The sequence below is a fragment of the Phyllostomus discolor genome, chromosome 3, assembly GCF_004126475.2.
Source record: "Phyllostomus discolor isolate MPI-MPIP mPhyDis1 chromosome 3, mPhyDis1.pri.v3, whole genome shotgun sequence".
Lineage (NCBI taxonomy): Eukaryota > Metazoa > Chordata > Mammalia > Chiroptera > Phyllostomidae > Phyllostomus > Phyllostomus discolor.
This window is the reverse complement of record NC_040905.2, coordinates 105,169,191-105,240,929: the sequence shown is the minus strand read 5'-3', so window position 1 is coordinate 105,240,929 and position 71,739 is coordinate 105,169,191. Positions and strand designations below refer to the sequence as shown.

The 71,739-nt window shown below is 49.6% G+C and overlaps 1 long non-coding RNA gene across 1 annotated transcript; it reads right to left on the bottom strand.

Moving 5' to 3' along the window:
• Positions 1-53,196: 53,196 nt before the first annotated feature.
• LOC118499575 lies at positions 53,197-71,157 on the bottom strand. Its single transcript, XR_004902071.1, has 3 exons — positions 71,145-71,157; positions 68,214-68,220; positions 53,197-53,413 (listed from the first exon to the last, which is right to left on the bottom strand). It is a non-coding gene; the product is annotated as an uncharacterized LOC118499575 (long non-coding RNA).
• Positions 71,158-71,739: the final 582 nt, after the last annotated feature.

Genomic DNA, 71,739 nt, shown 5'->3' with positions numbered 1-71,739 from the left:
CATGACCAGCTTTTTCCCCTTCCCTCCCCCTTTCCCTTTTAATTTTTAAAAATCTCTGGGCCAAATGGCATGATAACAATTATACAGGAAATTTTAAAAGAAAAGTGTCATTGACCTTCTTATACAAACTTTCCATGTTCCTCTGTTCCCAACCAGTTTTGTCCCATATAGAGTCACTCAGTGCAGATTTTTGTGCAGTCTTGTCTTCTGTTTTCCTTGGAGCCTAATCTTTCTTTATGATAATACATTACCTCACTGGACTTTTTGCCAAATGAGTTCAAGAGAGTGCATGCAGTTTTTTAAAATGCACAACTTTAGCCCTGACTGGTGTAGTTCAGTGGATTGAGCGTGGGCCTGTGAACCAAAGGATCGCTGGTTCGATTCCCAATCAGGGCACATGCCTGGGTTGTGGGCCAGATCCCCCCAGTAAGGGGCATGCCAGAGGTAACCACACATTGATGTTTTTCTCCTTCCCTTTCCCTCCCTAAAAATAAATAAATAAAAATTTAAAAAATACACAACTTTAAAAATCATTCCCTGTTGACTATTTATAATTTTTCATCACTTTGAAAAATGAAATTATTTTGAAAATTTTTGGAATCATTTATATTTTTCTTTATTTTGGACCCAGGCTGTTCTTATTAGGTAAAAGGAATGAATAGTTTTTAGAGTTGTGAAACATACCACCGATACACACACTGAAACGGCCATTTACAGAACTTGAGATGATCAGTTTTGCTCACAGCCTCACCAATTCTGGGTATTATTTAAATTCTATTTTGCAATGTAATAGAGAAAGTTATAATAATTACTTTTATTCACATCTGATTGCCAGTAAAATCAAATTCCCCCCCCCCGTGATGTTTACTCCCCAGCTGTATTTCTCTTTTCAATTGCCTATTCTTTTTACCAAATTGTCTCAGAGACTCAATAAAAAGAATTCTATGTATTTGCTCTTTATATGCCACAGACATAAACATTTTTAGGTGTTTTAAGTAGAATCATTCCCTCTCCCATCCGGTTTTCTGTAAACTCTGCACGTGTGCATGGGTACCTCCCGCACCCTCACCACACCCAAAGTTGCCAGGTGCTGATGTTAAGGCTGCCTTGAGAAAGAACTGCTTTTCCCTCCTTGGTCCCGGTGGTGCCCATGCCCAGCCCACTGCTGTGTTCCTGGTAAGCACCTGATGGATGGAGCATGGAAGCAGGTTGGGGGGGTCTACTGCAGTTTCTTTTCTTTTCTTTTCTTTTCTTTTCTTTTCTTTTCTTTTCTTTTCTCCTTCTTGCAATTTTTTTTCCTAGACTGAAATCACTGGTGCATTGAACAGAAACCAACACGTGGGTGTTGCAAATTGTGGGCACATCAAACTCCGAAGTGCTCAGCTTCTCTCCCACCCCCACATCAGTTTATTTGCCACTGTGAAGCATCTCTTGCCCTCTTATTCCTGGGCTGAGGTCCCAGCAACAAAGCCTAGTGTAGTGCCTCTGATAGTTGTGGGTGCATTTCTGATCATGCGTGACATGGCTTATGTGCATTAAAATGCCCAAGAGAAAAAAAATGAACAAGCACTACATATCATAGCTTGGGACAGGGCTAAAGTTCACTTTACTCTCTTTCTTAAAGTGAATGGTAGATGATACAAGGCTATTCTGAAAGTAGAAAGTGGATGATTGAGGCTGGGCAGCTTTGGAAGGTGGACAGACCCAGATGAATGCCAGCTGGGCCACCTGCTAGTTGTATGACCTTTAATAAGTCCCCTGAGTTGCTGCTTCTCCCATTACATAGGGTCGGTCATCCATGCCTCACTGGGCTATTAGAAAGTCTAAGAAAACATCAAACACCTTTCAAGAGCAGTGTCTGGACTCTGAGGTCTTTTGGTTGTAATCACAACAACACAGCTCACACTCAATAAATCAGAACACTCCTTCCTTCCTTCTTTCTTCCAGAATGTAGGAACATGTAGGACTGGCTTCTTTATTTCCATTCACTCCATATTCTAAAAACTCTAAAATTCTCTAGAGTTTCTTCTAAGCTTTTTTAAGTCCCTGCTGTGTGCCAGGGATTTCTGTGTAGGAGGCCAGGGACAATTGAATCTGGCGTCTGGCTTCTGATTACCCCATTCCTCATGGTTGATACTTTCCCCTTTGCTCTGGAATCTAAGCCTTAGAACTCGAGGTTGAGAGGGATCTAGGGGGCCCCCTACTGGTAGGTAGGTTTCACAGCCACCCAAGCCTTTTTCATCTCCCCAGGGCATGATCAGCCCCCCACCATCCAATGCACAGATTCTTGGACTCCTCCAGCTTTATTTTTCAGTTAAAAATCCAAAGGATAAAGGATGCTCCCACCCCAGAAACTGAACAACCTTGAATGCAGTATCCTCAGGACCTGGGTGCCCAGGTGCCCATAGTTATGTGTAGATGCAAATGCACCCTTCGAGAAGTTCTCTAGTGGCCCCTCAAACATTCAATTCTAGATTCAGTATCTACCCCAAAGAGGAAAGCTCCCCACCCAGGTTTGTGATTAGAGGTTTGGGATCAACAGTCCCCCTCACAGAACCTCGTGACTCAGGGGAGCCCCCACCCCTGACCTGGCAGAGGGTGGGGAAAACCAGTAACAGGAGAGAAAGACCCAAAGGCCACCCAGCTCATGCAGTGGAGGCCTCAGAAATAGCAGCTCAGTGAGTGAGAAAATATCTTGGGCAAGAGCAATTGCTGATGGAGTTCCCTCTGCAGGGTGGGTCCGCTGTCCGGCCTGCTCCCAGATTCCACTGCAGGTGTGGAGGAAGGTGCAGGATTATCCAGACCAGCATGGAGTTTGTTGTCCCTAGAAGCATTTTGAAAGCATTCACAAACAGCTCTTTTTTTCCTGTATCTGGAGAGAGTGTGATCTCTGAGCTTCCTGGCCATTTCATGACAGTTCCGTCCCAGGCGGGAATCTTGGCCTTGCTGAGGAGTGGAGATGTGGTAGGAAGCAAAGGAGTCTGAAATCCCTGGCAGCCTAGTGCTGGCTTAGGCAAAATCTCCAACTGTGAAGAGAAGTCAGGCTGTGATGTGGACCCAGGGGACAGGGGACCGCTGTGTTTCCTGGAACTATGCTGTCATAGCCCCTGGCTCTCTGCAGGCCCAGCAGTGTTAGGCCTAGGGTGGCCCTCGTCCAAAGGCCTCTCCCCCTTGGGCAAGCAACAGGTATGGTTAGATGGTTCCCTACTCCTGACAGACTAAGAACCATGGTTTCTGCCACCCCAGGAGATCCAAGCCAAGGGGGAGGGCTGAACCCCAGCACAGGACAGTTTGGCAGACAGAGGATGCACCCCACCCAAAGTTAGGAGGTAAAGGGACATTCAGGTAGTGATGCCCTGAGCTGGACTCTGAATGAGGAAGAGAAGGTCATGAAAGCAGCACGAACATTTGGATGGTTCTGGAACATTTGGTGATCTCTCTGAATGATTTCTTTTTGCTTTCAGAAAGAACTTGCCTCACCCTTGGATCTGAGGCTCCCGCTGAAGCTTGGAGTTCAATACAGGGTCACAGGTCCTGGCAGCCTCTCTGCACCCTCTCTAGGCAAGTCGCCATTAGCAGGTGGGGTGGAAGTTTTTTCCTTTCCAATCACTTGTACCTCATTTTTCTCTGGTGTTACTGAGTGAGATGGTGTGTCATCAATACAGTGTGAGGGAGAGGCAGAGACAGCATGTATCTTTATGTTGTTGCTGACTTTAAGTGGAATGCTTCTGATGTCCCCCCTTCAACTGTGACATTAAAGCCTGTGCACTGAACCCCTCACCTTATCAGGTAAGGAAGGCTCCTCCTATCCCCCATTTGCGAGGATAATTTTTTAAATAAAATATAAGCATTAGATAACTTTATTAAATGCCTTTTCCATCATTTCTTGAGATGATATTTTTATTTCTTTTTCAGATGGACATTATCCTGTTAATGCTGTCTAATTCCCTGCAAGAATTTACAGCCTGTGACTGATAAACCCAATTCTGAATTCCTGTGAGTTTGTGTCTGTTGTTTGTCTGTGCTGGTTCTTGCTCCTAGAATTTTGTGTTCTCAGAGTTACTTATTTTTTTTAAGTGTGTTAGTTTTTTATAATTACAGTGTTCATAAGTACAATGTTTATTGTATCACCATGCCTAGCACACAATAGGTGCTCAGTATATGTTTGTTAATTTAACATTTTTAATTGTGGTAAAATACACATAACATAAAATTTACCATCTTAACCATTTATAAGCATAGTTTAGTATATTAGTGCACTAAACTTAATAATTTAATTTAGTACATAAATGTAGTACTAAATTTAGTATCTAGTACATTCTGTTAAGTACATGTGTATGGTTGTGCAGCTAGTCCCCAGAACTTTTTTCATCTTCTTTCTTAATTTTTTTTTTACTTTTTAAAAATATTTTATTTATTTATTTTTACAGAGAGAGGAAGGGAGGGAGAAAGAGAGGGAGAGAAACATCAATTGGTTGCCTCTTGCATGCCTCCAGTTGGGGACCTGGCCAGCAACCCAGGCACGTGTCCTGACTAGGAATTGAACCAGCGACCTTTCAGTTCTCAGGCTGGCACTCAATCCACTGAACCATATCAGCCAGGGCTTGCTTTCTTCTTCTTAAACTGAAACTCTGTACCTATTAAACAACAACTCCCCATTACCCCTTCTACCAGCCCCTGGCAACCACCATTCTATTTTGTCTGCTATTGCTTCACAATAGTGAAATCATACAGTGTTTGTCCTTTTGTGACTGGCTTATTTCACTTAGCATAATGTCCTTAAAGTTTATCAATGTTGTAGCCTGGATCAGAATGTCCTTCTTTTTTAGGGCTGAATAATATTCCATTGTATGTTTAAACACCACATTTTCTTTATCCATTCATCCATCAGTGAATACTTGAGTTGCTTCTGTCTTTTAGCTCTTGTGAATAATGGTTGTACAAATATCTCTTTGAGACCTTCCTTCCAATTCTTTGGGGCCTATACCCAGACATGGAATTGCTGGATAAAATAATTTTTAAAATTTTGAAAAGCTGCCATACTGTTTTCCATAACAGCTATACTATTTTACATTCCCACCAACAGTGCACAATGGTTCCAATTTCTCCACATCCCATAATACATATTATTTTATCTTTTTTTGATGATAGCATCCTAATGGATGTTAGGTCATATCTCATTGTGGTTTTGATTGGCACATACCTAATGATTAATGATGTTGAGCACCTTCTCAAGTGTTTGTTGGCCATCATATGTCTTCTTTAGAGAAATGTCTATTCAAGTCCTTTGGCCATTTTAAAATTGATGTAGTTATTTGTAGAAGTTCTTTATATATTCCCAATATTATCTCCTTATATGATTTGCAAATATCTTCTCCCATTCCATAGATTGCTTTACACTGTTGATTGTGTCATTTTATACAGTTTTTAATTTTGATGAAGTTCAATTTGTCTTATTTCTTGTTTTGTTGCCTGTGCTTTTGGTGTCATACCCAAGAAATTATTCCAAATCCAAGGTCATGAAGCTTTCCTTCTATGCTTTATTCTTCAAATGTTATAGTTTTAAGTCTTACATACAGATATTTGATCTATTTTGAGTTAATATCTGTATATGGTGTAAGGTAAGGATCCAGCTTCATTCTTTTGCATATGGATATTCATTTTTCTCAGCACTGTGTGATGAAAAGACTGTCCTTTTTCCATTCAGTAGTCTCGACACAAATCATTTTGTAACGGGAGGGACACAGCCCGCTGGAAATGGGGAGGGGTTTGAATTGCACACCTGTGACTGGAAACTTTGCCCCCTTGCTATAAACATCATGCTAGAAGAGGGGCAAAGGCGAACAGGGCCAACTCTGGCCCTCATTGGCTAGAAGGCTGGACACTCCCACTGCCTTTTGGCACACATGGGATTCTGGGAGAGGACTTTTAAACAGAGCACACCAAGAAGCAAAAAGCCAGTTGGTTCTTTCTCCTCTACCGGCTGGGTGGTGGTGGGCAGTGTGGTTTGCTGCCTGTTGCTAGCAGGCCTGCCGGCGGTGGCCAGGGTGGGCCTGTGAGCAGAAGCCTCGGGGCATAGACTCCAAAAGATGCTTGGAGCTGGACAGCGACTGGAGACCAGCTAAGCCACTTACATTTATGATACTTTTGGTTGGGAAAATAGGCTTCTGGCACAACCTCAAAATGAGCTGGCAGAGGGTGACAGGATGATTTTGGGGGGGTTTCCTAGAGGGAACAAGCTTTGAGGTAGAAATTTGTCATTATTTCCAAAGACCTTGGAGATAATAGCCAGCACTGTGAACAGATTTTTGTTTTGTGTTATTTTCAGTTCCTAGATAGTAGTTGTAATGAGACTGTTTTTGATGTTATACTTTTTTCTTTCCACTTACTTGTGTTACCCAGATATTTTAGGTATAAACTTGCCATTAAATAAAAGATGCCTTTCTTTTCTAACAAACCATCTTTAGAGATTTGCCTGGCAGGCAGCGAGCATTAGGACCCGATCTACTGTTTGGTTTCAGTAACATTTTGGCCATTTATGGCAGGTTTATTTCTGGGCTCTCTATCCTATTCCATGGGTGTTTCTGCCTTTATGCTAGTGCCACACTGTCTTGATTACTGTAGCTTTGTTAAAAGTTTAAAATCAGGATATGTGAGACCTCCAACTTTGTTCTTTTGTAAGATTGTTTTGGCTATTTGGGGTCCCTTGAAATTCCATATCAATTTTAGGATAATTTTTTTTATTTCTGCAAAAAACACAATTAAGGTTTTGATAAGAATTGTATTACATCTGTAGATCACTAAGTAGTAATGACACCTTAATGATATCAAGTCTTCCAGTGTGTGAGCATGGGATGTCTTCATTTACCTGAGTCATCTTTCGTTTCTTTCAGCAGCATTTTATAGTTTTCAGTGTACAAGTCTTTCACCTCCTCAGTTAAATTTATTCCTAAGTATTTTATTCTTTTTAATGCTGCTGTAAATGGAACTGTCTTAATTTTCTTTTTGGATTATTTGTTGTTAGTGTATAGCAATTGAACTGACTTTTGTGCTATGTTATGCAACCTTGCCAAATTTGCTCATGAGTTCTAACAGTTATTTGTGAGTGTGTATGTGTAATCTTTAAAGCTTTCTATATATAGGACCATATTGTCTGAGAATAGAGATAATTATCTTTTCCTTTCCAATTTGTTTGCCTTTTGTTTCCTTTTCTTGCCTGATTGCCGTGACTAGGACTTCCAGTACTATATTAAACAGAAGTGGCAAAGTTAGGTACTTGTGTCTTAATCCTGATCTTAAGGAAAAGCTTTTAGTATTTTTCAATTGAATATGATGTTATTTGTGGCCTTGTTATATATGGTCTTTATTATGTTGAAGTAGTTTCCTTCTATTCTTAGTTTGTTGAGTATTTTTAATCATTAGAGTGTTGAAATTTTGTTAAATGTTCTCTTTGTGTCAATTGAGATCATCATGTGGTTTTTTCCCCTTCATTCTGTTAATGTGCTGTATTACATTAATTGATTTTTCTGTGATGAATCATCCTTACATTTCAGGAATAAATCCCAATTGGTTGTGGGATTTATAACTGTCCAGTGTGCTCTTGAATTCTGTTTGCTAGTATTTTGTTGAGGATGTTTGCATCTGTGTTCATCAGAAATATTATTCTGTAGTTTTCTTGAAATTTTTTTTTGTTTGGTGTTTATCCTCTTGTCAGGAGGAATGTTTTGTATTTTTGTCTGGCTTTGATATTGGGATAATTATGTCCACATAAAATGGATTTGGAAGTGTTCCCTCTTCTTCAATTTTTTTGTAAGAGTTTGAGGAGGATTGGTTTTAATTCATTAAATGCTTTGTAGAATTCACCAGAGAGGCCATCTGGTCCTGAGCTTTTCTTTGTTGGGATGTTCATGATTACTAATTGAATCTTCTTGCTAGTTGTAGGTGTGTTCAGATTTCTATTTCTTCATGATTCAGTCTGGCAGGTTATATGTTTCTAGGAATTTATCCATTTTCATCTACAATATCCAATTTATTGTCATATAGTTGTTCAGAGTTCTCTCTTAATAGTCCCTTTTATTTTGGTAAAAATTGGTTATAATGTTCCCTATTTCATTTTTTATTTTAGTTATTTGGGTCTTCTTTCTTTTTTTAAGTCAATCTAGCTAAATGTTTGTTAATTTCATTGATTTTTTTTAAAAGGACTTTAAAAAAAAGTCTTTTGATTTCATTGATTTTTTTATTCTTTGTTTGCTACTCTGTATTTCATTTCTCTCTGCTCTAATCATTGTGATTTCCTTCCTTCTGCTAGCTTTGGGTTTGCTTGTTCTTTCTCTGGTGAGGAAGGTGTTGACTTGCGACCAGTCTAGTTTATCCATGGAAGCATTTACAGGTATAAGTTTCCTTTTTAACACTGCTTTCTCTGCATTCCCCGCTTCTAGCATGTTGTATTTTCAGTTTCATTTGTCTCAAGATATTTTCTAATACACCTCGTGATTTCTTTGACCCATTGGTTGAGTGTGGTGTTTAATTTAGTGTAATTTGTGACTTTTCCAGGTTTTCCTCTGCTATTGATTTCTAGTATCTTTCCATTGTGAATGGAAAAGACAGTTTGTATGAATTCAATTTTTAAAAATTTATTAGGACTTTTTCTGTGGTCTAACATATGGTATATCCTGGAGAATGTTCTATATGTTTATCCTGTTGTCCTTGATGGAGTGAGCTGTATTTGTGTTAGGTATAATTGATCTATAGTGTTGTTCAAGTTCTCTGTTTCCTTATTGGTCTTCTTTCTGATTGTTTTATTATTGAAAGGGGGTATATTGAAGTCTCTTACTATTAATATAGAGTTTTTTTCCCTTCAATTCTGCCAATTTGGTGTACATATATTTATAATTCTTATATCTTCTTCATAACAGTTTAATTAGAATTTTCTTAAATTCTATTTGCCTGCTAGTATAGCCACACTGCTGTCTTTTGGGTCACCATTTGTATGGACTGTCTTTTTTCACCCTCTCACTTTTAACCTATGTGTGTCCTTAGATCTAAAGTGAGTCTTATAGACAACATAAATTCAATTGTATCTTTCAGCCCCAGAATTTTGTTTGATTCTGTACAATAATTTCTGTCTCTTTGGTGATAATTCTGTTTGCTCATATATTGTTTTCCTGTTTTGTTCTTCAGCTAATCAAGCATGTTTGAGACAGTTGTTTTAAAGTCCCTTTCATGTAAGTTAAGAGGCCTGTGCTTCTTGATAGTTGGTTCTGGAGCTTTTTGGTCCTTTAAATGGGCCATGTCTCCCTGTTTCTTTGTATGTCTTATTTATTGACAAGACACCCACCTCCCCCAGGCTTGGCAGACTGTCCCTGTGCAGGGGAAGACCTTAACTAAACAGTCTGTATAAGGCTCAGGGTTCTTTCAAACACTTTTTTGGGGGGGTGCATCTTCTTTGGTCTGTGTGTGTGCTTAAATTCTACTTCCTCGATATCCACAACTGCTTTATTTATTTTTAGAGAAGGGGGGAGGAATAGAGGAAGAAATAGAGGGAGAGAAACATCATTATGAGAGAGAAACATTGATCAGTTGCTTCTTGACTGAATCTATAACACAGGCATGTGCCCTGACTGGGAACTGAACCAGCAACCTTTCACTTTATGGGATGATGCCCTACCAACTGAGCCACACCCTCCAGGACTACACAGCTGCTTTTAAATGTCCTAATGTCTCTAGGAGTCTCACCCCTGCTTCTTCTCAGGGGTTTAGATGTAGTGTTACAATCTTCTGCCCATATCTTGCCCCCAGCTTCCCACAGGTCTGCAGACCCCCCTCAGTGGTACCCACTACTGCTTTCAGCAACCTCCAACCTTATGTTCAGATTATGCCCCCATTCTTAGCAGTACTCCGAGTCAGGAGAGATGGAAACCAGTCCCCTGGCAGCCCCCAGACAAGCTGGAATCTTGCAAGCAAGTTCCATTCTTTCCCTTCCATCCCAAGGGAGGAGGCGGGAATTAATTGGTTGGCTTCCTTCAAACTGCACTGCAGAGGGAAGGCAAGAACGCCATGGAATATCCTCCCATTTTGAGTGTGGCTTTTTCTGGGTTCGGTACTCCCTTGGTTGGCGCTGCTGCTCAACTGTTTTCTAGAGTTCTCATAAAACTACTTTGGGCCACATATTGTTATAATCCAGTGTTTCTGTGGAGGAGTGAGGGTCTATACTTCCTAGCCTGCTCTCTTGCTGATGTCACTTGCCTGTCTTCCCCTGGATTTTGACCAATACAGCATGTTCTGTATCTTGTCTGGTGTAATGAGATATCCCGCCAGAAGGTGGTTCTATATTACCCAGTCTGAATTACTACTTCAGTACGTTGGCGTTAAATACTGTCCTTGTGTTCCAGAGGTTAACTTCAGTTAGTCATGATGTTTTGTTAGTTTTCGTTTCAACACATTGTTGAGTTGTGCTTTCTACCACATTAGTAACCTCTGTGTTCCCTGTCAGCGTATTGAACATCCGTATCAGTGTGCAGGTGGGCTTCTAAGTTTCCTGTCTTGTGTTGTCCTGGTGAGGCTTTTGTACCCTAAGACGGTACTGACTTCATTAAAATGAGTTGGGGAGAATAAGGTTTCATTTTCCTATTCTGGAACAGTTGTGGCAAATTAGTATAGCTTGCCTTTAAAACAGTCTGGGCCTGGTATTTTTTTCATTTTCTTAAACTTTTTATTTTAAAACAATTATAGGCTTGCAAAAAGTTGCAGAGAGTAGCAAGAGGTCCTGTTTCTTTTTTGCCCAGTTTCCCCTAGTAGTTACCTCTACTATAATTATATCAAAAACCCAGAAACTGACATTGGTAGAATGCGGAGAATGTGTGAGAATACAGTTCTGACATGTGGTCACACATGTGGACTCACGTAACCGCCATCAACATAGAGAACTGTCCCATCCCCACCCACACCGCCTGTGCTCTTGCACGGTAGTCACACCCCACCACTGGTCACCCCAGCAGCCTCTGGTTTGTTCTCCATGTTTATAATTTGTCATTTTAAGAATGTTATATAAATAGAATCACACAACATGTGACTTTTTTAGAGTTTGGCTTTTTCACTCAGTATAATGCCCTTGAAATCCATCCACGTTGTTGACTGAATCAAGAGTCTATGACTTTTTATTGCAAGAATCTACCGCATGATTTTCCCAAATGACTACACCATTTTACATTCCCATAAGCACTGTCTGAGAGATACATTCTTGTACTCTGTCATTTCTCTGCATTCTTGTACTTGGTATTGTCACTGTTTTGTTTTGTTTTTTTAATTTAATTCTTCTAATAGGTGTTAGTGTTATCTTGCTTGCCTAATGACTAGTACTGGTAAATATTTTTTCATGTGCTTATTTACCATCTGTATGTCCTTTTGGGTGACATATCTCCATGTTTTTTCCCCCACTTTTTACTTAGATTTTTTTTTACTGTTGAATTTTGAGAGTTATTTATATATTCTAGATATTGGTCCTTTGTCAGATATGTGGTTTGCAAATATTTTCTCCCAGCCTGTACTTTGTCTTTCTATCTTTTTAACACTATCTTTCACAAACCACAAAATTTTAATTTTGATGAAGTCCAATCTATTGATTTTTTTTCCCTTTTATGAATGGTGCTTTTGGTGCCACATCTAATAGCTCATCACTAAGCTGTGCCTGTGGTCTTTCAGAGATACCTGTCAACCTACAGAGCAGTTGATTTACTGGCTTTGATATTCTTTAGGTTTAAAGAATATCTTTCTCTAATCAGTTTGAGCAGATTGTATCTTCCTACAAAATTTATCAGCAAAATTTTTAAGTTGGATTTGATGAGGATGCTTTTTCTCATTGGTTTTAGAGAGAGAAAGGGCAGGGGATAGAGAGAGGGGGGAGAGAAACACTGATCGGTTCTTAGGCACCATCATTGGGGATGGATATGTGCCCTGACTGGGAGTCGAACCTGTGACCTTTTGGTCCATGGGACAACACTCTAACCAATTGAGCCACACTGGCCAGGGCAGATCTGTAGTTTTGGCTCCTTGTTCATTCCTAGTACTGTTTATGTTTTTTTTTTCCTCTTGATCTGTGTTATTGCTCATTTCTTCCTACTTCATTAATTTCCCTTTGCTTTCTTCCTTCTGTTTTCCTTGGTTTACACCAGGGATCAGCCAACTTTTTTTGTAAAGGACCAAATAGTAAATATGTTAGGCTTTGCAGTATTTGTAGCACGTTGTAGCATGAAAGCAGCCAGACGGCGCATGAGTGAGTGTGTGCAGCTCGTGGAGCGAGTGCCCAGGCGTGGTGGAGACATTTCCACACAGATCAGTTCTGGGCATTTATATCGTCTTTAATCTTAAGTGATAGTTAAACTTTTCAGAAGGTGAGTTGGTAGCTGCCTGACCTCCCAGAGGTCACAGGGCTCACTAGAGCTGGCTTGGAGGATGTCTTTGGGCCTCTTTATCTCTTTCTTGATAAGTACTTCTTTGCACATAACTTTGACTCCCGCTCACTGTCTGACAATTGAGTGCCTGTCTCCCTGGTAGAGCTAAGAGAACAGGACTGGTTCTCCCTCCAGTTGGAAGGCAGGGGTTAGAGTGCTTGCTGGCCAGGGCAGCTTGCCTCATTTGGAAGAAGATCCAGGGACACACAGGTGGAGGTAGGCCGTCTCCGGGTTTCAGGCAGGTTGGACTTCCTGGGAGTCACAGGTATCCCAGGTGCCCTGGCTGAGGAATGGTGTGGGTTGCCTGAAACCCAGCACCCTTGGGAGTAGCTCAGAGGAAGGACAGAGGCTAGACTGGGGCAAGGTCGTTCTTTTGCCCCACAGTCCACCTGCCATGTGACCTCCAGAGGGGGCCACACTCACCACCTGGAAGCAGTTCCCCAGGCTGGAGTTGGGGTCCTGAAAGAAGGCCTGGCAGGTGGAACTCTGTCCTGGGCACACCTGCCGAGTCTTCTCTGTGGCCCTGCAGGCACCACCTACCTGATGGGACAAATACAAGGCTCTGGCCTCCTGCCTGGACCTCTTTTCTCTTGGGCAGCTCAGCTGCAGGAGGGGTCAACCACCCCTTCAGCCTGAGTTCTCTGCAGAGCATGCAGGCCTGGGAACCTCAGTGAGAGGTGCCCCAGAGTCCTAGTGATGTGCAGGCCTGATGGAGGGAGGGCTGGCTGGCTGGCTCGCCTGCCAGGGGAGGGTGATCTCCAGCCTGCCGTGCCATCTGGTAGCATTGGTACCACCAGCTCATCACCAGCCTGTTGTCACTGGTACCCAGAAGGCTGGCAGAAATGCCTGTGGGGCAGGAGAAGGCAGGACACGTCCTCCTCCTACCTGCACAGCTGGCCAGGCTTCAAGTGGGTGGCCAAACCCCACCCCTTCCATGCCTGACCCCCATAACCCTGGCTCTAAACCCCATCAGAGGGAGAGGAGAAAGGAGAGAAAAGTACTGAGGGAAGCACTGTGCCCCTCCCAGAGCCCTACGAGGTTACCATGCTTGGGCCATAGGGCCAGGATACAAGCCCTTCACAGGGAGAGCCATTCTGGTACTGTCTTCCTGGACCATGGGGATCATGCATGGTGAGTCCCAGAAAAGGGGCAGAGCCCAGGGTCAGAGAACCCTGGGTGCAGTTCCTGGCCCTGCTGCTCCTGGCTGTGGAGTGTGGGTCAGTCACTGAACCCCAGTCAGTCAGGCTGTACCACGACGACCCTGGGGGACTGCGTGAGGCGTAGAGTGTGTGTGTCATGGCCCCAGACACAGGGCCTGCCATCAGTGAGCGGAGCTGGGCTGGCATTCTGCACTGAGAGTTGCTGCCACCCCTGGGCCACCCCAGTGCTGGGCATGATCAAAGCAGGGAGAGATGGTCTGTCCCTTCTTCCAGTTCTGAGCCATCCAGGCTGTTCCAGAGCCCTCTCCGGTTGTGAGTTCCTAAGGAACAGCCTCAGCTTGAGAGAGGCCCTGGGCCTTCTGCCTGTGACCTTGCAAGGACAATGGGTGCTGCTCACTGGAACCTGTCGGTCTCAGGGTGGGAAGCTAACTGTGGCCTAGGCAAGGCCACCTGCTCTGGTTTGAAGGTTACCAGGGTGGGCCCAGACCTGGCATGGAGCCAGAGGCCAGCTCGGATGTCACAGGTGAGAGATGCTGTCTGCCTGGCCAGCTTGATCCTGGGGCCCCCTCCTTATCTGACAGAAGGCAGATCCAGGTCTGGATAGCTCTCCACAGGCTGGGAGGGGGTGTGAAGCCTATGGGTCTGTGGGCCAGATGGGCTGAGCAGGACAGGTGACCAGCTCCTTAGGACACCAGGCCGGAAGGGTACGGGGCCCAGGGCATAGGTATCTGACGTGAGAGGAGGCAGGAAAGCCTCCTTCCTCTGGGCCACCTACCCCATGCTCACCTTCAGGCTGGGCCGGAGGATGCTGTGGTTCAGCTTCTCAGTCAGGGATGTGAGCCCCAAACCCACCCCGCTCAGCATCAGTGAGAACATGTCATGAGCAAAGTTCTTGGCCAACAGCAGGCAACCCAAACTCTCAGGGCACCCCAGAGTGTCCAGGGCCTGCTCTGTGGCTGCTGTCCTCTTGGGCAGCCCAAGTGGGGAGATGTGGTCTATCCTGGCCCAGCAGCCAGTTCCCCGAGAGCCCCAGGCTTCAAGGTGACTTGAGCTCTAGGGGCCTGTTTTCAGTTTACAGTCTTGTCAGCAACAACAAAGAAGGGAGAACTGATACGTACATGAACCTTAAACTCTGCTGGGCAAAAGGCTGTCCCAAAGGTCGCATATTCCACTATTCCATTTAATACAGAATGTCCAGAATAGGCAGATCCACAGAGACAGAAACAGACCGGTGGTGGCTGCGGGCTGGAGGGAGATGGCTAAGGGGTACAGGGTGTGTCCTGGGCCGATGAAAATGCTCTAAAATAAACTATGGTGATGGGTGCACACCCTTGTGCATGTACTCAAAGCTACTGCATTGTACTTTATTTTTTTAAATGTATTTTATTGATTATGCTATTACAGTTGTCCCATTTCCCCCCTTTACTCCCCTTTGCCCTGCACATTCCCCCACCTGCACTCCCCTGCTTTAGTTCATGTCCATGGGCTGTACATAGAAGTTCTTTGATTTCCACATTTCCTATACTATTCTCAATCTCCTCCTGTCTATTTTCTACCTACCATCTATGCTACTTATTCTCTGTACCATTTCCCCCCTCTCTCCCCCCCCCACTGTTACCTCCATGCGATCCCCATTTCTGTGATTCTGTTCCTGTTCTAGTTGTTTGCTTAGTTTGGTTTTTTTAGGTTCAGTTGTTAATAACTGTGAGTTTGTTGCCATTTTAGTGTTCATATTTTTGATCATCTTCTTTTTCTTAGATAAGTCCCTTTAACATTTCATATAATAAGGGCTTGATGATGATGAGCTCCTTTAACTTGGCCTTATCTGGGAAGCACTTTATCTGCCATTCTATTATAAATGATAGCTTTGCTGGATAGAGTAATCTTGGATGTAGGTCCTTGCCTACATTTTATGACTTCAAATACTTCTTTCCAGCCCCTTCTTGCCTGTAAGGTTTCTTTTGAGAAATAGGCTGATAGTCTAATGGGAACTCCTTTGTAGGTAACTGTCTCCTTTTTTCTTGCTGCTTTTAAGACTCTCTTCTTATCTTTAATCTTGGCTAATGTAATGGTGGTGTGCCTTGGTGTGTTCCTCCTTGGGTCCAACTTCTTTGGGACTCTGAGCTTCCTGGACTTCCTGGAAGTCTATTTCCTTTGCCAGACTGGGGAGGTTCTCCTTCAATATTTGTTCAGATAAGTTTTCAATTTCTTGGTCTTCCTCCTCTCCTTCTGGCACTCCTATGATTCAGATGTTGTAATGTTTAAAGTTGTCCCAGAGGTTCCTAAGCCTCTCCTTATTATTTTGAATTCTTGTTTCTTCATTCTGTTTTGGTTGAATGTTTATTTCTTTCTTCTGGTACACACCATTGATTGAGTCCTGGTTTTCATCCCATTACTGTTGGTTCCCTGTAGATTTTTCTTTATTTTACATAATGCGAACTTCATTGCTGCTGGGGTCTTTTTTGTGCTGTTGAAGTACCCAGTGAGTTCCTAGAGCATCCTGATAGCTAGTGTTTTGAACTGTGCACCTGATAGGTTGGCTATCTCTTCATCACTTAGTTGTATTTTTTCTAGAGCTTTGAACTGTTCTTTCATTTGGGCCATTTTATTGTTTCTTTGTTTGGGCGAGAGTGTTTGTGAGAGCCATCAGGGCCATTCCCTCCCGGCACAGCCACATCCCACCCCTTCACCCACCTCACCAACCACAGGGTGCCCCTCGCTCACAGTGATGCCTCAATGGGCCTGGTCCCCCAGGCCCCGGCGTCCCAGACACCCAGGCTGGCAGCTGCTGCACGGCCTCCTGGCTTGCTCCCACCACACCTCGTCCTGGGGCTGCAGTGTTGCCTCCAAGTAGGCATCCTTCTGCATGGCTGGGGGCCCTGCAACAGGCAGCCACTGCCCACAGTGAGGCCTCTGGGCTCCTGGCGGCAGGCAGGATGCCACTGCCCACCTCCCTGGCCCAGGCCTGAAACCAGCCCTGAGACCCAGGTCCCCAGGAGGTAGGAAGGGCCTGCACCTGAAAGAAGGTGGTGGAGCTAGAGACTATGCACCAGACAGTCGGCACGGTGGGCCCAAGACCCTCTCCAAGAGGCCTGCTCACAGTGTGTCGGGGATCCTGGATTTCGGGAGGGCCCCACCATTCCCGGGACTAGTCAGAGGACTCACTGCACCCACGCTGTACAGACAAGGGTTTTTGCTGAAAGCCCCCTTTCCTCCTGTGAGTCGAGTGGTGGGACCTGCCAGGCAGAAGCCGCCTCCGTGACCAGCCCCAGTAAAAGCCCTGGGTGTGGGGTCTCCGACGAACTCCCTTGGCAGACAGCATTTGACATGTGTTGTCACAGTTCAAAGCTGGGGGAACTGAGGACATTCACTGCACCACCCCCCACTGCCCCGGGAAGGGTATCTGGAATATTGTGCCTGGTCCCTGGGGCTTTGGTCCCTGCATTTTCCACCTTGTTGATCTTGTCTGTGTCCCTTCTTGTGACAAATCACAGCTACGAGTACCTAGCGAATCACCTGGGGGTGGCCTGGGAACTCTGGCGCAGGGACATAAATGGGGGTGAGAGAGCCTTTAACAGCCAGTTAGAGGGACACGGACCTTGGTGCCTGCAGGGTCTTAGGAGCTCTCCACTGGGCAGGCCATCAGATCGTGGGGAGGCCAGAGGTTCCTAGCACCACAAGGAGGGCGCTTGGGGCAGTTGTGTTTAGTAAACAGGACAGAAGCCTTAACACCCCGCTCAGCCACGAGGGTGCTTATGACAGAACCAGAAGTAGGCCCTGGAATCCTATGACAGTGGGCGTAATAGAAAGAAAGCTGTATCCCGGACAGAAATCAGGTGGGGACAGAAGAGATGTGGCCAGTAGTCCCCAGAGAAGCAAGGCAGCAGAGTAAGAGATATTAGCTACAAGAAGGGGCAGCATATTGAAAGAACATGAAGACTGTAGGTCCATGAGAAATAAGGCAGGGGGGTCTAAAAGGAGTCAGGCTGAAGTCAGGGTTTTTTTATTGAAATAGTGCCCCAGGCCAAGTGCAAGAGCCTGAGCCTGGGGCCCTGGGGTTGGGCGTGGAGCTGGGTGCAGGGTTGCGCCTGTCTGGCCTGGCCCTGCCACCACATCTTGGCCACTTTCCGGCCACTTGCCTGTACAGCCCCCAGCCCCACCTGAGACTGTCAGGAGGGACCCACCATGCTGTCCAGGGTGCCTGCTGGCTACACCTGGGTAGGGAAATTGAGTCAGGATCAATTTAAGGTTTGGGGGCACAGAAGGCCCCTGCTCTCCTTCCCGTTCTCCACATGCACCCCTGATAGCCCAACACAGTCTACCCACCAGGCATCCAAGCCTCGGATCCTCTCCTCCAGCTGGGCTTGCATTTGGACCCCAATAGCTGCAGCCCTGGCCTGCAGTCGTGGAGGGACAAGCTGAGGGGGATCCAGGGCAGCCACGCAGGAACGAGGGAGACAGAAGGTTCTTGGTGGCAGCAACAGGGACAGAGGACATGTTTGCTATGTGTGGCAGGCGGCCTCAGGTTTTCTTGGCCCTGCTGGGCCCAAACGGTTTGGGGCTCCTTGTGCTATGGCCTCTGCCCCAGGGGGAATAGCCACCCTCCCCCCAACTCTTACCTCCAGGGGGCCCCATAGGGTCCCATCCCCCCCCCCCCACCCTGTCACTGTGACACCAGTCAAGGAATGGCAGCACTGCCAGCAGCTGCCAGGAGCTGGAGGAGGCAGGAAGGACTCTCCCCGGGAGCCTCAGAGGGAACACAGCACTGCCGACACCTTGACTTCAGACTCTGGGCTCCAGACTGTGAGAGAAGCAAGTCTGTTGTGTTAACATACCGAGCTGGCCAATTGGGTGCAGCGGCCCTCGGAGTCTAACTCAGGGTGCTTCCTAACATGCAGCGTCCTGAGTACCCTTCCCCTGGGACTTCCAAGTGGCTGGGTGGGGGTGGAGCCTGGGAGTCCTTAGGGGAATTTACAGGGGTGCATCTGCAGATCACACTCCAGTCTCTGCCCCCCTGGCCTCCGGTGCCCCGACTGTGCCCTAGTTGCTGTCATTAAATGGCAAGGGCCCTGCTGGATGGCTGCCCTGTGGCCTGGGTGAGTTCTGGACCTTCAGAATCTGTCCTTCTTCTGCACAGGGGCCACTGGGTTGGCGTGAGGACCAGACAAGGCTGGGAAAGGCCTCTGTCCACTCCACAGACCCCAAAATGGACAAGAGGAGAAGGGGTGGGCAAGTGAGAAAGGCTTGCTCCAGGCCTCTGATTCCAGGGAGGTAGCCGTGAGCACTGGGCTTATGTGTGGAGCAGCTGGGGGCCCGGATGGCCAATGAAAAATGAGGATCAGCCCTGGAGAACCTTAGGGAGAAAAGCTCTTTTGAACCATAAGTTCTTTTGAACATATAGCTGCAGCTCTGGCTTGGAAACGGGCTGAGAAAACTCTGGGTAATAGAAGGAAACACCCATCTGATAAGCACCTGCTGTGGGCATGCACTGTGCAGATGTCTTTTTTCCTCCCAACTCTGCAAAGGAGGTGGGATTGGGATTTGCTCCCATTTAACAAAGGAAAAGACTGAGGCTTGGAGAAGGAAAGTCAGAAGGTCAAGATCACCCAGCCAGGGGGGACAAGAGGTGAGCAGACAGACTGGCAACAGTGGTGGAACACCTACTGTGTGCCTGTGCTGTGCCAGCAGAGGGAAAGGTGCCCAGAACCCCACCAACCACCCTATGAAATATATCTGATTCCCAACTACACATGAGAGAACAGGGCTCAGGGAAGTCCCTTCCCAAGATCACTTGGCCAGGTGGGGGTGCAGCAGGTATCCAGCCCACCTCTGCCCCTTCGTACCTCCCTAGGCTGCTGGGAGGTGGGAGGGGGATGAGAAGATTTGGCCAATTATAGCTAATAATAATAGTTAATATTTACTAGCTATTAGTGGGTACTTTGTATCAGGCATTATTCTAAGCAGCCTACACAAATGAACATGTTTAATCCTTGCAGCATTAACTCCATGGGAACTAGAGTAGGTACAATCACCCACTTTACAGAGGAGAAAACTACGGTACAGAGGTTAAGCAAGTTGCTGGCTGGGAAGAGGTGAGACTGGGATTCAAGCCCAGGCAATCCAGCTGCTGCCTCTCAGTTATAGGAAAGAGCTGCTTGGTCTCAGGGCTGCAGTCTGGGGGCCTCCACAAGAGGAGAGCAGGTGCCAGAAATCCTACCATTGGAGCCTGGGTCAGCCAGGTCCCAGGGGGTCCCACCCACAGTTAAGCTCTGGTCCCCACCAGGGTACCAGCCTACAGTTCCAATAATGACCACTAGATGGCATGGATGCCCAGGCGGTGGTGGGCCCACTGGCCAGAGAAAAACCAGGGGGAAGTCTGGGAACCTCCCCAAGGGGCATGTTGCCCCAACCCAGCTACTCACCTCCAACTCTCCAGAGAAGTTGGGTGTCTAGGATCTGCTGTGGTCGTGGAGGGTCAGGTTCAGGTGCAGGCTGTGGTCTGGGTCTGGAGCAAGGTCCAGCTGGCAGTGGGAATGCAACAGGAGCTCACCTTGATCCAGGGTGTGCTCCCAGACACGGAGAGGGCCCAGGACAAGACATGTCAGCGGTCAGGGGTGCAGACGCATATCTTCCTCATCCCACCATGCCCAGGGCCCGGCTGCCAGGACTGACACAATAGCCTGTCGGGTCTGCCACCTGCTACTCCCATAGCCTCTCCTCCACTTGGAGCCAGAATGACCTTTAAAAAATTAGAATCAGGTATTATCCCCCCTGCTCAAAGCCTTCTGCCTTCCCTTTGCACTTAGAGGAGAAACCAGTCTCCTTGGCATAGCTGAGGGGTCTGTGTTTTCCTCCTAACCCTGCCTCCTCACGCACTGTGTGTGGCCACCCCGTGTTCCTCACACACTCTAAGCACGCTCCCACCCCAGGGCCTTTGCACTGGCTGCTTCTGTGGCAGAGCTTGGCTTGTCAGAGGCCCCTGCAATGCACTGTGCCCTCCTGCCTTGCTCTTCCACAGCAAGCACCACGCCTGACTTGTCACATGTCTTGTTTATCCTCCTCCAGCCACTGGGATGTGAGCTCCAGGAGAGCAAGCACTGGGCTGTCCCTTTTGTAAGCCTTGTCCCTGCACCTGGAACTCGGCCTGGCATAAGTAAACCCCCAACATGTTTTCTGAACAAGGGGATGAATAGACCAGAGGTTGGCAAACTATGATTCATGGACCAAATCCGGCTCACGGCTTGTTCTTACAAACACATTTCCACCGGATGATGGCCACACCTGTTCACTGCACATCATGAGTGGTGGCTTTCATGTCGCAGTGGCAAAGCCACTTGCAAAGCCTGGAACATTTTCTCTCAGGCCCTTTACAGTAAGTTTGTGACCCCTGAGAGGGGTGGGTAATGAGTGGGTCGGGGATGGGAGGAAGAGCAGGCCAATCCACCAGCCAACAGACCCAGGAGGAATGTTCTGGAGAAAAGGGTCCCCACATCTCACTTCTAACTGTGATGGCAGCAGCTTTTGTTAATGGGTCAAGCGCTCTTCCTGTGTCACACCTCTTAAATCTCAGTCACCCGTTGCCCCTCCCATTCCTCGGATGAACATGGACGGTGTGGACAGGAGGCATGCCCAGCCCACGGTCTCCCAGCTGGTGGCTGCTATCCCTGCTCCCTGCGGTGCCTGCCTCTCTCCTCACCAGCACCTCCCATCAGTTCCTGGGCCCCTTTCCCAGGGCAGACTCACCCTGGGCAGGTCACAGAGCCCCAGGGGTAGGGAATGGCCAGCCAGGGGGCCTAGTCAGTCTCCCCTTTCCCCAGGAGCTCCATGCAGCACAGGGGGCTGCAAGGATGTGCTCCAGCATGGCTTCTGCGTGGATCCTGTTCGGCTGGGACAGTGGAAGCCTCTGGAGCAAGAGAGCACTAGGGGGCCAGGGAGCTCCGGGAGAGCAAGCACTGGGCTCCTGTGCAGGGACAAGGCCCACAAGAGAGAATGCCCACAGCTAGCTAGAGGAGAGCAGGTGGAGAAACCTCACCGGCAGAACCCTGGTCGGCACAGCAGCCAGTTATACCACTGTGAGCAGGACTTTTGTTGAGCACAGAGGGGGCTGGGCCTATGGGGGAAAGGAACTCAGGGTGGGAAACCTAGGGACACTGGGGCCTTCAGGGCTGGCTGTCTCCACTTCTCCATGGCCCAGTCCCTGCCCCAGGTTCTGCAGATCAGCACCCTGAGCCTGACCCCTTAGGGAACCTGAGCTCTTGACCTCCCCCCACCCTCAGAAACCCACTGGTGTCATCGGCTCTTTGCCCACCTGCTCCCTGAGTGCCTGCCCTGTGCTGGGTACCCGCTCTCCTGCTCTCCCAGAGTTCCCACTGAGTTCCAGTCAGGGAAGGTCACTGTGCCCACTTGCAGATGAGAAAACCGAGGCTCACAGCTGAGAAATGAGTGGCCCTGGGTCCCACAGCACAGCTAGTACACAGGACCACATGGGCCCAGAGCCCGGGCCGTTCTGCAGTGAGTCACCCCAGGCCACCCAGCTGCACCGGCAGTCCAGCTGCCCTGGCCCTTTGCCCTGTGGTTTCTGACTAAACAAATGGTTATGTGGATGGATCAGATGCTTAAACATGGTTTCCCCCATCAAAATGTGAGCTCAGTCAATGCAGGGATAGTGTCTGTGCCCTGAACACTGCCTGACATACAGTAAGTGCTTAATAAAGTATTGATGGCCCTGAGCAGTGTGGCTCAGTTGGCTGGAGCACCGTCCCATTGAGGGTTTGATCCCCGGCTGGGGCATGTGCCATCCCTGGCCGGGGACATGTATGGAAGCAACCAGTCGATGCTTCTGTCACATCGATGTTTCTCTCCTTCTCTCTAAAAGCAATGAAAAAGTGTTCTCTGGTGAGGATAAACATAAATAAATAAAGTATTGATGAAGGAGTGAATGGAGGAAGGACCCCTCAGGGTGCTTCAGGAATCTGATTCCAGAGAAGCCCTATTGCTGATAAACAAATCGGACCTTCTCCTGTGCACGGTCACAGGCGCCCTGCCCATGGGCTCCGTCCTGCAGCTCAGCAGCCTCCGAGACCTGGACAAGGGCACCTCAGATGCTCCTGCTCACCTGCGGGCTCTGCCTGGCGCCCCTGTCTCAGCACGGCCCTTCCTCAGCAAGGAGGAGCCCACCGCCTGGGGAGGGAGACAGGCTGAGCCAGAGGCCTCACCGGGAGAGACTGTTCCCACCCAGCAGACAGCCTTCATCAGGGGCAAAGGTGTGGGGGCCACTGGCCCTGAGTGCAGAATAGCAGCACCATGGGAGGCCCTCGGAGAGCTCCGGCCTATTTTGCAAAGGAGGAAGTCAGGTCTTCCTGGGGATGGAACAGACAGGGCTGGGCATGTGACAGAGGTGGGACCAGGGGTGGCACACGTGGTGGCCGAGGACAGAGGTGCTGGAGGCATTCAAGGGTTGGGATGCCAGCCCTGCCTTGCATGAGCTCTGTGACTCCTCTGTCTGAGCTGCAGTGCTATCGTCTGGAGGTGGGACTGATGTGCCCCGGACTTGACAGACCTCTGATATGTGCTGGTCACTGTGTTCCAGGTACCGCACAGGTGGTATTGGAGCCCAGGCTCCTGCTCTTCCCTGTGCCTTTCCCACAGTCCCTGGGGAACCAGGCGCAGGCTTGTTGACCCTGGTAATGCTTCCTGCGCAGGGCTGCAGGGTAGAGTTCCCAGGGTCTCCTTCCAGCCCCATGCTCATGTGTCCTTGCCATCCCAGCCCACAACCCGGTCATCTTGCTGGCTGCTTCTTGAATGCTCAGAGTACAGGCAGGGAGAAGGGTAGCAGGTGAGTGAGCACCACTGGGTGGGGGCACAGGAAGACGCAGCTTCGTGTGCTGAGGACTTCAGCTCCAGGCCTGGGGGCTCCAGGGAATCTCGGCTGATGTGACTGCCAGCTCCAGCAAGGGGTCACGGGGGGGGCTATACCCTCAGGTAATCTACACAAAACTCAGAAGCTACACCCTCACTTGGTCTCCATACCACTCAATATACTCCCTTAACTGTCCCTTTTAGAGCCCCAGGTTTCCACTCCTGCAATGACTTTGCACCCCTGCACCAAGAGGTAGACTCAGTTTCCCCAGCCCTTGCAGCAGGGCTGGGATTTGGTGATATAATTCAGTGGCATTGGCACTGCCGTAAGATGCCTCAGCGCCCACTTGCTCTCTGGGACCCTCGCCCAGCCATGAGATCAAACCCAGGCTGGCCTGCTGGGTGGAGACACCACTTAGAGAGCCCGGATGTGTAAGCCAAGGAGGCTGTCCTAGCTCCGCTGACTGACAGCTGAGATCCCTGAACAAGTTGGAGAGCCTGGCTGGGGTCAACAGAGCCGCCTGCCTGACCTGGGCAGACCTTGATGTCTGAGGAAGACCAGAACTGCCCAGCTGACCCACAGGCTCACCTGCAGTGATAAATGCTTATTGTTGTGAGCCACTGAGTTTTGGGACATTCATGACACAGTAATAGCCGGCTGACGCAGTCTCCTACCCAACAGCTGTATCATCCTATCTTTCACACTCACAGTGACCCAGGCCCCCATGGATGCCCCACACCCACCTGGGCCACCTGCGCTCTCACCCACCCTGGGCGTGACACAGGTGGTTTCCCATAGCTGAGGCCTCACAGCAGGCAGTCTCCTGGTTCCAGATTTTCTTTCCTCATCCCTCAGGCCAAGTCCAGCTGCCCTGACCCCGATCCCCACTTGACCCCACCTTGTGAAACCGCCAATTGGTCCAGCCTTCCCAGACCCCCAGAGCAGAAGTCCACCTAAGACCTCCTGCCCACCCCACCCCATTGCAGACAATGGCCACCTCAGCAAATTCTGGGCCCTCTCGAAGGGCTGCCACTGTCCCGTGCAGGCTCCCAGGAGCTGTGTGCAGCTGTGGCACTAGCTACTGCCTGAGGCCTCATCTGGTCATCAGCCCAGGGAACACTGACCTCCCCCACGCCCCCTGTGTGCAGAGCCACATGCCCCACTCCCTCCATCCTCTGCCCTGTTGGCTCCGTGCCCTGCAAACCGACTTGGACACACATGCACATGGCCTTGGCGTGCTGAGGCACACATGTGGCAGCCATGACCCTGGGGGAGTTCCAGCAGACCACCCAGCAAGCCCTGCCTGGGGCCGGGTCTGCACTGCGGGCTCTGCTCTGTATGAAGGGCTCCTCAAAGGGAAGCCAACAGTGTATGCACCTTCCCAGGAGGACCCCAGGGGTCACAGGTGCCATTGTGGGACCACTGTGGGTGGCACTCACCTGTCCTGCCAACATGTAGTCGGTGAGCCTTGGCTCTGAAACCTCCTGGGGACGCTGAGGGTCGCCACACTTTCCATACCCTGGACCCTCTCTCTGTTTTATCACACTTGGGGTCAAACCCAGCTCCTCATGTGGGGTGAGACCTTGTGTGTCCCGTGTTGGGAACCGCCCTGACTGGTATCAGAAGCTGAAATCCCCACCTAGGCTAAGGCTAAGGGAACGCCCTTGGAACCGTAAGCCAGCAAGGAGACAAAAGCTTATCTCCCTGGCAGGAATGCTGCTTCTGCTGCTTTATTCATAACTGAACCCCAAAAAGCTTGGTCAGTTAGCCAAAGACGGGTAAGATTCCCCAAGGGGGGAACGACCTAAGACAGGCACAGTCACTTTGGGAGGCCCCCCAAAAGAAGGACTTTGGGGGCTGCAGCAAAAGGGGGTGATGGACCCTCGCTCCTCGGCTTTGACATAGCCTGAATTCTCAGCGTCTGGGAGAAAATCTCCTTATCTCTTGGTTGCCTAAGTTCCCGTGCTCCACCTAAGCCTGAATCAATGACAGGGTGGTGCAGCTCTGTGCTGAAAAGGGCGGATTCCCTGGGTGATCAGGCCTAAGAAAGAATATGTAAATTACTGTGAAACCTTCTTTGTTTAGAATGCTCTCAGTTGAATGAGAGGGGTCCTAGGAGGAAGTTAGTTTGTTCCTCAAAGTCTTACAGCTCTTTGACCCTGACTCAAAATAGACCGGCAGAGTTCCTTGTTTTCTATAGTTCCTTACTTCCCCCTAATGAGTACTGTACTTTACCTGAATTATTATGCAAAATGAGCCCAATAAAACCAGGTATGGATGGTAAATCGGTGCGCTCCCCACTGGGGGGGGGGGGGTTGCCATTTCGTCCCTACTTCTCCACAGAAACTAGTTTGTCTCTGTGCATGTTTTTTCTCACGTGTTTTTCGGCAAGCCATCCACAGCGTTCTGTGGTCACTGCTGGCTGGTGACCCACACATCAGTCCCAGACCCCCCAACCTCTCCCACTTCATCCCCTCTCCCTTCTCCTCCCTCAGTTCACTCCAGCCACACTGGCCTTACCGCTGTTGCTCCAGCCACCAAGCCCATTCCCACCTCAGGGCCTTTGTACCCGCTGCTCTCTCTCCCTGCAGGGCCTGTCCTCAGACCTCCACTGCAGCCAGCACCTTCTTGTCCTTCAGGATTCAGCTTCAGTAGCACCTCCTCCGAGAGGCTTTCCAGACCACCCCACCTGAAGGAGCCCTGCACCCCCACATCACACCCTGTTTGTTCTTACAGCCCTTCTCACTCTTGGAAAGTGCCACACTCTGACATCACCGTGTTCACAGGCCTGTCCCTACTCACTGCCCGTCTCCCTGTAGGCAGGAACCTGGGCCATCTTATTTCCAGACAGATCCCACGTGCCCAGACAGCACCCGGGATAAGCAGGTGCTCAATGAGGGTTCGCTGAACAAGGGAATGAGAGGGCTGCCCCTGCCGGCAGCCTCTCTCAGACACTCCCCCTGCAGGCTGGAGGTTCAGGAAGGCTAAGGGAAGGGCCCACAAGGGCCCCCGTTGAGGGGCACCTCCCGGCTGTCCCACAGCATTGCCTGGTGCAGGACACAGGTGCCACAGACTCCCTAGTACAAGGTCTGCAGGAGCAGTCCCCAGGCAGGGTGCCGAGTGGGACCACAAAGACAGAGCCGGGTCACTGGGGCCGCTGACTGAGTGCAGGAAAGGAGAGCAGCTTTCTGAAGAGGGAACAAAAGGGCCGTCTGTGGAGCACTAACAGTTTTCCGAGTCGTCATACACACAGGCCAAAAGCCTGACGTCCCTAGGGATGGGCAGATACCGCAGAGGAGGGCACTGCACGGCTGCAGAGGGTGCGACAGACAAGAGGCTGCATGGCCCTGTAAAGAGGACAGTAGCCGCTGGCCTCTGCCTCCAAGTGATGTGGCCTTGGGGCAGTTTCATAACCCCTCTGAGCCTCAGTTTTGTTTATAAATTGGTGGAAGAATAATGGGAGTGGTATGCTTAGCCCAGGGCAACACCATATGGGAGCTGCTACAGTTGGTAGTAGGACTTCTCAGACGTTTAGTGAGCAGGTACTATGTTCCTGACCCAGTGCCGAGGGATGGGGTACAAAGATAACCAGGGCTAGCCTTGGTCCTGCAGGGGCTCCAATGCTAGGGGAGAGACAGCCACAAAGACAGAAAAATAGTGGGACAAGGTGACAAGGATGGCCGTGAGATATATTCAAGTTGGTGAGCAAAACAGGGAAGGGCATTCTAGGCAGAAGGAACAGCCTGTGCAAAAGCTCAGGAAGGGACTGTCTCGTTGCTGGTGGTTGCCACAGTCAGAAGGTGGCTGGAGGGCACTGCAGGGGCCCTGCTGGGGAGAGGAGGGGCGTTTCCTCTTAAATGTCTACTACCCCCACCTTGGGCCAATTCTCACCCTGCTCACTTTGGTGGCTTCTTCACTGGTGTCTCTGCTGCCCCCTGTAGGACCCTTGTCACACAGCAGCTAGAGAGGTCTGAAATCATCATTTGGATCACGTCCTCAAAGGCTTCCAATATCAGAGACAATAAATCCAAACTCATCCCCATGGCCCAGCATGCCCTGCACCATGTCCCTCCCCATCCAATCTGCTCCAGCCCAGGGGCCATTCCTCAAATGTGCCAAACTCATTCCGGCCCCAGGTCCTTTGCACATGTTGTTCTCTCTGCCTGGGATGTCCTTCTACCAGATTTTCAAATGACTGACCTTCGCCTGTCATCCTGAGCTAGCTGGAATGTAACCTCCTTAATGGGGCCATCCCTGACCACCTAATCTAAATCATTTTCCAGTCACTCCCACTCACATCACCTGTTCCATTTTCTCCATAGTATGTATCACTATCTGATACATATATTTTCTTTTTTATGTGATTTTGGGGTCAATTTCCCCACTAGACTGTACCCTTGATGACAGGAAGGACTTATCAATCCTGTTCTAGGCAATAGCCCCAGCTTCTGGAATGGTGCTGAGCTTGGCGCCTAGTAGATGCTCAATAAATAATGTAGCAGGAAGGGAGGGAGGGAGGGAGGGAGGGAGGAGGGAGGGAGGGAGGAAGAATGTGGAGAACATCTGAGAGTCCACCCAACCACCATTTTATAGCCCTGCCTGCACTGGGTCTCCCTGGAAACCCAGACAATTAATATTTTCTCAAAGGGTTCCCAGGAGCCGCCTGGCCTGGCCCTGGCCATCCTCCACACCCCTGGGGTAACGTCTGCTCCAGCTCGATGATGTTAGTGAGACAGGCCTTAGCAGCACTGGGCTGGTGCTGATGTAGAAATGATGCTCCTCCACCAACAACACGTTCCTCACCCTTGGAGCACAGTAGCTGGGTCAGAAGAAAAACAAGGGAGAAACCTCCTCACCAGTCTCTGATGGAATGTTCAGGAAGATGCTTCTCCAGACTGTATAGGCTCTGCCTCCCAAAGCCCCAGGCCTGAGGGACCCATAGCTTCCTGGACTGGGTGAACTCTGATGAAATGGCAGTCCCAGGTCTGAGTGGAAGCCACCAGGTCTGGCCATGACAATAACCTCCCTGCCCAACACACTGGAACACTGACTGGAAGATACCTACTGGCCTGGGGCCTGCAGGCAAGAATTCTAGTTGTACTACCATGTAGACAGCAGGGGGCAGCCTAGCTTGGTGGACAATGTACAGGCAGTGCGAGGAACAGGCCTGGGCTCCAATTCTGGTTCTACCACCTATGGGTGAATGACCTCCAGCTAGTTCCTTAACCACCCGAGCCTCTGCTTTCTCATCTGATAAACTGAAACAGTGATACCTACTTTATCAATGTGCTGGCATAAAAACTGAATGAAATGTGCTAATAATGTTCCAGGCTGGCTGAGCAGAGTCACTTAGGGCACTCGCCAAAAACATAGATTCTGGGCCCCCACCTAGAGCTGTGAAAACAGAACCTCTGGGAACAAGGGGAGAACTGGCATTTTTCAGAGCACCTGCCTCCAAGAAGCATCATTGACTTAGTGATACCCCTATCAGAAATGTTCAACCCAAATCTCATCCCAGGTGAACAATCTGACACATCCAAAGGGAGGCTGTTTTGCAAAACAACTGCCTGGACACCACAAAATTGTCAATGCCAAGATCTTTCTTTAAGGTAGTTAACGACAATGAAATGTTTAGGGGAACTTACTTTGAAATGCATCAAAAATTAAGGTGGATGGAGAGCTATGTGATAAAGCAAGTGGAGAGAAAGGTGAATGAAAACATCTAGCCCCGGCTGGTCTGGCTCAGTGGAGTGAGTGCCGGCTTGCAGACTGAGTTGCCAGTTCTATTCCCAGTCGGGGCACACGCCTGGGTGGCGGGCCAGGTCCCCAGCTGGGGGTGTGCGAGAGGCAAGCAATTATTTTTCTCATACATTGATGTTGCTCTCCCCCTCTTTCTCCCTCCCTTCCCCTCTCTCTAAAGATAAATAAATACAATCTTTAAAAAGAGAGAGAGAGAGAGAGAGAGAATCTAAGTGGTAGGGATGTAAGTGTTCATGAGAAAATGGTTTTAATAAAGTTTTATTGGAAAACAGCCATGTCCCTTTATTTACATATTGTCCATGGCTGTCTTTTTTTTTTTATACCATGGTAGAGTTGAGTAGTTGCTACAGAGCTTATTGAATGTAAAGGCTAAAATATTTATTATCTGGCCCTTTACAATAAAGTTTGCAGACTTCTGGTCTAAATTAGGAAACAAGGGAGACAGGGCAGCCAGGACCCAGGGTGATTCTGGATTGCACCCTGGGCTTAAGGCAAGCAAAACAGCTTGAAAGAACATCACTGGGGTGAGGGTGCAATTTTATCGTGAACTGCATAATAGTGTTACATCACGTGTCACATATCCTGAAGTACAAATATTTACATTGTGTCAGGTGAGAAAACATCTGTGTGAGAGGGAACATTCTCTGGTAAACAAGGTTATCCAGAAACAGCTCAGTATCAAAGCTCAGCGACACAGGGACCACGCACGCGCGCTCGTGTGTGCATGTGTGTGTGTGTGTGTGTGTGAAGGTACAAGTGTATAAAACATGGAACTCAAATAGAAAGGCATAGCAAGATATCAACAATTGGTGAACGTCTTACAATAGCTTTTCTACAGGTTAAAAGTTATTCAAAATAAAGACTGGGGGACACTGAGAGGTCCCTGGATGAGTGTGCTGTGCAGTGAGGCTTGGGGAGCAGTGCCGTCACATGTGGCAGCCCCCAAATGGAGGCGGCCTGGGCCAGGGAGGGTAGCGGGATAATGAAGTCACGGTCGGCAAGTGTGATCACTCACTCACACATGGTTGTCCATCCATTCACTCAGTACGTTCTGCTGAGCACCTACAATGGTCTGGGCCCTGGGCCAGGTGCTGGGCACGTCCTCCAGCGGCTCCTGACTTGGGGAAGAAGGCCAGACAGGGACAGAGACAAGGGCAACACAGGCAGAGGGGACGGGGAGCCCAGCCCAGGCCTCTGGGGCCCTCCTGTCTACTCCTGGGGCCCGCAGACGCCACGCACAGGGGAGATGCGTGACCGAGGGATGTCTGGGAGCTCCAGAGGCCGTGTGGGAACAGGATCTGTGGACAGGGCAGGAGGGCATGCAGAGGCCCTGGGCCACGGGGAGACACATGGGACACCTGGGAGGTGGTGCTGGCTGGGCTCAAAGGCCTGTGTCATCTGATCCAGCTGCCAGGAGCATGCCAGGCCGAGTAAGGCAGCACCAGGCGCCAGGCACCAGGCGGGCAGGCCTCCCCCGGCTCCCGAGGGTCTTGTGGGCCTGGCTGAGGGCCACAGGGGCTGGCCCAGGAATGTAAACCTGGGCATGTTTGGGAAAGCTGGAGCCAGGGGTTTCCGAGGGCAGCCCAGTGGGGCTTGCTGGAGGCCCACAGACAGATGTGGATGTGTTAACACTCCCCAGCGGGGCCTGGCCTGCATGGCCCGTCCCGCCTCGGGCAGGGCATCTGGAACCAGTTAGGAGCTCAGGGTGGCTGGGGCATAGTTACCTTGGCTGGGGCAGCAGCCTAGGAAGGTGGGGAGACTCCGCCGGCCTGAGGGCTGCCGCTCTTGGCTGGAAGAAAGGAAACAGTGCAAGAGGCCTGGCAGGAGGCCACCCTGCCCAGAGCCCCAGGGCCGGTAGGACCCAGCCCACATCCCCAGCAGAGATCAGAGATTGGAGATCTCGGAACATGTCAGCAGCCCAGGCAAGGTCCACTCACACAGCTCAGGCCCGAGGGCTGGGCTGTGTAGTGGTCAGGACTAGGGTCTGGTGTCAGGTGACCTGCATTTGAATCCCCACTTGGCCTCTGCCTAGTGCTGGCATGTTGGGCAAGTTCCCCCATTACCCTGAGCCTCAGTTTCCCCTTCAGTGAAGGGGCTATAGAGGCCTGGGTGGCATGTCTCCTAGAGGCCCCTCCCTGCAGCCCTGTCCACACAGTGCCCTCCCTCATTCCTCCAGGCCAGGGAGCTCACGGCTGCCCACTCTTGCTAGTGCCAGGGCACTGCCTCATCCTGGCGGCTGCTCTATGCCCAGGTGTATCAACCTCAGCGTGACTGGCACCCAGGCTGTAGAATTCATTGTTAGGAGCTGACCTGTGCACTGTGGGAGGTTTAGCAGCACCTCTGCCCCTGTCCCCTAGAAGCCAGCAGCAGCTCCTCCCCCGCTGTAATACCAGAAATGTCTCCAGCCATCGCCCAAAGTCCCTACGTGGGCAAACTCAGCACAGGTGAGTACCACCGGCCTACACCGTTAACAGGTGGCTCACTCATTTCCCTCAGTGACCCAGTACAAGTGCCAGAGCCCAGCTGGTGGCCCACCGGGCTTCATGTATGTGCAAGGCCACCGGGCACTGTGCCAGGCAACTAGTAGGTCTGCAAACTGAGGAGCAATAATGGTTAGCAGCATGTATTTGAGGCCAGGGTTGTCTTTAGTTTGGAGGACTAAGAACTCCTCCATTACTCCCTAATCCCAAAGAGTTGGGTTATTAGCTGTGTGACCTTGGGCAAGTCACTTTGCTTCCTCTGAGTCTCTCTCTCCATGTCTGTGAAGCAGGGAGGATTTAAGGAGCTGTGGGGGTCAGGGTGCCTGTGCACACACGCAGCCGACGTCCCCCTCCCCCATTCCTCATCTTCTGCGGGGCCTCAGAGCTGCAGGGAACCCCTCCCCTGAACACCCAGTTCTGGCCACAGGTGTCAAGGACAAGGCTGGCTTGAGATCCACAGGTCAGGTGCAGGGAGATGCTCAGGTCTTCCTCTGCCCAGCAAACAGGAGCTGGGGGGGTGGGGCAGGGAGCAGGCTGTGAGGTGTGAGGAGGGTGGAGGCCTGGGACCCTCACAGGCCAGATGGCACTGCAGCCCCAGCTCGCCCCTGCCCCCTAGCCTGACGTGGCAGTTGCCCAGTAGGCACAGACCCTCCTGACACCCCCTGGGGTGGTGAGGATGCATGAGCAGGGTCCTGGTTGGCAGTGCCCTCTGGGGCCCCCAATGCTGACTTGTGCCCCAGACATTGGCAAAGAATGAGCCCCATGCAGACCTCCGCACCACCCAGCCCCAGGAAGGGGGTTTAGATGGAGTCAGGGGAGAAGGGGAACCAGGCCTGCTCAGTCATGGGGTACAGTGACACAGAGCCTGTGCATGAGGAGTGACATGCTGTCCCTTCTCCCTCGGAGGAGTGGGGTGGGGTTTGGGGGAGAAGTCTCCAGATAATCAGAAACAGGATGCTGTGAAAGAGGCTTTGATGCCCAGCTCCAAGTGCTCCCTGTGACTCATGAAGCAGCAGGAGGGCTGAGCCAGGCATGGCAGTGGGCAGGGTATGGCCCTGTGCAGTGGGGGCCACAGCCAATCCCCCTTCTCGGAGATGGGAGGACGCCAAGGGGAAGAGCCTGAGTACCAAGCCTGAGTCCCTGTTTTGCTGCCTGCCTGCTCTGTGACCCTGGGCGGGCCACGAACATCCTCTCATGTGATCCAGAATGATGACGAAGGTGATTGCCACAACCTCATTGTCACTGTCCCAGCAGCAGCAAAAGCTTTTAAAGCATCGACTCTACCCACACTCCATCCTGGGTACATCACTGGTATTAACTCACTCAGTCCTCACAAACCCCATGTTACAGGTGCAGTTATTATCCCCACTTCATAGATGAGGTGACTGGGGGCACAGAGAGGGTAAGGGATTTGCCCAAGGCCACACAGCCAACAAGCGACAGAGCTGGGATATCTGACCTCCAGAGTTGAAATTCATATGAGCTGTGCCTTCTAGCCTCTCACTGGGTGCTGGGAGAGGTAAACAAAATCCACACACAGAAAACCCTTAAACAGCACTGTGCATGCGGCAGGACCTCTGCCTGCAGAGGGAGCTTGCTCAGCAGATGCCAGTAACAAGTATTATTATTCATGAAGGCTTTATAAGCTGTAAAGTGATGGGAAGACCCAGGCAAGAGCATCTCTATCAGCTGGTCACATAGTGGGTCTTCAGCACACTGGGAACCAGATGGGAGCTGACAGGATTAGGAGGGAGCCCTACCCCTGCCTACCGGGCCCTCTGGCCCCACGCCTGGCCAAGAAGGGCAGGCCCGGCCCCCGGAAAGCAGTGGCCTGTGGCTGGTGTTCACCGCCTGCACCAGGCTGTCTGCCATTCAGTGGCTGGGCCACAAGGGCTGCCCATTCCCATGGACCCCGCCATCCCCACCATTGGAGGGCCACACTGGCCTGGGTCTGGGTCTTTAGAGGCAGAAAATGGCATAGGCTGCTGGGGACTCGGTTTTACCTTTCTTCCCAGCTCAGGTACACACCAAAGATAGCAGAGGGGCTACACCTTGAAGGTGCCAGTGAGATCAACCTTGGGCAAGCCTATCATGTCTCTGAGCCTATGACATCAGCTGTCATGAGATGTCTCTCAATCTTGGCCTAGCCAGCAACTCCTGTCACTGGGGCTGCTGCTGAAATGACACCTCCTCCAAGTAGCCTCCCCTGATTGTCCATCTAATAAAGTACCTCCCAACCCTTGCTGCTCTCTCCCTGGCCAGAAAGTCAGCCCCATGGGGGCAGGGCCTTGAGTCTGTTCTGTTCCCTGCTATGTCCCCAGAACTTTTCACAGCTCCTGACTCACAGCAAGTGTCCAGTATGTATTGAAGGAATGAACAAATGAATGACTGTTTCTCTCCAGGGTTGACCAAATATCAGATCAATATCAGGTGATATGACCCGCAGTTCACCCGGCCCAGGCTGAAAAGTCCCCACTCCTTCCCACCCCTCACAGATATCTTTCCAGTGCCCTGCTTCTGAGCTGAGCCACACCTCATTTCAGCAGGCAGGTGGAAACCCTCCCGAAAAGGAGACTCCAGGATCTGGAACCTTGCAGTCCGGAGTTTGTTCTTATTATCTTTGGCTTACATTCCTCCATCCACAGTTAGAAATAGTTCACCAGAGTACACAGATGGAGCCCAGACTACGTCAGGGGCCAGGATCCCAGGGGCAGCTGGCTGCTCCAGCCTGAGGGCCACCTGGCCCAGCACCGTCACCTGCCATCTGGGCCCATCAGGGCAGGTGGCTCTCCCAGGCAGACTCGGACAAGCCTGGAAGCTCTGAGCCTCAGTCTCTTCATCCATTAAGGGAGCACAGCCCGTCCACCCTGAGGGACGTCACTGAGATTAACCGGGATAACAACACACCTCAGAAAACTGCCCGTGGGGCACACAGGAGGTCTCAGGAAATGCTCATTCCCTTCTTCACTGTGCAGTATTCTACCGCGTGCAACTGCTGTCTGTGGAGCCCCGGGAGAGAGGGGACACGTGTTGAAGACGGCGCAATCCCCAGCCTGAGGAGGTTCTTGCCTGCCAAGGACCCCAAGAATGTTAATGCCGGGCAGAAAATGCCTCCTGAAGGGTTGGTACCACCAAATGTGGACAGCAGTGGGGGACACGATGGTCTCCCTGGCTGGAGGCAGCCACGCCAGGCCTCCTGGGGGCTGGGAACTGGGGACGTGGACAAGGTCATTGCTGGGATGGCCACCCCATCACTCACCCACCTGGTCCCCAGAGCAGCCCTTTAGGTCAGCTCACACTAAGACAGACCCACTATCTCATCCGAGTCCCCACTCACCCTGCAGGGAACTGAGGCCAAGAATGAGGGAGTCTGAGGTCAGGCGAAGATGACCAGGGGGCTGGAAGCTACCCAGGGGTCCTGATCCCCACCATCTACATGGGGGCTGGAGGGTGGCTCTGGAGTCACACTGCTGAGGTTCAAGACCCGATTTCTTCACTAACTAGCTGTGTGGCTCAGCCTCTCTTGAGCTTCCGTGGTTCCCCTGCAGAATGGGGATGGGGTTACCAAGCCCCCACCTTATACATGCCCGCATTCTTTCAACGGATGTCTAATCCAACGCCTCCTGTATGGCACTCCAGAAAACAGACAAAAATCACCTGTGTGCTTATGGAATGTACAGTCTAGTGTCGGATGGGTAAAGGACAGGTAGTGAAAAGCAAAGACATTTGGTAAGTTACATAGTAGTTTAGAATGGCAAAGCCAGGAAGAAGGGCGGGGAGAGCTATAGGCAAGTGGGGGTACAAATACATAGGATGGGTGGGAAAGGTCTTTTGAGGAGGTGACATTTGAAAAATACCCAAAGGAGGTCAGAGAGTAAGCCAAGCAGATGGGTAGGGGAAGAGCATTTCAGGCAGAGGGAACAGCCTGGGCAAAGGCTCTGAGGCTAAATACTGAATGATTTCCACTATGTGCCCCCTGGGGAAAACGTAAAACCAAAGAGAGCAGAAAGCTCAGTGGTGGCAGGGTGTTGAGGGAAAGGGAGGGATGAGTGGGTAGAGCAGGGAGGACTTGCAGGCGGTGAAACTGTTCTGTGCGATTCAGTGAAGGTGGGCGTAGAGCATGCATTTGGCGAAACACACAGAATGCACGACACGCAGAGAAACCCTCACGTAAACTATGAACCTCAGTTAATAATAATATACTAACATTGGCTTGTCAGTTGTGACAAATGTATGACAATAATGTAAGATGTTAATAATAGGGGAAACTGTGGGGAGGAGCAGTAGGGAAACTCTTGCACTTACTGCCCAATCTTTACATACACCTAAAACTGCTCCAAAAATGAAGTGTGTTCCATTGTTTTAAGTATGCCTGGGACCCCCTCACCAATCGACTCGGCCGCTCCGGGTTGGGGTCCAGGCATGTTCTAAACCCTCCCCAGGGGGCTCCAATGTGTAACTGGGGCTGAGAGCCAGGCCACACCCTGTTTTCTCCACCTGGCCTCTGTGGCCCCGGGGGCCTGCCGAGCACGGATTCTGGATGGGGGCAATATCGCCCCAACTGCAAAAACTGGTTCTGGGAGGGTGGGAAATAATTACTCTTTTTAGGTAGGAAGTGCCGATGTGCACGCACCACATAAACAGAAGTAAAGTGTATCCGCAGAAATAAAGTTTCATAGAGGGAGCAATTAGGGGGGAAAAGTCCCTAGAAAGGCTCCTAGAGAGGGAATCATGGAAATTAGGCTGAGAAACACCCTCACAGAGACAACTTGGGGGAGTTTCAAGATGGGGAATTGAGGCTGAGAAGGCTGGGCTCCTGCCCCTCCCTCAGCCCTGGTTCAACCCAGGGACACCAGGAACGAAGGGTTCTGTGCTTTCAAAGGGAATCACAAAGCCCTGGCTGCTGTGGCTCAGGTGGCTGGAGTGCTGTCCCATAAACAAAAAGGTCATGGGCCCGATCCCTGGTGAGGGCACATGTCTAGGTTGCAAGCAAGCTTGGACCCTGGTCAGGGCTTGTACAGGAGGTGGCCAACTGATGTTTCTCTCCCTCTCTCTAAAATCAGTAAAGCATGCCCTTGGGTAAAGATAAGAAAATTAAAAATAAAAAAATAGTAATAAAGTTGGAATCCATCAGATGACCCGACCCTCCAGCCAAGCTCCCAGTGGGATGCCCCACTCTCCCTTGTAGGTCCAGGGGTAGCGAGCGTGGGCCGTGCAGCCAGACCTCCTGGGCTTCCTGACCAAGATCCTCCACGTATGTGCTCAGTGACCTCGGGCAAATCCTGTCACCTCTCTATGTCTCAGAGTCTCACCTGCAGCGTGGTATGCCACACGGTATCACCAGGTGTGAGGTGACCCAGGTGAAGGGGCTTCAGCAGAGCCCAGCACGTGACAAGCATTCCACAGACATCAGCTCGCAGTACAACTGAGCGGAGCGATGGCCTGGCCCTGGCCCTGGCACCCCCCAGATGCACCACAGTTTTAGGTACCACCTGGAAACTGAAAGGCTGCTAATGAAATGATGAACCTGTGCTGACCTGAAGACACACCCGGATTTCAGAGGTGTCCGTGTGAAAAACCTGCATCTACCTGAGCGCAAGCAGCTTCTATAATTTGGGGCCCTTCTCAGGCTCCACTGTGAAACCTGCTAGCACAGGTGCACGGCAGGCTTGGGAACTGCTATCAGGTTCTGGGCCTCATCACTTACCTGTTGGGGTACCTGTCTACACCTCCACACCCCGCCTGCCCACTGCCTAATTCCTGTGCGCACAGCACATGGTGCCTGCTCAGCGAAGCAAGGAACACATGGGCGCTTCCTCAGGACGGGCCCTGGGGAGCTAAGCACAGCCTTCCACCTGGTCCTCTCTCTTGGCCCCTTTATTTCCTTGCAGAGGGGGAACCCTTCAGTGCTTCTGTCCCACCCTGGGCAAAGTACCCTGGGGTCAAGGAAGGATCATGCAGCCATCTCTGATACCCACACACAAGATAGGGTTAGAAGAACAATTCTGTTTCTCTCCATTTTCAAGGGTGAAATATGATCCTCTCACCCCCCAGGGAGCTTAAAACCCTTCTCACCCGGACAATCACTTCCAAATGGATTTGGAAACCTCCCTACCATCTGTTCTTGATTCTGGAGGGGCTGTCTGGCTGAGCTTAACATCCTGGTGTGGCCTCCCACCGCCTCCCTCCCAGGGCCTCCAACCTCCCTTCCCCTCTCCCCACATCCCAGCAAGCTGGCTGCTCAGAGCTCTTGGCAGGCAGTTCAAGGTCGCCCCAAAGGGACCATGGTCCATACCTGTAAATTTGGAGGAAATGTAGGTCCGCGGGCATGTCTGCGCTAGAAGAGCATCACCAAGGGGAGTTGGATCCGTTCATCTGGACTGACAGGGAGAGTTGGCAAGGAAGGTCAGAGGGAGCAGAGGGAAGAGAGAGGGGGGCCCAAGAGGTGGCTGGCTGGGCACCTGAGAAGGGACAGGTCATTCCAGAGTTTGCCCAAAGCCCTGGTCTAACAGAAGATACAGAAACTTCCATTCCCCCCTTAAAATCTCTCAGCCCTAAATCTTACTTAGGCTGCCTTACTGGGAAGCTAAGAAGGGAGGCCCCAGACGTGGGGCTGGGAGGACAGCTCTGGGACACTAGGCTCCTGCTTCCCCTACCTCGGCACCTGCCTGCTTGTGCCTCCCACGACCCGGCCGGCTGCCCTCTGTTTGACCCTGACCAAGGAGCAGGCATTGGGTTTCTGGTTTTACAATTATCACCCTATTTAATCCTCACCACTTCTCTTATAGGCTGGTATCACTACCCTCATTTCACAGCTGGAAAAATTGAAGCTGAATGGGGTTAAATAATTTACCCAAGGTCACAGAGCTAGTGAGCAATGGAGCTAGAAGTTGAACCTGAAAGCTCCTTGGAGAAGGGGACAGGAACACAGTCACCTGTGTGTCTCAGTACCTAGCCAATAACCTGGCACACAGCATAGATGCAATAGGTATGTGACCAAACAAATATACTTAACAGTGGCTGCTACATATTCACCACACCATACTTCCTTTTCCTCCTGGACACATAGCTAAAACATTTCCCAGCCTCCTTTGCAGCTGGGTGGGGTCAAGTGATGAGTTCTGGCCAAGGAATGTGGGCAGGAGTGACACAGACTACTCATGGGTTTGGCCTGTGAAAACCTCCTGCATCATCCTCACCCCCTCTCCCATCTGTCAACCAGCAGAGCAGAGCTGCAAGGTGAAGGGAGCCTGGGGCCCCGAGTGACTGCATGGAGCAGAGCCACCCTGAACTGTGATATGCCTGGGCAGTAACCTTTCATGGTAAAACAAACACATTATGCCAGTCAGCACATCCTGTTCAATCACACACACACTGCCAAAATAAGGGCTGTGTCGTTGCCTTTCCAGGGCCACTCTGCCACCTCCTTAGCTAACCCTTATAGGATACCTGTACTCTCAAATTAACCCCTCCTCCCTCAGCAAGGGGGTTGAACTGAGCCTCCCAACCTGAAACGTGACATTGTGGTGGACAGTGGCTCTGTGTCCACGTTGCAGTTGAAGGCTTCCTGAGGACTCTGTCTGAAGACAACATCCTGTCCAGACTCAGGGCCTGAGGGGAACCTCAGCTGGAAGAAACAGACAGCTTCCTTCACTTTCACCAACAGCTGAGCTCTGCCTGGCCTTTGCCCAGTCTGGGGACAGCTGGCTGGGAGACGTGAGCCACCCCCAAGGCTGCGCTGTGCTGGATTTCCCCGTGCTGAGATCTGTCATGTTTAAGTGCAGCACGACTTTCTGGTTGGCTTTCAAAGTGGCTTTGACATCCCTGCTCTTAGCCTGGGTGAGCCAGACCAGAGGCATGGAGAGAGGTGACCTGCCATCTCTAAGTGCCAGCAGAAGCCACCCTTGGAACCCAGCAGCCAGAAAAGAATGGTCTCAAGACTGAAGGCTTAAAGCACAGGCTCTACTGTTCCATGCATGGGGCAGAAAGCAGGGACAGGCACAGGCAGGGTCTTTCGAACAGAGATGATAAGCTTCAGTGCCCTCAGGGAAGGTGGGCGGGGTGGGCTTAAGGGGGAAACCTGAATGCCTGTGTCTCATTCAAAGAGCGTGCCCTGTCATTAGTCTCTTTGGGTCACTGCTGATGTGTAACGCTCAGCACAGGTCCGGGCACACACTAGGTGCTCAATAACTATGTACACAACCACAGAATCACTAGCTGTAGCCTGAAACCCCAACCCCGAGCCAAGCTGGGGTGGAACGATGTTTAATTCATTGTGTGGCAGGAAGAATAACACCCACCCTCCCAAACATGACCGTGCTCTAGTTCCTGCAGATAGGCACCGTACAGGGCAAGGGGGACTTTGCAATGCAGGATCTTGAGCCAGGAGAGGATTCTGGATTATCCAGTGGGCCCAAGAAAATCACAAGGGCTCCTATTAGACAAAGGCAGGAGGCTTAGAGTCAGAGAGAGAGTGGAAGATGCTTCCCTGGCGGCTTTGAAGATGGAGAAAGGGACCGTGAGCCAAAGAAGGTGGGCATCTTTCAGAGCCAGAAAAAAGACAAGGAAATGGATGCTTCCCTGGAGCCTCTGGAAGGAACAGAAGCCCGGAAACCCCTTGCTTTTAGTCCACTGAAACCCATTTTGGACTTCTGATCTCCAGAACTATGAGATAAATTTTTGTTTTCTACGCCACCACGCTTGTGCAAGGTGGTTTGCTACAGCAGCGATAGGAAACGGATACACAGAGTTACTCAGTCATATGTACTCACTTTACAACTGTTTAGGCGCTGCCCCACGCCAAGCAAACCGCAGCAGGCTGCTCTCTTTTCCTGTCTGTGTTGGCTGGGAAGTTAAAAAGGCACTGTCACAGGATTTTATCACTAGTGGACATCTCCAAATAAATACATAGTTTTATTTCAGAATCAAGATGGAGGAAGAAAAAAAAATCCAAGGGAAGAGAAAAATGCGTCATTCACCAAAGACTGAGCCTAAAAAGCAGCGGACAGCCACCTGAGCGGAAAGGGGGTCTGTCCGCTGGGCCCAGCCTGTCATCATCAGGTGGCTTGCTTGGGCCCAGTGTGTCAGCTCTTCCGACGTTCTCTTAATTAGAAGCTGAAATCTGGGTTTTATCCCAAATTTCCTGATTTTAAATGTTGACAATTCATTTTTTAAATAAATTTAAATGCTAAGCAGGCCAAACAAAACACACCTGCAGGTCGGACTTGGCCCATGGCGCCGTTCTGCAATCTCCGGCTCACAGAGCGGCCAGCACCACTGGGAAGCGTGTCTGCAGGTGTTTCGGGCTGTCCTCCTGCCCTCCGTTTCCCCTCAGGAGCTCCCAGGACTTCAGCGGCCCAACTTCTGGGAGCCATTCCCAGCCCCGTTTAAGCTGGTGGGGGAGTGCAGCCCCAGGAGAACAGGGCTTGGAGCTTAACAGCTGGCCCAGCATCACCCTCCTTCAACAGACCTTTGTATATCCTACAGGGGAGGAACCAGCACTATCTTCCTTGTCAGGGCCCAGCATGCAGGAGGTGCTCAGTGAATGCGTGCCGGACAATGTGGTCATCTTGGGAGCTTCTACTCTTAAAGGTGTCAGAAGGAGACAACTTGGGTGAGGGCCTAGTAGGCACTCCTCAAGGACTTGAGGGAGAGTTAATGTTGCTTTTCGATTCTTACAACCCCTGGGTAAGAAATGAGTACCGTTGTCTCTATTTTATAGGTGAGGCAACTGAGGCCCAGAGACATGAAATAATTTCCTAAGAACACATACACAAAAATGGGTTTTATTCCTGGAAAGATGGATGCCAAGACTCCCCTAAGTCAGGAGTCAGAATACCATGGTGCACAGGCCAACTCCAGCCTATGTTTGTGAATAAACTTGTCTTTGTCAATTCTGGCTGCTCAGACAGAGATACCACAGGCTGGGGGACCTCAACCATGGAAACCCACCTCTCACGGTTCTGGAGGCTGGAAGTTCGAGAGCAGCAAGCTGGCATGGCTGGGTTCTGGGGAGGACGCTTCCTGGTTTGCACACAGCCTTCTTCTCGCTTGTCCTCAAGTGATGGAGAAAGAGGGAGCTAGGTCTCTTCCTCTGCTTATAAGGGCACTGATCCCACAGAGGGGCTCCATCTTCATGACCTCATCACCTCCCAAAGGCTAGGCAGGCTTCGGCATATGAACCAGAGAGGGACACATTCAGTCCGTAGCCAGTTTTATGGGAACACTGCCCCACCTACTCGGTTATGGATTTTCTGTGATGTGTTTATGCTACCAGGGTAGAGAGCAGTAGTTGCAACACAGCCTGCAAGGCCTGAGAAAGCTAAAATAGTCACTGTCTGTGTCTTCACAGAAAACATTGCAGACTCTGCTCTGGGTGGGGCATACGGTGGATTCTCAACAGCACCGAGGCGACAACTACTCATTAAGCACTGACCGTGTGCCAGGCCCCATGGAGCTCTGCTAGTGAGACTAAGAAGTCAGGATGTAGCTCCAAGTGTCACAGGACACAGGAAAGGTACGAGTCTGGGGGTAGCCAGGCAAACGAAAGGGAAAAGTGGTGGGCATGGCTAGAGCAAAGGCCTGGAGGGCAGAACTCTCAACCACTACCTAAGGAGGATCCCTAGATGACACTCACATTTCCACGCTCACAGGTTAGCCTAGGATGTGTCCTTCCACCATGAGCCTGCCACAGAGCGCACCTCCAGGTGTGTGCCACTCTCCACCTGAGTGGTGCAGCTGCTTACTGTGAGCCACCTGCCTCTCAGGCACCTGCAGCACAAACTGGAGAAGGCCCACGCCCAAGATGCTAATCAGATCATGCCACTCCCAACCTAGAACATTCCACTGGCTCTCTCTCCACTGCAGCTAGAGGTCAGCCTGTGCTCCCTGGCTGTCAGAAACTGGCCCAGCCTACTTCAAAACAAACCTTCTGCCCATCAGCAGTCACTTCCTAATGCCTTCTTCCCACAGCCCCTGGAAACTATAAATCTGTCTCTATAGATTTGCCTATTCTAGACATTTTGTATAAATGGACTCATTTAATATGTGGCCTTTGTGTCCGGCTCCTTTCACTTAGCATGATGTTTTCAAGGTTCCCTAACTTCATTCCTTTTCATTGCTGAATAATATTGTGTTGTATGGATAAATTGCACGTTATTTACCCACTCACCTTGTGAACATTTGGGTGGTTTCTACTCTGGCTGTCATGAATGGTGCTGCTGTGAACACAAGTTTCGGGTGGACTCGGCCTCAGTTCTCTTGAGCACTGCACTTGCTGGGTCACATGGGAAGTCTGTTTAACATTTCAAAGGGACACCAAACTGGTCTTTCAAAGCCACACCATTTTATGATCCCATTGATATTTGAGATTTCTAACTTCTCACATCCTCACCAACACTTGTGATGTAGTTCTAAATCTCAGCCATGCTAGTGGGGTTTGAAGTAGTTTCTCACTGTGGTTTGGATTTGATTATACTGAGCATCTTTTTATGTGCTTATTAGCCATTTGTATAACCTTTTTTGGGCAAATGTCTATTCAGTCTTTTTCTTGTTTAATTGTACCAGTTCTTTGTATATTCTGGATACACATCCCTTATCAGGCATATGATTCGCAGATGTTTTCTCCCGTTTCGTGAGCTGCTTCCTCACCTCCTTCCTCCCTTTCTCGGTGTCGTCCTTTGAAATACAAACGTTTTTCATTTTGATGAGTGTCTCCTTTTGTTGTCATTAATTACTTATACTTTCCGCGTCCTTTCTCAGAAACCCTTGCCTAATCCATGGCCATTGTAATTTATTCTTGTTTTCTTGAGAGTTTTATTGTTAATTTTAGGTCTATTTTGAGTAAGTTTTATAAACGGCATGCAGGATCCATTCTTCTGCATAAGGACTCCAGTTGCCCTAGCACCTTTTGTTGAAAAGACTATTCTTTCCCCTCTTCACGGCTGCAGGCCCCTTGCTGGCGGACCCCTAATTCCACTCCATTGGTGTGAACATCCACCCTAGGCCACTACGCTACCATGTTGTCTTAAATGCTGTTGCTTCGTAGTAAGTTTTGAAATCGGGAAAAGTGAGTCCTCCAATTTTGTTCTTTTTCAAGACCATTTTGTCTGTTCTGGGTCCCTTCCAGGTCCATATGGATTTTAGGGTCAGCATGTCAATTCCAGAAAGAAAGACAGCTCAGCTTCTGAGAGAGGGGCTGGAGAGGGGCTGTGGATCCATAGGTCAGTTTGGGAAGTACTGCCATCGTGACATTCCAGGTCCCAGTCCAAGAACACGGGATGTCTTCCTGTTTATTTAGGTTTTAATTTCTGTCAACAATGTCGCATCGTTTTTAGAGTATTAGTTTTACATTCCTTTGCTGAATTTATTCTTTTTGGTGCTCTTGTAAATGAAACTATTTTCTTAATTCCATTTTTACGTTTATCATTGCTAGTGTAAAAAATACAGCTTGTTTTTGTATATTAATCTTGCATCCTACAACTTTGAAGAACTTGTTTATTAGCTCTAATAGATTTTGTTTGTGTATTCATTAGGGTCTTCTATTTACAAGATCCTGTCATCTGTAAAGAAAGATGATTTTACTTCTACCTTTCCAATCTGGATGCCTCTTACTTCTTTTTCTTGTTGAATTGCCTAGCTAGACCCCCAGTACGATGTTGAACAGAGGTGGAGAGAGCAGATATCCTATCTTGTTCCTGATGCCGGGGGGAAGCACTCAGCCTCTCACCAGTACCTATGACATCACTTGTGGGTTTTCAAAGACGGCCTTGGTCAGGGTGAGGAAGTGCCCCTCTGTTGCTAGTCTGGTGGGTTATTTTTACTGCGGAAGGGTATGAGACTTTGCCAAATGCTTTTTCTGCTTATACTGAGATGTTATGTGGGTTTTATCCTGAATTCTATGAATGTAGTACATTATACCTTGGTTTATTTTCAAATGTTAAACCAACCTTGCATTGCTGAGGAAGCCTCATTTGGTCATGTTGTGTAACCCTTTTTATATATTGCTGAGTTTGGTTTGGTAGTATTCTCTTGAGGATTCTGCCCCTATATTCTTAAGATACTGTGGTATTTAGTTTTTCTTTTCTCATGATGTCTGTCTGATTTGTGCATCAGGATAATACTGACATTGTAGAAGGAACTGGGAAGTGTTTCCTCCCTTTGACTGATCTTTTATTAAATGATTCTACAGAAAACCAATTCTTGCACAACCCAGTCCAGCCGAAGGGTTAAGAGCCTGAGGTTTGCAATGAGGCAGGGCTGGAGTGCCAATCCCAATTCTGCCACATAGTAGCTGTGAGACCTTGGACAAGTCCATTTATGCAATTTATCTTCTGTGCTGTGGGGACGGATAATGCTTCCCTCCCAGGGATTAAATGAGATAATGCAAACAAAGCATCTGCACAGGGTCTGGCAATAGTCAGTGGCTCATCACTGCTCACTCTGCCCCTCCCTCTTCTACTCACTGCCAACTTCTTACAGATACAGATAATCTGTGAGTGCTGGTTTCTTCCCCTGGAACCAGCAGGTGCCTTCCACACTTCAGAAGCCTTGTAGAAATGCTGCCACAGTCTCTAATCGCTTCGCAAAAATCCTTGGAGCTAGAAATAAGAATATTTCACAATTTAGAATAGCAATATGATGCGTATACTGCAATTATATTAAGAACTCCTGTGAATCAATAAAAGAGTATTCTAATTTCTTCAAAGGTCAAGAAATATGAAAAAGCAGTTTACAGAAAAGGTAATGCAGTGGTAAAATAAATACAGAGAAAGATGTTGCTCAGCCTTATTAAATAACCATAGAAGTGCAAATTCAACAACAAGGTGCCATTTCCACCCATCTCAGCAATATTTTTCAAATGATGAAATTCAAGTATTGCTGAGAGTATGGAAACAGCTCCTCTTGGACACGGCTGGGAGCTGGGTCATCGGTGTATTATATGTGGATGGGCACATTGGCAAACAGCCAGCAAATACAAATGCACCAGTCCCATAACACAGAAATTTCTCACGGAGGCATCAGCCCCAGAGACCCTGTGATGCCTGTGCCCAGGAAGGCAAACCAAGGATGTTCCAGCAGGAGCTATTAGAAACCACTGAGTGAAGTGGCCAAATAAAATGCAGTATAGCCACGTATGAAACAGTACAAGCATTTGAAAGGATAAAGTCAATCTTCATAAAACAAGAAAAGTTCTCCAAGATCCATTGCTGAAGGATGCAAGCAAGACTCGCCAAGCAAAGCTGAGTGCTTGGGATGCACAACAGAGCAGAGGGACAGAAGAAGGTTTCCTCTCCAGGGCTCCAAAGCCTAACTGTGCTTCCCTCCAGGCCGCTGAGGGTGGGACCAGGATCGGGGGTGGTGACACCAAAAGGGAACTTCTGCCTTATTTTAAATGTTATGTTTTTTTCACAAGGAGAATTTATCCCATTAGTGCGGGTATCATTTTAAATCAATTTAATGCTTAGGAATGAAGTTAACCAAGGAGGCAAAAGACCTGCACACTGAAATGTACAGAACATTGCTAGAAGAAATGAAAGACACAATAAACAGAAACATTCTGTGCTCATGGATGAGGAGACCTAATATCGCTAAGATGTCAGCACGACCCAAAGCAATCTACAGCTTCAATGTAAGCCCTACCAAAATCCCAAAACTCACAGGGAACCTCAAGGGGCCCCCAATAGTTAGAACAATCCTGAAAAAGAGTAACAGAGTTGGAGGGCTCCCAAAGCTCCAGTGAACAAAACAGTTTGGTAGTGGCAGACAAGTAAACCTGTGGAATAGAATAGAAAACCCAGAAATAAACTCCCACATTTGTGGTCAAATGATTTTCAACAGAGGTGCCAAGCCTACTTGATGGGGGAAAAGCAGTCTTTTTAACAAACGGTGCTAGTACACACAAGTGAATGAAGCTGGATCTGTATCGTACGCCACATACAACATTGAACTAAAAATGGACCAAAGACCTGAACATAAGAGCTAAAACTTTCATAAAACTCTTAGAAGAAAACATGGGTTGAAAAGCTTCATGGCACTAGATTTGGCAATTACTCCTTGAATATGATGCCTGCGAACAGGCAACAATTGGACCACATCAAAATCAATAGACTTCTGTGCACCAAAGACTGCTATTCTTGGAGTGAAAAGGCAACCCACAAAACTGGGAGAAAATACTTGCAAATCACCTGTCTGACAAAGTGGTAACATCCAAAATGTATGAAGAACTCCTACAATTCAACAAACAACAAAAAACCCAGCAAACTGACTCAAAATGGGCAAAGAACTTAAACAGACATTTCTCGAAAGAAGATATACAAATGGCCCCTTCGTGCCTATTAGGATGGCTTCCATTAAAAAACAAAAACGCCCGGAAAATAGCATGTGCCGGCAAGGATGTGAGAAACTGGAACTCTGGGCCCCGATGGTGGGACAGTAAAACGATGCGGCCACTGTGGACCACAGCCTGGCGGCCCCTCGGCAGCTAGAAATACAACTGCTGTGCGACCCAGCAGCTCCACCATGACTCACGTGCTCCCAAAGGCTGAAAGCAGGGACTCAAACAGACACTTGTACGTCCGTGTTCACAGAAGCATTATTCACAAGAGCCAAAAGTGGAAACCCAGTGTCTGTCGAATGAAAGGAAACTCGAAACACGGTCTATCCACACAATGGAACATCACTCGGCCTTGGGGGAGGGAATTCCGACCCCTGCTACAACATGGGTGAGCCTTGGGGACACTCTGCCAAGGAAAATACAGCACTTCTCCCCACAGATTTCACCTTACAGGGGGCACCTGGAGGAGTCAAACACACAGAGACAGAAAGCAGGACGGTGGTTCCCGGGGCTGGGGGCGGAGGGGAGGTGGGATTACTGTTTAACGAGGAGCTTCCGTTTTACGAGGTGAAAATGTTCCGCAGGTGGACGGTGGCCACGGCTGTTCAAGAAACAAACGCACTTAATGTCACTGAACCGCACACCTAATAATGGCAGATGTGGTCAACTTCTGTCATATATATTTTGCCACAATTTAAACTTTTAAAAAAACATTTAAAAAATAAACACACGGAGTTAAGTGTGTGTCTTACAAGAGTACATCACCTGCTCAGGGCTTCCGCATGCAGTCATTCCTGACTCACGAGAAACGCTAGCCCTCCCACCCTGCATTTCCCCAGCCCCCGTGCAGACAACACAGCAAATGTCCCTGAAGGTGAGCCCCCTTGAAAATCGCCCCGTAGTCCTTGGCACTCCAGCACACATTTAACTCCTCAGGGACTTGGGGGCCGGAGATGTGGAAGGTAGGGTCACTACGCCTGAGTTTTAGCTGCCTGCATACTGGCAGACATCTGCAAGCTAAACTCTGTGAGTCTGTGGGGCCCGGCTCACCCCCAGGAAGTAATGGCTCAGGACTGGGCCCCACACGTTCTGGAAGGTCTGGCTGATGCAGACAGACCTCTTACTGCTGCTCTGGTCCCAGTGCTTCCGGAAGCTCGCCTCCAGCTGCGAGTGCAGGTGGCCCAAGCTCTCCTTGTACAAGAGCTGGTCCTGGGGACACACCCCACCAGGGAGACCCAGCCCTGAGCCTCCTCACTGCCACCCACCCTGGGAGGCAGGCTTGCTTCGCGGGGGAGGCAGTTCTGTAGGAGGCATGGTTGTTTGTTTTTTTTTTAATGATTTTGACTTTGTAAAATACTGTGTCGGATTACAATGCACCTTCATGACTGCATTGCTGGCACCCTGGAGTCTGAGGTAAGAGCCTCACAGACTAACCCAAGAACATGCCCTGATAAGAAGTTGAAAAACCCATGGGAAGATGATTCCTGATCTGCTTCACATAAACCCCAGGGTCCCTGGCGTCCAGTCTCCGGCGGCAGACTCTGGCTCCCTGAACAGAACCTCGCTGGGTCAGGGTTTCACACCTGTGGGTTCCTCCTGCTGCCTTCCACCTCTGAACCCCAGACTATGGTACACAGGCTCCTTCATTCATTCATTCACTGAACACATTTTTTTTTTTTTTGAGTACCAAAAATGTACTGGATACAGCACTGGCCACCAGACACCCAGGAATAAAGGAACCAGAAGTCCCCTCTCTCTTAGTGGGAGCCACAAACTTGAAACAAGTAAACAAACAAAGGAACAGCAATTCTCCCTTTGCTTAACCTTTCAGCCACACCAATCCATTCTCCCCCCAACCCACCCCAGGACTTTTGCACTTGCTGTTCGCCCTGCATGGAGCACACTTTTACGGGAACAAAACTGTTTCATGTCTTAATTTTCAGCTTAAAATTTATTCCTCCCTAAGAAACCTTCCCCCTCGCCTATCCAACTAGACTCCCCTCCATTACACTCTATCAGCCTCGGCCCTGTTTACCACCCCGTCGTTTAAGCCCCTCTTCGTTTCATCTGTCTCTCTCGCTCTCTGCTCTCATGCAGTGCCACGCTCCCATCTGAGACCAGGTGCTGCCTCGTGCACAGTTGTCCTCCCAACACTGGGCAAACACAGGTGTTTTATAAAGGCCAACTGAATGAATGGATAGAAGACTGAGGCTGAAGTTCCAATTCCAGATCTGTCCCCTTAGGTGATCTTGCACAAATCTCTCTTTGAGGATGAGTCCAGGGTGCTCACACTACCCTTTCCTGACTCTGAGGCTCCCTCCAGCACCCCCCACCCCCACTCCCCGCTCAGCCTGGGCACCCAACCTGTGGCTGAATGCTGGGATCCACGTAAAGCGGAGCTCATGGCCCCACTTCAGCTCGCAGGCAGCCTGAGCCGCTTTCCACCCACACAGTCTGGCAGGTGCCGTAGGCCTGCACCAGTCGCTTGGTCTGACCTCTGCAGGGAAACCTAAAGATGCCTGAGCCAGGTGTCCCTCTGCCAGGCAGCCCTCTGGCCTGGTTCCAAGGAGAGGAGCTCCCAGCCCAGCCTACGCTAATGTCACTCAATGGGACTTGTCACAGGGGAGGATTGAAGAGATAGGTTTACATTCCCCCAGTGTGCATATGCACACACACTGTTCGTTCTAGTTGGTGTTGGTGATGGTGGTGGTATTGGTGGTGGTGGTGGTGCGGCGGTGGTGGTGGTGATGGTGGTGGTGGTAGTGGTGGTGGTGTGGTGGTGGTGGTATGGTGGTGGTGGTGAGTTTGTGGTATTGGTGGTATTGAACAGGCAAATGCTCAGTTCCACTGAGAGCCAACAGAATGACTAACCGGCTAAGATACAGCATGGTGAGGCCAAAACATCCAAGGTGACAGTGGCAGCTTAGCCCTCAGAACCACGGGCCCAGGGGATACTGTGGCTCTGCCACCTCCCCCTTGCCCTGGCCTAGCATGTGGCACCGCATGCAGGAAGCTGTACTTGGGGCCCGGGGGCATAGTCCAGAAGTGGCCCCGCTGCTGCTGCTGGCCCAGGGCACACAGCCCCACCAGCCCTGGCGCTAAGGGCTCACTGCCCAGGGCCACCTGTCCTTCACCTTCTCCAGTAGCAGCGAGGACAGCAGGTGGTGAGAGGGGTGGGCCTGGTGTGGCCCTGGCCTGCCTCCCAGGGACTGACACCCCACCCCAGCACTGGGCAAGGAAAGGAAGTGGGAACTGCCCAGGAGGTCTGGCGGTAGGGGACCCTTCAGAGAACCAAGACCCGATCTGCCTGCCGAGGAACGCAGACAGCGGGGCCGCTGACAGCGCTATTTGCACGGTTGGCGGCAACCCCCAAAGTCACTTCTGTCAGTCCAGACCACAGGTTTTAAATAAAGTAGAACAACAACAAAAAAAGCATGGAAGAGAAGAGAAATGACTGCATCGCTTGCCATCTGGTAAATTTCACTTTCTGAAGCTTGTTTCTGTTGTGCTGACGTTCAGCCTGATCACACGGCAGGGCCATGCCAGCTGAGGACCCCCAAGTGCCCACCCCCCAGCCAACAGCCCCTGGCCCTCACCTCATTCTCTTGGAAGCTCCCAGAATGCCCCACAGGGGGCATAACCGTGGGGGCTGTAGCCCAGCCCCGGCCCCAGGGCAGGCATTTACCAGACCAGTCAGTACCCGGCCAGGCTGCACTTTTAAGATTTAACAGTGCCCCAAGCAATTTGGGTAAAAATGTAAAATGCAAACTGGGTGTTTTTTTTTTTAACACATTGTATAATGTGGGTCAGAATCAAAACCACCCCAAAACTGCCTTTTTAAGGTTCATGGGGGCAGACAGTACATTAGAGGGGGCACTGAGGGAATCAAATGAAAGCTGAGCAGATATGAGCCTGGGTTTTCCCCTCGGTGGGTTGTGAATGGGGGGGGGGGGGTTGAAGTGATGGGGACTACAGGTGGGGTCCTCAGCCTCCCCCTCCCATAGCCTGGCCACTGAGAGGACGTGACAGGAAGAGGTCCTCCTCCTACCTGACAGGTGGGCAGGTCACTCAGCAGGTGGCCCAGTGTCCCTGACAAGGCTACCTTGCTGCTGCCTGCTGGGTGAGGCCCCCAGCAAGGACCACAGAGCCCCCGCCATCACCGGGTCCACCTCCAGCTGGGCCTCAAACCACTGTGCATCCCCACCCGCTGCTGGCCACAGGTCGCCCCAGCCCTGGAAGGGCCCCAGGATCTCCTGGGGGTTGGGCTCAGCCAGCAGGCCCAGCCCCAACCATAAAGACTGGGAGCAGACAGAGGACATAGAATGGCCTTCTAGGCTGACCCTCCTCTAATTTCTTAAACTTGATATTTTTCAAAATCAGTAATCTATGTTACTAACTCAGAAGGGCTCCTCCTCTCTCCCCTTCATCCACTCCATCAGGGACTCTGGTCAGCTCTCCCTGCAGGATACTGGGTCTGACCGTGTCTGCCTCCTCCACCACTGCCCTGGCTCCAGCCCCGGTCATCAAGCCCGAGTCGCTGTGACATCCTCCTCCCAGCTCTGCTGGCTCCTGCCCTGGCCCCTGACATTTGTTCTCAGCCTGGTGACCAGAGCGACCCCTTCGAGACAAGCAGAACCACGCACACTCGTCTCTTTCAGGGTGAAAGCCAGCAGTACCCGGACTTTGTCCGGAGGTCAGCGGTGCAGGCCTGGCCAGGCGAAGGCAGAGCTGCCTGTGGGAGGACACTGGCGAGGGGACACAGGCAGGACCCAAAACGTGCTCAGGGTTTTCTGGAGAGCCCAGGAGCAGTTGTGACTGTCATCTTTGATGGCGCCCACGGACCGCAGACCGATCCCTCAGGCACCTCTGCCGGCCGCCAGCAAATCCATTTACCCAAAAGTTGTAAAAACAACCTTTCTGTTCTCAGACTGTCTGCTGTTCATGCTCTCTCATAAATCCTATTTTTGTCTTTGTTCTTCGACAACAGTCACAAATCACTGTCTTCTGATTACTCTCTGGCAGAGCCACCTCCCTCCTGCTCCGCTCCAACCACATGGGCCTCCGCGCTGTGCTCCTAACACTCCAGGCATGGACTTCTCTCGGGACTTGTCTTTGTTTTTTAAATTATATTGTATTGATTATGCTGTTACAGTTGTCCTAATTTTCCCCCTTTGCTCCCCCTCCACCCAGCACCCCCCACTCCCTCAGGCAATCCCCCCATCATTGTTCATGTCCATGGGTTGTGTGTGTAAGTTGTTTGGCTACTCCATTTCCTATTAGAGTGCTTTACATCCACATGGCTACTCTGTGACTGCCTAGTTGTGCTTCTTACTCCCTCACCTCCTCACCCATTCTCTTCCTCCCTCCGCCCATCTAGCAACCCTCAAATGCTCTCTGTACCCATGATTCTGTGTCTGTTCTTGTTTGCTTAGTTTGTTTTTAGATTCAATTGTTGATAGATTTGTATGTTTTGCCATTTTATTGTTCATAGTTTTGATCTTTTTCTTAAATAAGTCCCTTTAACATCTCATATTCCTTTAATTTTTAGGGGGGGGGTCTGAGATGATCTTTATCTGACCTTTGATTCTAAATGATACGTTTGCTGGGTATCTTTCTCTTTATTTTTAAAATTAATTTATTTTTAGAGAGGGAAGGGAGGGAGGGAGAGAGAGAAACCTCAATGTACAGTTGCTGGGGGCCGTGGCCTGCAACCCAGGCATGTGCCCTGACTGGGAATCGAACTTGCAATGCTTTGGTTCGCAGCCCACGCTCAATCCACTGAGCTATACCAGCCAGGGTGGTATCTTTATTTCAATTAGTGTATCCTTTATTTCTGACTGGATCTTTTTTATGCTGTTGAGGTCCTCACTAAGTTCCTTGAGCATCCTTATAACTAGTGTTTTGAATTCTGCATCTAACAGATTGCTTATCTTCATTTCATTTAGCTCTTTTTCTGGAGTTTTGCTCTGTTCATTGGGGCCATGTTTCTTTGTCTCCTCATTTTGGTAGCCTCCCTGTGTTTGTTTCTGTGTATTAGGTAGAGCTGCTTTGGCTCCATGTCTTGGTAGCGTGGCCTAATATAGTAGGTGTCCTGTAGGGTCCAGTCTCAGAGCTTCCCCTATCACCCAAGCTGGGTACTTGAGGTGCACCCTTGGTGTTGGCTGAGTACACCTTCCTCTTGTAGCTGAGACTTGGTTGCTGTTGGCAGATTAAAGGGAGGGATTTATCCAGGCCAGCCAGCTGCAAGGATTGGCTCTGACCACTTACCACTAACCTCCACCCTCCGTGGGGGATCAGCTGTGCTGGGGCAGGGTGGTGGTGCTCTGACATTGTCTGTAGCTGCCCACTGAGTGTGCTGGCCCTGGGGTTTCCTGGGTGGTGAAGGCCAAGGTCAACTCCCACCTATGTTTTTGCTCAGGGCCACCCTGCCTGAGCTCTAAAGCAATCTGAGATGGCTGCTACTTGTGTTGGGCTTGCAGATTCGTAGGCAAAGCCAAGCTGTGAATCTAGGCTGGATGCTGCTAATGCCAGACCTGGGGCTGAGGCCAGGTCTTGCTTGTTTGAGAGGATTTAGGAAGTTGTGAAGCAGAGTGGAGACCAGCCATTCTTATGGAAAAGCAGCTTGGCTGGGCCTGTGAGGTGGGTAGGGCAGAGTCTCTGGGGATCTCCAAGGTGTGTCAAACAGTGTTAGCCAGGCTGATGGAATCTCAGATATGGCTCCAGTTTGCTGTCTCTGTAGGGGGAGGGTTTAGAAAAGGCACAATGGCCTCTGCTAGCCTTGATGCCAGACACTTCAGTTTCTCCCTGTTTACCACTGGTGCCTTTCAAGCTGCTACCCTGGTGCTGGACTTCAGAGGGAGTGAGTCTGAGTAGGTAAGTACATGTGTGGGTTGTGGGTTCTTTAAGAGGAACTTCTTGGGGCTCCAGAAGTTTCTTCCACTGACTCAATCCCTGCTGGTTTTTACAGCCATAAGTTGGGGGTCTCATCTTCCTGGCACTGGAACCCTGGAGTGGGGCTGGGACTCCTCACTCCTGATATATCCCTCCTGAATTTTTATCCACCACAAGTGGGTGAGGGACCAGTCTGCTCTGCCTCTGCATCCCTACTACCAGTCTAGATGGATGTGGTTTCTTTAATCCCATAGTTATCAGACTTCCATTCAACTCTATTTCTGACAATTCTGAGCGATGGTTGTTCTATATTTAGTTGTAATTCTGATGTGGCTGTGAGAAGAGGTGAGCCATGTCTGCCTACACCACCATCTTGACTGGAAGTCCCATCTCAGGACATTTCACAGGCTGCGCCCTTTACCTGGAATGCCCTTCCCCCAGAGAACCACGCGGCTCTCTTCCACTTCATGCCTTTGCTAAAAGTTATCTTCTCCCTTGGGCTTACATGTCGGCCCACTTAAAACCAAAGCCAGCCCCCTGGCCCTCCCTGCCACATAACTGCAGACCTTATCCCCAGCTCAATGATTCCTTTTCCTATATACCCACCTATCGCCATACAACTTGCTTCTTTTGTTATCTCTCCCATGAAAATATAAGCCCCAAGAGGAGAGAATTTTATGTGTCTCTTTCATCTCTTTCCATTATTTGGCACATTGTAGGAGCTCAATAAATAGTTGAGTAAATGAATAAAAATATAGGTTCCCCTCCTTGGTCCCCCAGTGCCTTTTAAGCACAACCATTGTGCCCATATTCTTGTGCATCTCCAGGAGATAACATGGACCTAGATGAGTCTGTTTGCATGTGTGTGTGTTCATGTGGGTGCACATGTGCACACGAGCATATACATACACGCTTCCCCTTGCACAAAAACAGATGCAGGCTCTCTGCTCTGCTCTCCTTCTCTAGTTTAACGATGTATCTTGGTGATGGTTTTATCTGGTCTATATCAGAGGCTCCTCGGCAGTGGCCATAGCTTTCTGAAAGAGCAGCCTTGTGAGTGGAATGATTGTAGAACTTCTCATCCAGCCCACTTAAAGAATACTGGTCATAATGGAGCTGGATCAGCAGTAAACTAGGCAACCAGAGACACTGCGTTGCCCTGTCACTGTGCACCCAAGGAGGCAGGAGCTGGACTCTCTCCCTTGCCATTCTAAATCCCCATCAACTGAGCTGAGTTGAATCATATTCTTCTGCTTTGTATTCATGAGCTTCTCTGCCTCAGTCCTCCTCTAATATGGGCTTAACAAGAGGACTACAGGAGGAACCCTGGACCCAAGCCTCCAGGGACCCCAAAGGACAGGCTCAGAAAGTTGCAGAACTCTTACTGTTACCATTATTGGGATGGGCTTGAGGTGCTAGAATGGAGTTTCTCTAAAGGCAAATATTTCTGGGCTCAGAGGGCTGCATGGAGAGCAGCAGAAAGGTCTGCAGGGAGGTCGGGATAATTAGCACGTGTGCATTTAGCAAACAACGTGGGGTTCCAGAGCTCCCAGGGAGTTCTGTAAATGATCTGTACTCTCAGCAGTCAGGCAGCTGGGCCTTAGGAGGAAGATGCTCTCTTCTGACACTTGGTCTTTTTCCCACCCAGGCAGGAAGTGGATCTGGGAGCAGAAAGCATGTTTATGCAGCAAAAATTCCAGCCCTGGCTCCAGATCCTTGACTGCGGACCTGTCTGAGGAGACACAGGAGACCAAGGCAGAATCATCGACTCACTGCCAAAGGTGCCCAGAGCTCCCGCCTGGGAGTCTGCAGCTGCTGCTTTTGCCCTTTTGGGAATCACAGACCTGCTTAGTTGTAAGATGGAAAGTCTAAACCCTCTCCCCAGGTGGGTAGACAGACCCAAAACTTCCGCACAATCACAGGGGTTTCAGTGGACTCACAGAGTCCTATGCAGGTCCCCCTGGTTAAGAACCTTAAAGAGTATGTACTGAGAGAAAAACGTACATGCCTTTTGGTCTGGGAATTCCACTGCTAAGAACTTACCCTGCAGAGAAGGGCATTCACGGAAGTAGATGTAAGACCAAAAACCTGGGGGAAACTCAAGACCCTTTCACTACGGAAGTAGCTAAATAAACTCCATCCCATTGACCATTGCACAACCATTCAAAATACATGGGAGACATTGTTACTTTTAGGAAAGTTAGGGGGAAAGATACTGATAACCTATTTACTAATTGTGGGCATAGACTGTCTCTGAGAGGAATCACAAAAAACAAACTGTGGTTGCCTTGGGGAGGGGGGAAGGGTGAGTTTTCTAATTCTGTACCTGTGCTAGACAATAGAACTTTCTGCAATGATGGAAAAGTTCTTGAAAAGTGGTCAGTGCAACTGAGAAATGGCAACTCCAATTTTCTATAATTCTTGTTCATTTAAGTAGCCACACATATAGTTGCTACCCCATTTGGACTACAAACAAGGAATAGGGTATGGTTATTCCATGTTTTTAAAAAAAAAGCTCAACTCAACTCTAAGATTTTGCAAATCTATAGTATTGTGGGTTGAACTCTTCCTCCCTCCCAAAGAAATTCAAGTCCTAACCCCCAGTATCTGTGACTGTGACCTTATTTGGAAAGAAGGGCTTTACAGGTTATCAAGGTAATGTAAGTCATGTGGATGGGCTCTCATCAAGTATGACTGGTCTCCTTATAACAGTGGGAACTAGGACACAGGCACCTGCAGAGGAAAGACACAGGGAGAAGGTGTCCGCCTACAGGTCGAGGAATGCCCGAGGCTACTGGAAACTAGAGGGGACTCATAGGACAGAGTCTCCCTCCCAGCCCTCAGGCGAAACCATCCCTGTCAACACCTTGATTTTGGACTTCTCACCTCCAGACCTGTGAGAGAGAAATTGCTGTTGTTTAAGCCACCCAGTTTGGGATGCTTTGTTACAGCAGCCTCAGGAAACGCGTCCAGCTTTCTTGCTGTGTGCATTGACTTTTCTCCTGGAAACCTGGGATGGGCATGCTTTAACTTGCCAGTTCATTTTTAAGCATGTTCCTAGGTAACTAATATTATCATTGCTTTAAACATTAGTGGTAGTGGGATTTATGCCCCTTTTTTCTTCTTCATACTTTTTTGGTATCAGGAAGTCACAAATGTTATTGGTAAGTGGAAGGGGAAGAATTGATAAAACATGCAAGGAAGTGGCTATTCCTAAGCAGGGACTTTGGGGTGCGGCCAAAAAGGTCCAGGAAGGCAGCAGGTGCCAACACAGGTGGGCCGAGGATGTGAACCAAACCTTGATGTAGCAGACGTCCCTGTCATCCAGTGTCGGTTCCAGGTGACTCACAAGGACACTCCATAGAGTCTCAGTCTTTCTGGGGGAAGAAATAGTTTAGAGATGGGAGTTCAACACCCCATGTGCCCCTGTATTTGCTGGGTGCTATCCTGCCAGTGTCCTCGTCTCTTAGCCCATCTCACCTGTAGAACAGGATGAGTGGACTTGGGGCCGACCTCAGGAGGTTGCTGGGGGACCACCAGGGAGCGTGCTGCAGGTGTCTGGCCCCGGGTCAACCATGCAGCCGGGGGCGGGGGGGGTGGGGGACAGCAAACGGGGAGGGGCACTGTCAATTGCTGTCTAGCTTAATTTTCTTCTTGGGATGGAGAAGTCTGAGCCAGAACCTTATCTGGGGCAACTTGTAGCTGATGTCCACCCCAATGTCCCTGGGCACTTCTGACTTGGGGGCCCCATGAAGAGGGGGCTGGACTTCTTGAGAGAGCCAGCAGCCCTGGAAACACAATGGAGTCCTCAAGATCAAGAACCTCACCCTGGTCCTGCAGTTCTCCCCACTTCGAGAGGGAAGTCCCCCACCCTCACAGTTCAAAACCTTGAGTTCTTATGCTCACCCTTGACCTTGCCAGACAAGAACCAAACCAGGAATTTGGGGACCTAAAATAGTATCCTGGGGAAGAACAAAGCCCAGCAGGACAGCTCAGGATGATGGCGACAGAGTCTCAACTTGTCCAGCAAATAGCCAGGGAAGAGGTGTAGCACACTCCGCTGACACACTCTCTGGTCCCCTTGGAGCCCTTGGCCAGCTCGGCATGGCCATCTCCCCTTTGGTTACACTTTGCTGTTAACGCCTGGCGCCTGGGACCTCCAAACATTGTTCTCCTGCAATGTTTTTACAGGAGTGGGAAAAAAAAAAGAAAAAAGAAAAATCACAGCTGCTCAGCTTTGAGGGGGCCAAACTCTGGATGCATCTCGTGCCCCAGGGCTTTCCAGGGGTCAGACTGAGGCTGCTGCTTCCCCCCACAGTGCCCCCCCACTCACCTCCCTCCCCTTTCCTATCCTAATTTCTCCACTCTTTCACTGAGGCCTCCTGGAGCCTTTTCAGAATCAGTCCCTATTACCCAAATCCTTGGCTCAGGTCTGCTGGGAAAAGGCGGCCTAAGTTAAAGCCCCCTTTAAGACCCTGCATCAACGTACATTCATTCACCCCCATGAACAAGCACTAGATACATGATCTCCCTACATTCTAGAAGGTGGGGCATGGACCACCAGGCAGGAAAGTGTGCAAGACAGAAGGTGAGTGCTCTGCTGACAAACCCAGCAGCTGAGGAGCCCTGGCAGGGCCACCGCTCCAGACAGGGTGGTCAGGGAGGGCTGCCTCTGAGGCAGGGCATTTGAGGAGACTTGAAAGAAGCAAGAGAGGATGTCAGGTGGGTGCCTGGGGAAGAGTGTTCCAGGGGAAGAGTGTTCCAGGCAGCAGGAATGGCCCTGGGACAGCGATGTGCTTGGCATAAAAAAAGAGTTCAGTGAGTCTGGAGAGTGATGAGCCTGGTGAAGAGCTGGGGAGGTGGGAGGAGAGGCTGGCAGGGCTGGGTCACTGCGGGCCCATTGTAGGGGGTTTGGCTCCTTGAAGAGTGATGGGAGGCTTTACAGAGTTCTGAGCAGAGCAGAGACTCTTTGGGATTTGGAGTGTCCACCTGGCTACGATGGAGAACAGATGGTGAGGAGACATGAGTGGGAGCTGCGGGGTCAGAGAGGAGCCTGCAGTGCCCATTCCGTGCCAGGGCTAGGCACAGGGGATGGTAGAAGTACTGCACTAGATCTGTTCCCAGGGCTGATGACCAGTGGGGAAGACAGATCTCAACAACTAGTTTCAGTGGGAACACAAAAGCGATCTAAAGGGAAGGAGCCTGGTCCTGTTAGATCAAATAACAAAGCGCCAGGACTACCGAGGGACAATCAGGACGTGCAGGGGAGGGCCTGACATGAAGCTTCCCATTGCTGAGCGTCCGTTCAAAAGACATCTGTCTTGAATAAGCACTGCCAGCTGTATGACACAGCCACTAGCAAAACAACCCAATAAAAACTGGGCTGCTGCCACCCATGAACATCCTGGAAAGCCCTGGGTGACCTAGGTAAGTGACCGCTTCAGGGACCCTGCTTCTCCCTCCCCACACACTAATTCCTGTTCTTATGCCTTAAATTTTCCAGTAAAGGTGAGCCCACAAGCCCTGGCTGGGTGGCTCCGTTGGTTAGAGTGTCGTCCCGCATACCACAAGGTTGCAGGTTTGATCCCCAGTTGGGGGCAACTGATAGATGTTTCTCTGTCACACTGATGTCTGTCTGCCTCTCTCTCTCTCTCTAAAGTAAATAAATACATAAATAAATAAAACATAAATAAATATTTAAAAAATCAATAAATATGTCCTCAGGTGAAGATTTTTTTTTTAAATGGCAAGATCTTAAAAAAAAAAAGACATGCTAGACCCTTGGCCCTAATAAAAGCACAGCAGATCCATCTCCGTCTCCCTCCTGCCCCAACCTCGCCATGTGACCCTTACGCTCTAGGACCTGTAGTAACAAGTCCTGTTCCTCAAAGCTCCCTGATGGTCTTTGCTGAAGTGCATCATGCATTCACGATAAGAACCACAAGGGCCAGTCCAGCCACAACACCAGCCCCAGGAGCAGACAATGCCCGTGAGGGCTGGCTGTGAGGAGCACAGGCCAGGCAAGTGCTCCAGGCGTCCCAAACCCATCGCACCACTCAAAACAGGGTAAGACCGGCACAGGAGGAGAGGACCCCTGAACTGAGATGTGGAGTCAGAGTTAACAAGTCACAAAGCTCCAGACAGAGAACTGGCATGCACAAAGGCCCTGGGGCAGGAGAGAGCCTACTGCAGGACCTGCCCAGTCCAATAGCCCTAAAGAGCCCCGTGTGTACCTGACTGGGAAAGAAGGGGTCATTCCTTGGGGCCTACCTGTGTGTGGAGGGTCTGGACAGCTCCCAGCAGACACTCTTCTAGCGCCCAGTCCTGCTTCTTTAGCATCACCCCCTCAAACACAGGCCCTGAGAGTGGGTAGGCTGACTCAAGGCCAGCCCCCAGGGTGGGGCACTGCAGAAAGGCCAGGGACTCAGAGAGTCAGACGGCTTCAGGCAGGGCCCACAACTGTCACATCAGCAAAGAAAGAGCTTCTGTATTGGCAAACCACATCCAGCAATACACTAATGAGGTCATATACCATGACCAAGTGGGATTCATCCCAGGAATGCAAGGATGGTACAATATTCACAAATCAACAAATGTAATACATCACAGAAACAAAAGCAAAGACAAAAATCACATGGATCATATCCATAGATGCAGAAAAAGCATTTGATAAGGCACACCACCCATTTATGATCAAAACACTCAGCAAAGCAGGAACAGAGGGAGCATTCCTCAACACAATAACGACCATATACAAGAGACCTACAGCCAACACCATACTCAGTGGGCAAAACTAGAGCTTTCCCACTAAGATCAGGAACAAGACAAGGATGCCCACTTTCACCACTTCTATTCAACGTAGTACTAGAAGTTCTAGCCACAGCGATCAGACAAGGAAAAGAAATAAAAGGCATCCAAATCGGAAAGGAGGAAACAAAACTGTCACTGTTTGCAGATGACATGATAGTGTACATAGAAAACCCTATAGACTCTGCCAAAAAACTGCCTAATTGACCTAATAAATGAATTTGGCAAAATAGCGGGATAGAGTTAATATTCAGAAATCAAAGGCATTTTTGTATATCAACAATGAAATATCAGAATCAGAAATCAGGAAAAGAGTCCCATTTGCTATAGCAACGAGAAAAATAAAATACCTGGGAATAAGCCTAACCAAGGAGGTAAAAGACCTGTACTCGGAAAACTACACAACACTGAAGAAAGAAGTTAAGGAAGACACAAACAAATGGAAACATATACTGTGTTTGTGGATGGAAGAATTAACATCATCAAAATGTCCACACTATCCAAAGCAATGTATAGATTCAATGCAATACCTATTAAAGTACCAATGGCATATTTCACAGATATAAAACAAACATTTCAAAAATGTATATGGAACCATAAACGACCCCAAATAGCCTCAGCAATCTTGAGAAAGAAGGACAAAGTAGGAGGGATCACAATACCTGATATCAAACTGTATTATAAGGCCACTGTAATCAAAACAGCCTGGTACTGGCATAAAAACAGGTACATAGACCAATGGAACAGAACAGAGAGCCCAGAAATAAACCCAAGTCTCTAAAGTCAACTAATATCTGACAAAGGAAGCAGCAACATAAAATGGGGCAAAAATAGTCTCTTCAACAAACGGTGTTGGGAGAGCTGGACAGCTACATGCAAAAAAATGAAACTTGATCACCAACTTACACCATACACAAAAATAAATTCAAGGTGGATAAAAGACTTAAATATAAGTCGTGAAAAAAAAAGAAAGAGCTTCTTTTCACTTTCTTTAGAGAGACAGAATTGTGTAGACATTAATCATATGAAGCAGTACTGTGTAGACCAGGCTTTCTCCACCATGGTGTTGTCACCCGGCTGGGCTGGATAATTCTATGCTGTGTTTGGTGGGGGGACAGTTCTGTGCACTGTAGGTTGCTGCACAGCCTTCCTGGACTCTACCCACTAAATACCCCCCCCCCACACACACACACACCAGTATGACAACCAAGTATATCTCTAGATATTGCCAAATGTCCCCAGGGGAACAGAATCGTCCCCAGTTAGGATCGCTGGTATACACTTTAAGAGTGTGAGGCAGTACCGTGTAGAACACAGGCTCTGGAGCAAAGACTGCCTGGGTTCAATTTTTAGCTCTGCTACTTCTAAGCTGTGTGACCTTGGGCAAATGACGTAACATCTCTGTGCCTTGGTGCTCCTCATCTGTCAGCTGGGAGGCACAATCGTTCCTGCCTCATGGTGTTGCTGTGAGGGTCAGCAGGTCGGTCAGTGTGCAGGACAGCGCACTTTCTAAAGTGATGAACTCAGTGAGATAAGCCCCTGAAACCCACTCCAACAAGGAGACCGCCAGGTTGCCGCTGCTCAGTGTGCTTCCCGCCCATCTTTCCCAGTTCTGTTGCCTTTTGCCTAATGTCACTATCAAAGAATTTCCTGTTACTAAAATCCCTTGTTCATTATAGGGTTTAAAAGGTACAGGACATCTCAATAGTTTACTAAAGCAGGAACTGGCAAACTTTCTGAAAACAGTCAGAGAATAATTGTTTGACACTTTGCTAGACACAGTCTCTGTCAAAACTAAACTGCCCTTGTGGGACAGAAGCGGCAACAGACCACAGACGAACACAGGCATGGCTGTGCACCAACACACCTTTACTTCTGGGCATGGAACTGGAATTCCACATTTTTTTACATTATGAAATATTCTCCTTTTCAACCATTTGAAAATGTAAAAACCTACTCTTAACTCACAGCCCCTTGTAACATAAGCCATTTGCTCATTGGATTTTTGAGTTGGTTCCTATTTTTTGCTCTTATATATCATAATGCAACAAACATCTTTGTGCCTGGGGCATTTAAAAGTGATTAAAAGTTGTTTGCTTTCATAGGGCAGAGATCTGGAAACAGAATCACTGAGAGAGGGGGTATAACTACTCCTAGGGCAGAAGAGGAACTAGAACTTGGAGCTGGCATCTATCTCCTTGGCCCCTGGGATGTGACAAGGGGGCCCTGCTGCCTGCCTTCCTTGTGGGTACAGGATTGGGTCTAGGTGGGCCGTGAACTTGACGAGGCTCCTCACACCATCCCCAGTGATGAGATACAGCTGAGAGCTGGGTGGGAGAGAGGAAAATGCCAGACAAGTCATTTATTGGACCGATACCTATTGAGCCACCAGATCTGGGCACCGAGGCAAATTCCACCATGAAGAGGACAGGCCTTTGGGGAGCTCGCACCCCGCTCCAGTGGGGCAGACACCCTGTGAACACAGAAGGTGACAAGTGCTATGAGAAACCTGAAATGGGGGACAGCATGTGGTCTGTATTGTGGGCAGGGCCTTCTTTAGCTGGGGCATTGGAGGAGCTCTGCAGAGGTGACCTTCAAGCAGAGACTCAAAGGATGAGAAGGAGTTGGTACTCCAGACAGAGGAGACAGCAGGTGCACAGGCCCTGGGGTGGGGAAAAAAGTGGCCTCTTTAGGAGCAGAGAAAGAAGGGTGGCGTGAGGGTGTGAGGGGGCCAGGATGGAGGAAGGCGGGGTGAGCAAGGGGCCGGAAGTAAAGGCAGGAGACAGGAGAGAGAGAGGTGGGCAGGGCCCCCATTGGGGAGGACCCCCATCGGGCAGGACAATCATGTAGACCTGGGTTATCTTAGAAGCAAGTGATGGGTTTTAAACTGATGGGGTGGGGAAATGATAGGACTTAATTGACATTTTAAAGGTCCCAGTGCCTTGGTGGGCAGGAGAGAGGATGGTGCCTCCAGCTAAGGTGGGGCAACAGGGAAGGAGGTGGGGAGGGTGGAGCAGCCTGTCTTCACTTGCATTGTCTGAAATTGCTGCTCTCCAAATGTCACCTCTCCAGAGGGCTGGGGACCAGCAGACCCCAGGAGAGACCCCAGTAAAGAGCTGAGGAATATGGGAGTTCCTCACCCCACCTCTCAGCCACCCTCAGTCTGTCACTGATACCCCCCACACATGGACATGCACACACAGACACACAGACACCCAGGGCACTCAGACACAGATACACCCCACCCTGCCTGTGTTCACTGAACATGCGCACACTTCCACAAACACCCCCACAGACACACATGTTCCCATGCACAGACTCATTCTTAAGCATGCATGTCACACTGTGCACACTCTCACAGATAGATACACATGGTCAGACACACTCACAGATACACATGGTCAGACACACTCTCACAGGCTCACATACACGTGATACACAGGTGATCACATACTCACACAGGGTCACAGACACACACACAGCCCTCAGGCTGCACCTGTACCCATGCACACCCTTTCTTGCACACACACTTACTTACACTCACCAGCTCCCTCCCCACTGGCAGTGCCACAGACAGCTGTCACCCACCTCAGCCCAGCCTACTCCAGGCACCTGCACTGTCCTCCTGCACAGTGCAGGAGGAGGATCTGGAGCAGGGTGCCAAGGGACAGTCATGTGCAGGCCGCACCCTGCAGGACTGGGAGGCTGCACACCCAGCACCCACCCACCTGCCACCCTGGCTGTTCTTCACAGTCCTGCACCACAGCTACCCCTCCAGCACATCCACTGCTCACCGTGCACCCTTCACGCACGAAGCACTAACACATCAGCCATCAGCCCTCACCAGCGTTAGCCTCATTTTACAGATGGGGAAACTGAGGCTCGGAAAGGTGAAACCAACTGCTTGGGTCTCCCAGCTGGAATGCGAGGCAGCCAGGACTGGAGCCCCGGCTGCCAGAGCCCAGGCCCAGGTCTCCATGCCAAACAGCAGCCAGCCCAGGATGCCCACATCCTATGTCAGACCCAGAAACCAGGACAGGCCAGCTGAGTGGCTGGGGACAGCTACCCAACAGGCTCAGGATGGGTCCTGTGTCAGCAGTGTACTGGCCTTGAGTCTCACTTTCCTAAACTGTTACTAGAAATAAGTGCCACTTCATAGGTAGTTGTGCTGCTTTCATGGGCTAGAGCCACATATCTTGAATGCTTCTCCTCCTCCCCTCCCTCCCCTCCCCTCCCCTCCCCTGAGAGGCAGAGCAAGGCAGAGAGAAGGGCATGGTCTGTGACAGAAACTGAATTCCCAGCCGCCTCACGCTGCTGTTCAACCTTGGGCACATGACCTCACCTCGCTGAGCCTCAGTCTTCTCATCTGCAAAGTAGGCATGACTATCCAGCATCTCCTCACTCAGTTGGCAGTAGCTGGTATGATGGTGGTCTGCAGAGCAGGAGTCCCCACCAGCCCATGTGATGCCCCAGCTCTCTGCACCCTCCCTAAGGGGAGGCCCCCCACTTCCGCTCCTGCAGCTCCTGGGCTTGACATAACTGTTCATGGAGAAAAGTCAGCCACCCCCCATACCAGGGCACTGATGGTGGCCAAGGTGTTCAGGATCAGGCAGGCTGGAAGGTGAGACACAGTGGGAAAGGTGAGCTCCTCCATGGACAGGTTCAGTGCCCCTGCACTCAAAGAACCACCATAACAGGGCACTGAGAGCCCCTGCCGAGGGGCAGGCATGCATCAAACTCTGAGCACACGTGATCTCTGGACCCTCACATGCCACTCAGAGGGGACATTATTGTTTCTCCCAGTTTCTAGATGAGAAAACTAAGCCCATGAACAGACAAAATAACCTGGCTGCACCCACACAGCTAAAAACAGGCACAGCTGGGGTTTGAACCCAGACAGTCTACTTCAGGAAAAGGTCAGAAGTCAGGAATCCAGGATTAGTCAGGTAAGGAGGAGTGCAGGCCCTGCCCTTTGTACACAGCACTTAGTACGCACCAGGTACATTCTAAACACTTTGTTGCATTTTTACTGTGTTAAGTCATTTGATTCAAGAGCTCTATGAAGCAGGTGTTATATTACTATGATATCATCCCTGTGTGGAAACCGAGACCACAATAAGTTAAACGTGCCTGAGGAGGTATGTGGTAGAGCTGGGATTTGAACTTAAGCAGTCTGGCTCCAAGTTCATTGTTCTTTAGTACTTCCCCAAAGCATCAAAGGAAACAACACGGGGTCAGCAAAGAGGGGTCAAGCCCAGCATGAGGTACATGCACGAGCTTGAGTGTGAACTCAGCCCGGTTCAGGGACTAGTGTTTCACGTGGCTGCCCATCGCCCCACGGCTGACAAAGCTCAGCTCACACTGCAGCACCCACTGCTCCCCTTGCCTCTGCTAGAGAACCCAGACTGGTGACCAGGAACTGGGCTTGGGTAGCTGGGCACGGAGCCTGGACTGTGGGAGGGGGGCAGGGGGAGCTCGAGAGAATGGTAAAGAGGTCCAGAACAGCACTTGCAGTGCTCAAGGCCGGCAGGCAGAATCTGCAGATGTGTTTTTGTGACTTGCACAGTACCACCCGATGCCCAGCGCAGAGAGTGTGTGTGCATGTGCATGAGTGTGCAAGAGTTTTAAGGCTCTTTTTATTTTGGAATAAATTTAGATTTATAGAAAAGTTGCAACTTTAGTACAGAGAGTTGTCAAATACCCTACCCCCTGTTTCTTCCATTGTTGGCACCTTCCATTGCCTGGGTGTATGGAGAAAACTAAGAAACCAACACTGTCACATCACTGTTAAATAAACCCCAGGCTTTACTCAGATATTACCGGGGTTCCCACTCTATCCCATGACCCAATCCAGGTACCACATGCGTTTAGTTGTCATGTCTCTTCAGCCTTCTCTGGTCTCGATAGCTCCTCAGTCTTTGTTTCCAACAGCTAAAAAACTGGGATTTTATATAAAATCCAAATCTCCAGCTTCTCCAAAAAGTAAAAATACTGGCCTGCCTCCTCCCGACAACAAGGGGCAGTAAATGGCCAGAGCTGAGCAGTGGCTGCTATGTTTAGCTGAGTCACATGCTTCCCCCATCTACCAGAGTCCCCACCACTCCCTATTGTCTCTCCAACACTGAGGTCACATATTGCTGCCATTCATCACTGTGCTTGTGCAAAATACATCTTGGTGTGTGAGCAAATAACAGACCAAAGGGATTGTGAATTTTTTAAAAATGTGTATACCCAGCCTACCAACCTCATTCAAATTACTTGCTGGCCCCAGATCTAGTTCAAGAGATTTTTAAGGGCAGGGACCATGTTCCAGGGCCCTTAGCTCACATTTGGTGACCACCCTCAGATAAATGAGACAATGATCTCCAATAACAGCAAAAAAGTATCAACAACCTAAATGTGAGAATGCTTTTGTAAAGTGCAGTCCCACCCACACCATGGAGATTACAATGTAGGCTCACAGTGAGTTTGCAGGAAGAAAATACTCAAATAACAACATAAAATGAAAAGGCAGGCTAAACATACACACACCCTACCACCCAGCAGTTAGTTCCACTGTTAGATCACGCCCAACAGAAATGTGCAGACATTCACCAAAAAAGACTTGCGTAGGAGTGTTCACAGCACTGTCCATGCCAGGAAATGGAAACTACTCAAATGTCCATCAAAAGTGGAATGGAGAAAGAAAATGCAGTAGGGAACATGTCACAGCAAGGAGAATGAGCCAACTGTGAATACACACAGCAATAGGGATGGGTCTCAGAAAGACACATTTCAAGCAAAAGTAACCAGAAACAAAGAGGAGGGCGCGAGCACCCATTACTCACCATCACTGACAGGTGGAAACCACCTGAAGGTCGGTGGACAGATAAAGGGATAAACAAGATGTTGTTTACCCGTACACGTCATTCAGTCCTAAAGGAATGATGGGGCCCTGGTCTGAGGGCTCAGTTGGTTAGAGCATCATCCTGATACTCCGAAGTTGTGGATTCAATCCTTGGTCAGGGCATATACAAGAATCGACCAGTGAATGTATAAATAAGTGGAACAACAAATCAATGGGTGTGTGTCTCCCTCTCTCCCTCTCTCTCTTTCTCCCTCTCTCCCTCTCTCTCTCTCCCCTGCCCCTTTCTCTTTCTAAAGTCAATGAATAAAAAAATTTTAAAAGTAATGAAGGGACTTCCGGTCAAGGTGGTCACATGGAGCCTGGAGAAGGGTGGAGATGCAGAACAGTCAGGTCCCACACCCACGGTGTGGCGGTTAAGAATCAGGAGGGATTTCTCAGCTGCAGAGTTACCCGCTGAAGTAGCAAGGGATCTAATTCCTGCTCTGGCCTCTCCACCTGAGGGCACCAGTGCCAGAAAGGGAAGTCCCTACATCTGGTTCTGAAAACCAGCAGGGATGACATCTGAGTGAGACAGAGGGCTGCTGCAGAGCTAAGCGCTGCAGGTCTTAAAGGGCCCACGCACAGACTCACTTGCTCTGAGTTGCACTGCCAGGGCAGCAGCTCAAAAAGTACCAGGGACAGCCCTAGTACTGGAATGGCTTATACCAGTGAGCCATATTTTATGGCTCAGTTGGTTGAAGCATTGTCCCATAAACCGAAAGGTCATGGGTTTGATTCCCAGTCAGGGCACACGCCTAGGTCGTGGATTTGATCCCTGGTAGGGGCATGTATAAGAGGCAGCCAATCAGTGTTCCTCTGTCACTTTGATGTCTGTTTCTCTTTCTCTCTCTCTACCTTCCTTTCTTCCTCCCTCCCTCCCTCTCTCTCTAAAATCAATAAGCATGTCCTTAGGGGGAGATTTTTAAAAAGTTCCAGGAACATATGGAGAGATATATAATTGACAAGCTTCAGGGTGCAGGCTGGAGGGGCACAAGTCAAGACACCTCTCTCCAAGGTCAGAAGTGCTGGCAGCTACCACTGTTCCTCTGTTGAGCCCTCCCCATACCTACTTGCCAGGTGCTGGCAGGTGCTAAATCTGAGCTCTCCATAACCTGCCTAATACTGTTTGCCTAGCCATGGTGACTGCCTGAGACCCTGCCCCACCCATCTTGCATGCCCAGCCTGAGTCTCTCCTAGCCACTTCTCCATACAAGTGGCCTGTCTCAGCCTGCACTGTGGACTTTCTTCAAATCTCAAAGGTCTACAAACCCCAAACCAGCAGTAGCTGGCCTCAGTGTGACCTGTACCTCTTGACAAGAAGCCCCAAAAACAGTGTAAGTGGTGGCTGGTCTCAGCTTGCACTGTAACTCCCATTGAGTGGCTCCAAGTCTCGCGGAAGCTGCTTGGAACATGGCTCCAACTAAGTGGCCATGAGACCAGCACAGGTGGCAGCTGGCCCCAATTCACATTGTGGTACCCACCAAAGGGTTTCAAGCTGGCACTAGTAGCTGTGTAGCCTCTCCCAAGTACCTCCAAGCCCAGCACAAGGAGCAACCAACTTCAGATAAGGAAGCTTGGCACAAATGGCAGCTGACCTTGGCCTGCACTGGAGTCCCTCCTAAGAGGCTCCAGAACCAATACACCCAGTGGCGACTTCAGACCACACCAGGGCCACTACACATGCAGTTCCACAGAACAACACACCGGAAGAACTGACCCAGCTGAAACCAAAGCCCCACTAAAGTGACCCCCTCTCCATGGGTTCAGCCCTTGAACGATAGTTCATCTGCTGTAGTCATGGCCAGCCCTCACAGCCAGTCAGCCTGTGGGTCAGTTCCACGCACTGATGTGCCAACAGCAATCAAGGCTCAACTACAAAAGGAGGGCACACACAACTCACACAAGGGATACCCCTTGGCTTCCTGGCTTTAGGTGACCAGAAAAACTGACTGCTAGATAGACCTCACAAGACACCTACTATTTAAGGTCATTCTGCTAAGACTGGGAGACATAGCAGACCTTCCCCATGCATAGAAAGGAACACAGAGGGTGAGTCAAGAGGAAGAGACAAAGAAACATGTTCCAAATGAATGAACAGCATAAACACCCGTGTTGGGAACCACCCTGCCTGGTTTCAGAAGCCATAACCCCCCATGGCTAAGGCTGAGTAAAAAGACCTTGGGACCATAGGCCACTAAGGAGACAAAAGTTATCATCCCAGTAGGAGTGCATCCTCTGCCCCCTTAACTCCACCCTGCTTGGCTCCTGGATGGCTGGATAGTCAATGATGGGTAAGATTCCGCAAAGAAGGAACAACCTAAGACAGGCACAGTTGTGAAGGGGCCATCAGCAAAGGATTTAGGGGATTATAGAGGAGGGACAAAAGACCCTCACCCCTAGCCTTTGTCATAGCCTGAGTCCTCATTCTACCTGTAAAAAGTCTCCTAATCTCTTGGCTGCCTTTCCTCTCCCACCTGTCCTGAAACAATGCTGAATGTGGGTACAGCTCTGTGCTGGAACAGGCAGTTTTCAGTGGAGAGAGGGTGGTAATCAGGCCTAAGAAAGAATGCATAGAATCCTGTGAAACCTGCTTTGCTAAGAATTTAAAAAATGACTCTCAATTTAAATGATAAAGGTCCCAGCATAAAATGAGTTTTTTTTCCCCGAAGTTTTATAGCCCTTTGGTGTCACTCTATCTGACCCTGACTCAAAATAAGCCCTTATAGTTCTTTGGTGTTATCTATCCCTTGATCATTACTGCCTGACAATGATGAGCTTTACGTATATGCCCTGTATTCCTATGCAAACTAAATCCAATAAAAGCCCATTGAGAAAGAGACTTGAGGCCTTTCTCCTCTGAGAAACCAGTCAGCCTTTCCTCCCCAAGCAGACCATGTCTTGGTAAGACTTATTCTCATCTGCAGGGTCCTGGAGGGCTCTGCAGGACAGAGCTCCCCTAAACACCCAGGGAAAGAACTCAACAAAATAGAGACAAGCAATCTACTAGATACCAAGTTTAAAACACTGGCTGTAAGGATGTTCAATGAACTTATGGGAAGAAGAGATGAGCTCAGTGAGAACTTCAACAAGAGACAGAAACCACCCTGGCTGGTGTGGCTCAGTGGACTGAGCGCTAGCCTGTGAACTGGGGGGATGCCACTTTGATTCCCACCTGGAGTATGTGCCTGAGTTTCAGGCCACATCCCTGGTAGGGGGCATGCAAGAGGCAACAGATTGGTGTTTCTCTCCCTCTCTTTCTTCTTCCTTTCCCCTTTCTCTGAAAATAAATAAATAAAATCTTTTAAGAAAAGAGATAAAAAGAACCAATCAGAACTAAAGAATACAATATCTAAAATAAAGAATACATTAGAGAGAATCAACAGCAAATTTGGTGAAACAGAGAATCAAATCAGTGATCAAGAAGATGACATAACAGAAAACACCCAATGTGAACAGCAAAAAGAATCCCCCTAAAAAAGGAATCCAGACAAGGACAATCTAAAGGGGTTCATTACCACCAAACCAATGTTACATGAAATGTTAAAAGGACTTCTTCAAGTAGAAAAGATCAAAAGTATGAGTAAAGAAGTATTTAAAAAATTGTCAATATACATAATTTATAGAAATACAGGCAAGCACTTAGTAAAAGGCAATTACAACAATAAACTAAGGGATACACAGAAACACACACACAAAAAGTAAAAATAATGGCAAAAATGTAAACACGGAAGGTGTGAGTAAAAATTGTGGTGATTTTAGAATGTGTTCAAATGTAAGCAACCATCAACTTAAAATAGGCTGCTGCAACATTGCTTGGTATATAGGAAGCACACGGGAACCTCAGATCAAACATCTATGAAGAGGGACAAGAAATGAAGAGAAAAGGGTCCAGACACAACACTGCAGAAAGTCATAGCCTACAAGAGAAGACAGCAAGAGAATAAACAACAACAGAGAAGAAATACACAATCAGAATGCAACAAATAAAATGGTGACAACTGCATATCTATTGATAATTGCTATAAATGTGAACGGACTACGTGCTGCAATCACACAGTGCTGAATGGATAACAGAACCAGATCTGAACATATGCTGCCTACAAGAGACCCATT